General features: G+C 39.9%; 1 long non-coding RNA gene across 1 annotated transcript; it reads right to left on the reverse strand.

Moving 5' to 3' along the window:
- Window positions 1-7,790: 7,790 nt before the first annotated feature.
- On the reverse strand, window positions 7,791-38,013 carry LOC131578127 (uncharacterized). The gene is made up of 3 exons (XR_009277380.1): window positions 37,960-38,013; window positions 25,642-25,746; window positions 7,791-8,020 (listed from the first exon to the last, which is right to left on the reverse strand). It is a non-coding gene; the product is annotated as an uncharacterized LOC131578127 (long non-coding RNA).
- Window positions 38,014-72,089: the final 34,076 nt, after the last annotated feature.

Below are 72,089 nucleotides of genomic sequence, written 5' to 3' on the forward strand. Positions count from 1 at the left end.
TCTGTAATGGAAAGAGAATTGCTGTGCGAAGCTTTCCCCTCTCCTACACCAGTGACTAACAACAGACCCAAGACACCTCTCCCCTCCTGAGATGGGAGGGAAACATCTCAGGAAAAGTCTCATGTTCATTAATTGGAGGAGGGGAAGGTTTCAGCCAAACCAAAATGAAACTAAGTAAAGTTTTCCAACAGTCAAAATCAAGTTCATGTGTTCCATCAGTAAAGAAGAAACATGGTGTTGGAGAATAACAGACTGGGTTTTCCAAAGCTCTCTCCTCAGGGAAGGGACCTGGGTCACAGGGAAGGTTGAAGAAAGCTGGCTTTCTGGCAAAAGAGCAGCTGAGCAGGAGGAAAAAGTACTAAAACCCTGAGGTGGACTGATCTGCTGGGTTTCCCATGCTGTGTTCGTGCTAAATTTGTATGATTGTGTGATCCTAAACTGCACAGTGCTTAGCACAGCCCTGATTACACAGCCTGCCTGGGGAAAGGGAATCCTTTGCAAACCCAGTGCCTGGAGTCCAAGTGCAGTTGGCTTCACAGGAAAAGTCATTTGGTGGGCTTTTTAAGCTCTTAAGATGGAGACACACACAAGTAACTCTAAAAACAACATTACAGAATTAAGAAAAGTGAAGTTCAGAAATATTAACTTCATAAGCTGAATTCAGCCTCATCTCTAACAAAAAGAATATGAAATATGAGAATAATGAGCACATAAATATCTCTAGCAAAGAAACCTTAAAATAAATTGAATTCATGCTGTGATCATCATACTCATCCAGTAATAATGCCTGCATAATAAAGGAAAAGGGGAAAAGGAAAGAAAAGAGAAGACACTGAGGTACCAAAGATGCAAGACATGGACAAAACATGTATCATGTAGTCAGGTATGGCATTTTCAAGGTTGCTTGGTAGATGAAAACCTATTCTACATATGCAGCTCTGCCACTTGGGAGTGATGTGATCATTTTTACTGAACAGCAATAAAACTTGATGGCTTCCCCCACCCCTTTGTATCCTGTAGCCATCACTTCCTGCTAGTCCTTCAAATTCTCCAGTTCAGTGTAAAAAACAGCTCCTTCCACTTCAGAGTTAACAAATACAGGCTAAGCCTCTCTATCAGCATTGCATTTCATCTGTAACACTGACATTCTCAAATATCATTTTAAATAACCTTTAACCTGTACTTCATCTCTTTACCTGGTAGTAAGGTGGGCACATGAAATCATCTGCAACACCTTGTATTTTGCCAAGCAAAATCCAGCTCAGTTGTAGGATTATTAAGCAGCAGGATGTCTCTCACCATGCCTAGCACCAGGGACTGAGCCAGGAACCTTAAACCATGAATCACTGCAGCCTGAGTTAAATCCAAGTCCTGTACTTGGGATTTTTATTAGACATTGCCTGCTTCACTGGCCTTTCCAAGAATTAGATGTGTCCTCTCTACAGTGAATTCAGCTTTGGGTTTTCAAGCTGCCTAAGGTAACACTTTTCTCCTGGATAGCATTTGTAAGGTCTCAGAGCATTGTATGAAAAAAGTTTATGTTCAACACCTCCACACAAGCTAAATGAATCACACTGATGAATTACTTATCTGAGAAAAAGCCCAGGCCAAATGGTTGATAAAATTCAGGTATTCTGCAAAAGATACGGACAGTTCAGAGATGTCTGAAGGACAACTGCCTTCTAAAATGCTGTAATTGATCCAACTTTTCAGTTTTATCCCAAATTGACTAATTAAAAATATGGCACCATTCACTGACCTGAGTAAAATGAACCTGTGGTTTCAATAAGGAACATAAGGAAAAATATATATATTTCAGGAGCACGATTCACTCCAGTGCCCATTGCTCCTAAGAAAGAGTCAAAACACTAAATGCAGACTCCAGTGTGACTGTCATTATTGTCACAGGAGTTGCTGCTGCTCACATCAGTGCCACAGATCAGCTCTGAAGCACAAGTGTGAGGCAGCTGGGGACACACATCCCCTCTGTGTGCTACACCCACTCTTGGGTCACTGACAGAGTTTCAGCTTCGTGCATTTGGCTTGATGCTAACTCTGACAACTGCCAATTTTTATGTATTTTTTCCTTTTGCTATGCTATGCACACACTCTGATGAGCTGCACGTATTCTTGCTGCAAATGAATGTTGGATGAAGAGGAACTCTTTGGTAAGAAAGAAGAGCAAAGCATGCATAAATTTTATTTAAACAAGGTATCAATAGCTTGTACTGGAAGTCTATTTTAAAATTGCATTAAATAAGAATAATAAAATAAGAATTTTAATGGAAAAAAAGACAGAGAAAGGAAGGTGGGACAGATAACTCTTCCATCCCTATATTTTCTAATTTTGGCCATCATAGCAAGCTCTGTCCTATTTGAGGCTGTTTTGTATTGCCAGGCTGTCCCAGCAAACAATGGCACCAAAGTCCAATTTCTCCCTGTGGCACATCCTGGTTCTGTTTTATGAACCCCAGTCATTTTCATGAATGGCACATTATCCTGGCCAAAGATGGAAAGAAGAACACCAGATGTAAATGCACTCAGGTGATAAGAGGTGACAAAAGTGGGCAAGACATTTTGGGTTCTCTGGTTTTGGATCCTTCCGTTGCACAATCCATGTTTTACCACTCAGAATCCCCAATGTGAGCATGGCCCATGCTAACCCAACTGTGTAGCTAAAGCCAGAGTCCATGCAGAGTGACACGTGTGTAAGTGCTGTGAAAGTGTTTCAAGGTTTATTTAGTTACACATTTTTAATCTATATATTTTCTATTGGAACAAGAACCGCTTCAGTTCAAAAAAAGAAAGTGTACCTCTTGTTCTGCCAAATGTTTGGCAGAAACCTCAATTTCGTGCACTGCAGGAGCAGCAGGTAAGTTGATTCAGTTTCAGTGATTCCCTCTCTCACTTGTTCATGGTGTATTTAGTAAAAAGTGTAATGTTAGTGCCTGTTGGAAGGCAGAGGATCTGTGCACTATTTCAGCCCTGTAACAAACATCTGAGGGGCTGCAGTATAAAAGAGAGGCACATGCAGGCTTCACTGGCAAAGCATGCATTTCAAATAAAGCCCCAGCACTCAGAAACAGACAGTCTCCACTCTCATTCTGAGTAATGTCTGCCTTCTACTCAGCACAACGGCCCACAATGAGAGTAACAAAGACATGCCAGATGAAAAACATCACACTGTGAGATCCCTGTTCGCTGCATAAAATCCTGTAATTGCTTACTGAGATATTTCCCTCAAACTATGCAGGGAAAAAAGAAGGGATGCCTCATGTTAGAAAGGGGGAAGGGGAAAAAATGAAAAGTATTTGTGTCCAGATTGTTTCCTTTTAAAGTCTTAGGCTGATCAAAATCTGATTTCCATGGGTTTTGCCGCAGAGCTTGTATGGGGTTTCCCCAGCCTGGGTCCTGTAAAGATCTGTTACATTCACACCAAAAAAGTGCTTGGCACCAGTTCTGCTAGAGCAGGACTGAAAGCCTCGCTGGCAGGCTCCAGCCAGGAGAAAAGCTTGTCCACGTGAAGGGCCTGGAAGCTGGGCTGCAGTGACATGTGATTCCAGCCCATGTGTTAAAAGTGGCCATGGACATTGGTTAGAGAGGTAACTCACGACCATGCAAACATATTGATTAGCAAGGACACTGAATTGACCAGATTTTTTAATGGTATATTAGTAATCATCATATATCTTTGTTAGAGAGCTGATTCACTTACCCAGCTTGCCTTGATTTCCTTTAGGTTTACATTATCTTGTTTTAAAGGCATTCCTTTTTTGTGTGTTTTTGTGCATCACATGTAATGAATCATCCTAAACTACTTACTCATATCAATTATCATTTTTCTTTTCAGAGCAGCTATTATTCATTTTTCTATTTCATTTTATAGCAGAAAATTATTTAGAAAGTATTAATAAAATAGAAGATTTTACCCTATTAAAATCATACATCAGAATCAAAATGCGTAGGCTGCAAATAATTCATTCATTACAAATAAATCCTCTGAACTATTTGGCAAATACTCATGCATGAAATTCACATTCATATTAATTCTGTTGATGAATGATCTAAAGAGTAGAAGTAGTTTAACACTACACATTAATCACAAAGTTTCATCAACACCATTAGCTAACAGTATCTGCTACAAAAGCTTAACCTGGTCCTAAAAATTAGAAGAGGAAAGGCAAAGTTAACACACAAGCACATTACTGAGAGTAATTACCTGCCTAGAGATTCTCCAGTCACTTCTTGAGCAGAAAGTTTGATGTATTTCTGATGCTGACATTTTAGCTCAAGCTGAAGTTACAGCCCCATCCTAAACCATCAGGAATTCAATCTCTGCCTTGTGCTCAGAATTCAGATGAGAGTAGTCCCAAATCTCCCCTATGCCATTCAAACTCATGAACCTTTGAATAATGTCACCTTTGAATGAAAGATACAGCCCATTGCTCTGAGCTGGAGGCTTTCATTAATCCCACATTCTAAGCAGACACACTGCTGCCAAGAAAAACCAACAAAATACCTGTGGTACTCTGCTCTGCAAGGCCTTCACCGAGTTTCCAGCATCACACATTCTCACACTCAACCATCCCTATCAGCATTTGGGAAACTCAATTTACAGATGGTTTTGGTGAGGAGAGGGGGGGTTTCTTTGGCGCAGCATTTGGGCACGAGTTTACCCTTACAGAACAGCACCTGTATAAGACACTGCTAACCAAAAAACTGTCTGTAGAACATAATATTGAGTCTGTATTTCCTTTGTATTATGATCATTCATTGCTAATCCAGAACACCTTCAGAATTAGGCCCAAGTTGTGGTACAATTCATTCATCTTTGATCCAGGAGAGAATAACAGATTGAAGCAAGCATATTTGGAGAAAGGCCTTTTTGATGGGATTTTCAGCCTGGTTTCTTACAGAAAGAGGATTAGATAATTGATTATGAGTTGATTACTGACCTTCATCCAACTTTGAAGCAAACCAAAATGATGTTTCAGTTACATTTTCCCCAATTCAGTGTTTCTATGTAAAGATAACATGCCATGGTATCTGCTTTCTGTATTCTGATTATTTTGAAACATAGGAAGTCAGAAATGTTGAAACCTCATCAGAAATTCTGCTCAGCATGAATCCTTACCCAGCAGAACTGCTGTGCTAACAACGATGTGTTCAAGCACATTTATATGGCCCTCAGGAAGAAATGTACCTCACCCAAAGACTGACAGCAAGAAAATACCCTTTGACTTCAGGGAGCTTTGGATTAGGACTCAAATGATTAGTAACCTGGGGCAAAAATAGCAAACTATTTAATACCACTTCTCTGGGCACTCAAATTATCATATTAAAATCCATTTTATCATTGGCAAAGTCAATCAGGTTATAAACGCAAACAGATGTTTTAATGTGTCTCTGGCATTTGGCTTCAGGCAGAGTCAGTTGAACACTTTCAGTTTCATACAGTTTAGTTTCTGTGAGGTTAAAATAAACCAAATTATTTCTCCCACAGCATTTTTACTCGCTGTCACCCCACTGGTGTTTACTTTGTCGCACGCGATAAAAGCCTGGCTGGCCCGATGACACCGAACCTGGGTCGATTGGAAAAATCAGGAAAAGGGGGAGGAGGGAGGAGATTCACTTCCATCTCACTGCCTGTGCAAGCTGAGCTTTTTAAGATTTGCCCACCCATAAACCAAGACACATGATTTTGTTATCCTTGGAGCCTTGCTGTCAAAAACACAGTCAATATGTCCTGTGGCATTGGGCTGCTTCCACTGGCTACGATAACAGTGTTGTGCTAAGTCATTTCCAAATGCACTTTGATATACTATACACATGAGCTAATGCACACATGTATTTATGCACTACATGCTCTGGAATGAAAAGGACAGGAGACAGTGTGGGAAAAACAGGCTGAAGAGGAGGGGGGGAAAAAAGAGGGGAAAAAAAAAAAGCAAGGAAAAAAGAAAAAAAGCTAAAGGGACTCTATGATTCCCATAACTCAAGGGAGTATATTGTTCAGCTGAGGCACAGGCCAGTGCCTCGCAGGCCCTATCACTGGCTGACAGAATTAGACTCTGATTCATGCTCTGCAGCTCTTGTAATGCCAGCCAGGGACAAGAGCCTTCCATGGGAACGTTTCAGCTGGTCCCCTCCTTATCAGCTCCAGAACAGCTGCCAGACTCTAAGGTCGCTTGATAGAGAATTTAATTCTTAAGATTGTACATTAATTTCTAAATTCTTTCTTATCCATGTGCTGTGATTTGAGACTGCATTCAATGCAGCCCAGCACAGGGCAAGCCTTTCCCATCCACACCCCTCCTTCCTGTCTGCAAACTTCCTTCCTACAGATTTACCCAGACATCTTTGAGCTAAATTAACACCCTGTACACTTCTTTGACCAAGCACTAGCAGATAGGAAACCTGATTTTGACCTCTCACTGGCTACCAGGCAGAGAGATTTTAAAATACCCTGTATATGTAATAGATTTAGTTTATTCATCTGCCTTTACCAAGAAATAAAGGAATATTTCTTTTTACCCAGCAGCTAGCCACTGCAATAGATCTTTAAAATAATGATTTCCCACCCAATCAGTTCATTGTCAGGCAGAGTTCACTAATGGCTGTAAAATAGTTTCAAATCCCTCAACATATTATGCAATTTTTGAACAAATATTACCCTGGTTTATAATCCTCTGCTCCTTCATATTCATATATTTTTAAATTACTCTTTACTATGGTCAAGAGCACTGCAGAATAAAAGCATGAAAACAAGAAACCAGTGACTGAAACTTTTGGCAAGTCAGAGTGGAATTGAGTTACAGTGGAAAAATTCAGTATTAGAGTTCAATGTGACCAGGTCTCCTGGTTTGCTTAGGACAGTTCCAGGTTCCACAATTGTTTCCTGGAAGGGTGTAGGCTGTGCATGTAGTAAAATGAGTTCTGTGTGTGAGAGAGAACCAGAATCCTCTCCTTTCCTTGATAAATTGGCCTCCTTGGTATGAAGTTACCAGTGGAAAAGGGGCTCCCTCTCCAGAAGGGTAGGGAACAGTGTGGGTATTGCCATTCCTCTGCTTTCCAGACTGCCTTGTTACAGGCAGTCCAACAGATTAACTCAGGCAGACAGATCAAATTAATTTATTCAGAATCTTTAATTCTGAAACCAAAATAACAGCTCTGCTCCAAATCACTGCAACTGAAACCAAGCCCTAAATAAATAGACAATTACAGGAACCCAGATTGGAGCAGCGATGTGTCTGGCATGATCACACCACGACCAACACGAGCCCTTCAGAGGAAGGTGCAAGATATTCCAGAGACAAACAATGAAAAAATGCTGAGAGGGAGCCACATTCCACCCCGTTCTGCCCCAAAAACCATTTAGCTTCTACCCTGACTTCATAAACATGATTTTCTTTCATTCCTGATCTTTAAATTGCGAACAATCTCATTAGCCTTAGAAACAGAATCCTTCCAAATTTCAGGCCTCATAAGTATGAGGGAGGCAAGAGCCATAAATTGATTATGCACTATGTACCAAAATAATGTCTTTTTTGCTGCCTTCCAACACTATTGCCTCCCTCCCACCTCCTCATCCTCTGCAACCTGACCCTTACTTCACGTATCAACATTAATAGCTGTTCCCTCTTCTTCTGTCATTTCAACAAGAATAATGGAAGGCAACCAACAGGCAATCAAGGGTAACAGAAAGAAAAGATCAAGGTCAACGTTAAAAAAAAAAATTAATTTTGTGCAATTTTATCCTGCACTTACCGATAACAAATTCCAGACCATGGTTATAATGGAAGCTTGGGAGGAAAGACCTGTGTGCCCACATTTCAGTCAAAAGATCTCAAATAATCACTTGGATGGAAACACCCATTCTGAGGGAATAATGAGGTGGAAGCAGGCTGATGCTGATATGCACAGCCTTCCCCTCTGTGTATCAGATACGTGCCAGTCCCCAGAGCTTACGGTCGTAATTCCAAAGAACAGCGAGTGGTGATACTGTTGTCCAATCTTCTCCCTGGGAGAGGAAAGGGTTTTGATGACTCAAAAATTTGCTGTGGAAACATGATCTACCTGTTGATGTCCTGGCTGGCCTTCAGCTTTTCCCCATGATGTAGACTATTCTTGTTACCTCCCAGCCCCAGATGGACTCACTTTTAGCGAGGAGTTCTTGCCTGGTTTTCATTTGGTTTCTGTCAGTGAAGCCTAAGGAATAGCTTAGGCTCTCAATACCAAAGCCCACTCTCATTTTATTACAGAAGATTGATGAATTTCAAGTCCAAAATCTGTTTTAAACACGGACTATTGCACTTAGGAAGAATGACTTACATCTGTATCTTGCAATGCTTTCCATTCCCCTAAGAAAGTTGTGCATTTTAATTACTTGCTTACTGCTATTTCTGTAGCAACAACAGTTTATGCCCTTAAATCCATTTTAACAATTTTGATGCTATTAGCAGCAGCAGAGCTAAATGTGCTTAGGAAAGGTTGTGTCACATCAGAAACTAGTTTTGAAGCTGGATCCCTCAGGCCACAACTCCTTGGGTTTTTTTTTTCTTTTCAGCTAGCAAGACATGGAAAGACTTTTTTATTATTATTAATTTTCCTTCTTTTTTTTTTTTTTTTTTTTCATTTGATTCCACTTAGTTATTTGAACCTTAGAGGCAAGTAATTAAATAGAAGTTAACCAGCTCTCAAAGACTTTCTTTTGCAGCAAGACAGACAAATAAGATCACAATTTAGGAAAATAATTTTTTTTCGAACTTTCAGGTGGTTGCCACAGACCTGATTCCCATTTATTTTTTACATCACTGATAAATAAAGGGAAAGTAAAATAAACATATTTACAATTGCATTCACATTAAGGAGCCTGATTCCACCCTCCCATGGATGGAATCGTGCAGATGATCCCTCCAATGAGAACAGGGGCATTAGGGCTGTGCAGGAGTTGGTGTGAGGAGGTTTCACAATTCTATTACTACCAGCTGCTGTGACAATATTGCAAAAACTCTGAAAGCATCAAAGGACAATCATGGAAGAGGTAGATGTAAGAATGGATGATGATAAGTGTGTAAACCTGAAGAGCTGAAGCAAAACTGGGAGAAAATTTATCCCAAAATACATGCACATTTTCTGGAAGATTTATCATTTTACACGTTCTCTGTTATTCCAGTAATCTCCTGCTCTAGGCCATCTACAAAGCTGAAGATTACTCTGAGTCATGGATGGACACTTAGAGCCAGGATCTGATCTTGGAGGACACTGTAGGTTCACTTGGTTGCAGAATAACCAAGCTTCATTTTTACATTAGTCTAGAAAAAACAGTGACCTATCAAACCTGATTCACTGGGAAAATTTGCTTTGTTGGACACGCTCTGCTTCCTTTTCCTCTACATCTGCAGCACTAGTATAACCTTTTATAACTAGTATAACCTGCTATTCCTGCAGCTTGCCAATGGGGACTTTTCTTGCACAGAATGGGTTAGTTTGGAAGGAATCACACGGTGGGTCATCTGGTCCCACCTCCCTGCTTAAGCTGGGTCATGCCAGAGCACATGGCACAGGATTGTGTCCAGATGGCTCAGGAATATCTCCAGTGAGGGAGACTGAACACCCTCTCTGGGTGATCTGTTCCTGCTCAGTCTCTGCACAGTAAAGCAGTTCCCCCTCATGTTCAGCTGGAACTTCCTGTGCCTGAGTTTCTGCCCGTTGTCTCTTGTCCTATTGCTTGGCACCACGGAACAGAGCCTGGATCCATCCTCTGCCACCTCCCTCCAGACACTGACAGGCATTGATGCGATCCCCTCTCAGCTGTTTCTTTCAGATCATCCTCTAGATTCTTTCAATCATACATCCACAGTCACCCAGACAAGGATCTTTTGGTAACCGCAGTACACAAAAGTCACAGATTCAATGTTTCTGCCTAATACAAACTGCAGAAACATCCTGTGATGCACAGGGTCATGCTGGTATAGATCTCTGAAATCCATGCTCGTTCCCAGGACTTGGTGCTGTAAGAATGCCGAGAGTTTTTCTTTCCACAAATAGACGTTTCAGGCATATTTGCTTAAACCCTTGAGGTTGACAATCAGTGATACTTCTTCCCAGCCCAGCAACTGCTTGGGAACTGCCAAGTATTGCAAGCAGAGAGTCCGTGAACCATCTCCCAAAGATTATACGTGCTGCTACAAGAAGTGGGGATTGAATGTCCCACAGCGAGCTGTCTGCTGCTGATCTTTCCCAACTAACAGTTGCGTAATGTGGGGGGAATTAGGGTCTAAATATCTAGGCACAACTCTGTTTGGGAAAACCCTAGTGCTCGACTCTCAAAGAGCTGTAAAAGGTTTCCTGGCAATTAGAGGAAGAAGAGTATAAAAAAGTAACAGGGTTAGGCCAGCTATAAAGAAGACTTGTATCACACGTATTTGCAACGAAGATGGAGATATTAGGGAACTTTCCTTCCCAAGAAAAGACAGTGAGTTCCATTTAAATGGGTGGATCTCTGAAAGAATACCTCTATTTTAAATTATTCTGAGGGCTTTAGCTCCAAAAGAACTTCTTCCCAGGGGAAGCGTGACAGAAAGGGGATTTCTATGATCTTGTCATGTCCTTCAAGCAGCTCTTCAGGCCAACAAACAAATATGGCAACCAGCCATGGTGGGTGAAGCCAAGGAACACATGGCTGTTTTTTATATATATAAATATATATATATATATATATTTTATGCTGTCAAATGTCACAACACAAAAATTCATGAGAAAATGCCTTGCAATTCCCAGGAAGCCGAAGAGGGGGAAGCCTCTTTATTAATAAAAAGACATCTAGACTCCAAAACATGCCCTAGGACATAAGGAAGCTCTCTAAGCAAGGAGAGGGGAAAAAAGTACCCAACACCTTCCTAGGAAATCCAAAAAGGCATCACAACATTTCATGTTTAAACATTTAAAATGTGGAGGGGAGAAAACAAGTCTTATTCCTTTCTGTCTTTCTTAACACAATGTGTAATTACACAACATATATTTAGGCAACTTATATTTAGCCTGTGGGCTCCACCAGAAATGATTACAGCAATGAGCTTAATAAGATTCATAGCTGTCCCCAAAGAAAGGGCCATGTCCTCCAGGGCAGAAGAGGGACAATCTGTTCAGCAGAAGCAAAGATGGAAAGTTCCTGCAAGACTCACTCAGTGTCACCCTTCGCAGTGATCTGTCTGGTGCAGCTGAGCTAGAACAGTCCAGAAAGCCTCTCCCAATTATTGCACACCAATATAATCACTGGCATGTTGCAGTATTGTGGTATCTCCTTAAGTTCTGTTAGTCAGAAATATCCCAAGGAAAGGCCAGTCCCTGTCTTTGTCCAGGATGGGTAAGGATGGGAAATCCAAAGCCATAACCTGCAATTAGATCGTTCTGTCAAAGACCAGCAGGAAATGATCCCGTGTGGGCTCACAGAGGTTTTTCCAGGAATGCCAAATTGTCCTTCTATGTTGACTCTGCAGAAAGTTAGAAGCTGGGTACATTTGGCCATAAAACTTCCAGATAAAGTGATTGAAGAGTAACTTTAGAGTCATGTTAGTGGAGACAACAACATCTGCCACACAGAAATTAAAAAAGAAGTTTGGGTGCTCCTCCACCCAAAAGACTTATTACATCTTTTATGGATCAGGAGAGATTGTACAAAGTCTAGCATTGCCCATGTTTCTTTTAAAATGTGTACATCCTCCAAGGGAGAAAATTTGTGTGTTTTTAAGGGGTGTTATTAGGAAGCAATTTGTATTTTGTTATCTCTTCAGCTGAATTTTGTAGGAAACATTCTATCATTTTTAGCATTTTGGATTACAATATTCCTCTTGCTCTGAACTTCTACTAACACTAATTTCCAACTCACTCTTTATTCATTGAATAAATTGTAAATGATAGACCTATTATTCAAGAACGACTCAATTGTGTGAAAGAAGTCTGGACATCTATGACACACTGCAACTGCATTTATGTCTATCAATGTTCAATATCAACCATCAAGTCAGGGAATCACAGAAATGCTCAAGGCAGTATAAAATTTAAGACTTAGTCTTCAAATGCAGCTAACTGTGATAAGAGCCTCACTTCAGGACAAAGCTGCTGGTGAATTTTAAGAGGTTGGGAATTCATCTACACATCTATGAGCCATAGGATCTGAATATCTTGATAAATCATGCTTGATAATCACTGATCACACTTGAGAGTATTGCCACTGTACAGAGGATAACATTTCTGAAAATATACACACATCTGAATCCTGGTTATGTTACTTAAAAAGGGGTTGAATCTCTTGCAATTTTTAATCATATGTCAGCTCTCTCATTACCTCAGAGCCATTTCTACCTTGACAAAGGAGGTGCTGGTCACTCCCAGTCACCCTTCATTCTTATTTCAAGTTGGTTGTGATATGGATTTACATAAATATTTTGAAGTTTGGAGCTTTCTGATTTTAAAGGTTTTTTGGTTTTTTTTCTGTCCTGTTTTTGTCACCATCTTACTATGTAGCATAAAATACACCTAACAATAATTTATTAAATTTTATATTGTTATATTCACATGAAAAGCTCCCAGTTTGTACTTTTTTATAAAAACACACTCAAGATATCCCTTTTAGAGGAACTGCATTGGTGCATTTCAAGACTAGAGTGGATTTTCCTTTAAATAAGTATTTCCTAGTTCTTTGGCTCCATATGGAAATCACTAGGTGAAAAGCTATGGCCTGTAGGTCTGGCACCATAACCATAATGGTCCTTTCTGACCTCAGAATCTATCCAAATGTCTGACTTACAGTGCATCAGCATGAAAAGAAGCTTATTTTTTTCCACATCATTTTATAGCATTACTCAGGCATTTGTGAGCAGAATGTAAAGCAGGTCCTGCACATTATGGATTTTGAAACCACTGCATTCACATGTAAGAAACAGATGGAGACATACACTGCCAAGACCTCACCCCCTTTGTAGGGAACTAATGGGAACAGCAGTATAAAAAAGTCTCCAGCTTTAATTGAAGAATTAAAGATTTTTGTGATGTATTTTGTAATTAAGTGATGGAAAGCTGATTTTTTTTTTTTTTGGCCATAGCTGCAGTAATGAAATCTTGCCACAGAAGCCATCCTGAAGTGCTTTCTATCCACAAAGGATGTGAAAACATCGAGAAAATATCTACCAGATAAGGGAGATTATACTTTTTGTTGATATTGTATCAAGCAAACACTATTGCAGGTGTTTGGTTAACTCAGAACATATTTAATTTGCCTATTACAGAAACCCATCCTGTGTCACTATGTCCCAATGTCCCCCTGCACAGAGGCTGTTTCCACTGCCTCCATCTGCCTCTCCTTTATCAGACATCATCCTCTACCCATGGACCATCTCTGGTGCTGTGGTGTTGGGTGTCACCGAGCCAAATCACATCCCAAAGGTGATGAGGAAGAAAGTTATAAAAGCCAGGAATTTTTGCTAGAAGTTAATACTGTCTAATCGTGGTTATGGCTCTTCACCTAAGCTATGATTACACCCTGTTTTCATCACAAACACCAAAAATTCTTGCACAAAGGCTCTCAGCAAAGACCCAGCAGACTTAGGAGCATTTAAAGCTCTCTGTATATTTGTACAAGACACCATGTTGCTCTGAGAGCCATCCCACATACACTACTTTAAAACACCTAAAAAGGATCCTGTAGTTTGCATTAGACTTTCCTTTCACATTGGAAAGTCCCCACAATTTGAATTTCCTTTGAATCCTTCACCTTTTACTCTGCACAACCCATGCCAAGGCTTGTTCTCTGTCAATGGTGTTTTTATCCTCTAGGTTTGCAAAATGGAAAATGTGCCAGAGGTAAGTCCAACAGAACATCAGGATTCACTTAAGTGCTGTTGCAAAATTCAGCTGAATTCTACCAGCTGAAGCATTGAACAGTGTTTGCTAAAGAGACCTTTCTCCAACAGCAGCAAAATCTTAGGACCTAAACCTGTGCCCACCAAAGATTTTTGTTACCATCACACAGGGAAGCTGAACTGCACTAACAGTCCTGATTCAAGGCTCAGTCAAAAAAAATAGCTTCCAAATCAGTTCCAAGTTATCCATCATCCTGACACCCCTATACAAACACCATGCAAGGAAGTTGGTGGAAATAAAATCTGGATGTGGGTTGAACAGCTCTAGAATATGGAGTCCAGAGCAATACAGTATGGCAAACTAGTACAGGGCTGCAGGCAGAAAGCTAAAGGCCTTGCTAGTTTCTTTACATCAGATGTAATCACCATCAACTTCTTCCTAGTAGCCTTCTAATGTGCTCAAAATGTCTCCTTCAGTATCCAGAGGGAGCATGAACTTGCTTGAATAGAAGGCCAGATCTATGAAAACAGAAAAAGGCATTAAGCACTCAGACTTGAAGAAAAGGATGCATCCTTTAGAATGTTCTGAGTAGAAGAATCCAAATATTTCAGTATTAGTGCCAAAAGAATCTGAACCAAAATCACACCCATATAAGTATTCAAGCTCACACATTTAGATCTCTGTCCAAAAAACAGAATCAAATATTCTCTATTATTTTTCTGTCTGGCTTTAGAAAGACTTTCTGGAAATGTCAAAGCAATCTATTCTACACTTGAGATAAGAAAAAACAATCAGAAAACATGCAGAACAATGTTTCAGGCCCTATTTGGACTCCTTAACTATAATGGAAACACTATCAAAGGTTTGACCAAAATTTACCACAAGGTAAGGCATGGCTGAGGCAGTCACTCAAATAAAGAAACAAGTCAGGTTAATATATTATTCTTGCAATAAAAGAAGCTGATGTGCCATGCAAGAGCCACGTTGCAGGAGTGCAACAAACCAACCTTTCTTCCACAGAGCTATATACACTGTTTCTATACCACACAGCCACAATTCATGAATTTGCATTATTTTTTGTGGCAGTGCAAGTCTGGGCATCCCATTCCTAAAGCTGATGTAGGTATGGATATGAAATATGAGCAGATTTGGCTGAAGTAGTGATCCATTTGGAACTGCCCATGTCTCATAAGACACTGCTCAGGATACTCCCCTGAGATATATTAAACCCTGAAGGCAGCAGCACTGCAGCTCCAAGGGGAGGAACACCAAGGTAAATCTGGAGCTTTATGTTGGTGTCTTTGTTCCCTGCACAAGAATGTCAAACAGCAGGAAGACAATGGGTTTGGACTTCATGGACTGAACCCTTCACTGCTGCAGGATGGGATTTAAAATGCACAAGCCAACTCCTACACTGATTCTTCAATTCCGTATGTCCACCCTCTTGCTCAAACCTGAAGTTTGAACCTTCCTTTTAAGGCAGGAGTGGTGCCAGGCTTCCACAAGGATGACGATGGCCACAGATGGCAAATGATTACAGCAGTGATAATGAAAATATTTGTCATTAGCATGGAACAATTTGACACAGAGACTCAGTATTTAGAAAGCCACATCCTGTCATTTATATCCTTGGGCTCTTTGGCTGAGATGCAGGATTTGATGGGTGGGGCAGGATCAGTCAAATGCCATATTTACCAGGATGGGGAAATCTACAGTGAGAAATAGGGACCCAGAGCACTACAGAGTAACAGCAGACAGAATAATTTAGAGTCTGAGAAGGGCTCAAAAAACCTTCCTACAAATAATGGACACAGAAACCTTCTTCTCCAAAGAAGTCAAGCTGAAAATAAATATGAGGTGAAGTTCCAGAGTATTTAAGTATTTAAGCTGCCAGTTCCACCTAGAAGTCTCCTGTGAGAGTTAAAGGAAAAATCCCCTGAAGGAAGATACACAAAAGTGTTTGAAAATGTTTAGCTATACCCCAAACTCGCATTAAGTGAAGAGAGGCAGCCTTAAGAGTCCAGCTTTCCTGACACAAAAGAGAAAAGCTGCTAAGTGTTTCAAGTGTGTCTTGGACCTCATTTAACTTGCAAAGAAAAAAGGTTAATCCTCACAACTTCCTAGTAGGGAACATAATAAAGGAAATAAGTGGTGAATTTAGCAAGCTGGAGTTTCTGTATCCTTCGCTCTAGACATCAAACAACTCGACCACGTTGCGTCAAGTAAAAGAAACAGGAAGGGAGAGATCACACAGCTTGAGTTCCTTGGCTCCAGTAAGGCCAAGGCACTGCTGCTGAGGAGGATGGAAATCCTATATTCTTCCTCTGGGGCAGGAAGTACCTGTAAACATCTCAGAAATATTCTGCTTTAGCATACTGTAAACAAGAATACATCATATCCACTGCTCCAGACCATGTAGGGAAAAGAATTGGACAACCTTGGATTCAACCTAGAAGAGGAGAAGGCAGGGGAACTGAGTCATAGCTTAAAAAAACAAGACTAAAAAGAACTTTTGGGACTGGACAGGAACTGAGGTTTTAAGTGGGGCAATTCCTAAGGAAGGAAGGACACCTACTACCTATTCCAATAATATTTTGCATTTATGTAACTGCAGTGGCTGCTGTCCAAGGACCTTCAAATACTAAGGGCTTCCAGTTAACCAGATTTCAAGTTCCAGGGAGATTATAAAGCATTATTCTTCATTTTTGCCACATGTCAAAACAGCTACTCAAGAACCAGTTTTACACTTCCAGGCAATTGAAGACCCCCAGTCAGTATAAAAGGTCTTTTTCAAACAAAAATCAGCTGCTGTGCAGCCAACTACATCAAGGTGATATTCCCAGACATGCCTTTCCAAATGGTTATTATGTGTATGGACTGTCCATTTGGACTTTCTATGACAATATTTCTCATGTGTTTCACATAAAACACATATGGCTACCCTGAAGACCATGTTCAGAAATTTATGTCTCAACTCCATTTATTGCCATTTGTTGCCTCTTTTCTGAAGCAAGACCCTGGAAAGCAGACAGCAACTCAACTCTCTTTTTCAGTCCAGCTACTGTTCTAAGAGTGGATGTCATTTATTATAGAATTAAATCTGAATTTTATTTTAGATAGACTGTTCAATGGACCTGAGCTGTCTTGGTGTTGGCCACTATTTGTATAAGAGAGAGTCAATGAATCTAAAGCCTGGCACTGACTACAACAAAGTGGATAACATGAGGAGGGGAATAATTCAGGGCAAACTTCCAAAAGTCTAGTCCTCTGGCAGAACTTTGTACCCTTAAAGCAGAACATTCAGTGTAATACCTGTGCCCAGAATGGCTTTGGGAAACTCATTTAATCTTCTTCAATTTCCACTTGTGTGAGACAAGAATTATTCCTGGTCTGAGGAGTAGGATGTGATTTAATGATCCCTCTTGTGATTGTCCAGTGGCATCTCAGTCTCAGTACCCTTATTTGTTCTAAAGCAGACACACATATGTGCACATTACTGCTCTTTGTGCACTTGCTAGAAAAACCTGCCTACATCATAACATGTTTCTAACTTGTAAAGGCTGGAATAAAAACTGAGACTACTTCCAATTCTACAGAGCAGCATGCCAAGTATAAAGCACAAAGATCTTGACAACACAGAATAATGAGGGCTGGGTTGTATGGATTACAGGAAGGCAGGAAGAGGAGTTTGGTGGCAGCGATATTTTGGGGGTGATCCAGCTAACTGTGAGAAAAGATTGATTGATGCACTCCCGTGAGGATCTAGAGGCAGAGCAGTACAAAGTAGTGATCACAGCAGCCTGGAGCATAAAGGTTACAGCAAAACCTCAAGGTATCATTTGAACCAAGATAATTATTTTTTCCTAATCTATTAATGTATAATGGAACTGACAATTAATATAAATATCCAAATAACAATGTCCATCTCTCTGGAAACCCCTCTGTCCAAAGAGATATCAATGTTCAGCAACAATTTTTAGGTGAGGCTTCAGCAGAATAACAGTGTTTTGTAAAAACAGTGATGTTCTGGAGTAAAAGAGAGAGGAAAGAACAGTGTTGATGCCAGCAGACCAAGAGAGACATTTCCTTTATTGAATGGCATTCTGTGGAAGGAGGAAATACAGTGCTATTATTACTCTAATAATTAAATATCCCTGTGCTTCTGTTATAAAAGCATGAATCTCTGTAATGCATCTCAAAAAAAAAGTGACTGAAAATCATTAACGGAAATCCTCAGGAAACCTAAAGCCAGAGTAATACACTTGAAATGCTATACCAGAATGCCACATGAAGCCTCCAAAGATGTCACCTGTAGGTAGCACTGATTCTGGGTGTCCATGAGAAGATGGGGAAAAGTCAAGCAAAATGCTGATCTAACTGCACTGAATTCAAGAGCAGATTCTGGCAATCCAGCCTGTTTCAACTCCTGCTCCCATTCCATAAAACCCACATGACACCAAGTGTACTGATGGGACAATGAACTGCAGTCCTTAGGAAAAATACCAACAACCAAGCCTACATTTAATCAAAGACACATGACATGTTAATGGATAGCTGCAGATTAATTGAAACCATTGCTGCAACAAACTAGAAGCTTAGAAGGCAATATCATACAAATGTTTTAGAGCTACTTGTGCTGATTAGGCATCAAAGATCTTAAGCAATGTTGCACTTATTGAATATTCTGTTCTTTGGATAAATTGTTTGATGGGCACTTTAGAAAAGTTAGATGAGCTCAGCAGACAGAAAATTGGCATGGAGACCATGCTAATATAGATCTGCCACTGTTTGGAATACAAAGAAATAAAACCTCTGTTTGTAATCTGCTGCATAAGAACAAAGCAAAAAAAGAAAAAGATGTATAAATAAGAAAACAGTTTAAAAACACCAATTTTTTTCATGTTGTTATATGTCTGTGATGTAGCAAGTCTGCATCAAATGACCTATAAAATTAAATGTGGGGGAGAATCCTTCCCAAAGAATTAGCTGCACAAGCAGATGAAGCCTAATATGAGGAGGAAAGAAAAACAAGCAACTTTCAAAGTTGAGTATTTTATTACATATTTAGCTGGCTATATATTAAAATAATCATATGAAAGAAGAGTAGTGTTCCTGTTTACAGTCATATGTTCCTTACAACTCAGCTATGTCAGACAAATCCTCTACCACGTCCTTTATGTCAGACAAATCATCACAGATCTGTGCCTGCCCAATGGATGTGCATCAACGTGGTCCTTCAAAGTTCCCTGCCAAATCTCTGGGTGCCTATACCCAGACCTGCAGGGAAACATTTTAAGAGCTCTCTTTTCACATCCCTGTGGCTGATGTGGATGATCAGGGAAGCAGCAGTGTGGTCCATGTGTGCCCTTGCAAAGAGCATCCTGCACCCCTGTCTTGGTGTTGTGTTTGCTGAGCACTCACACACACGGATTGAGGAGAAAGCTGCCATCTAACCCTAAAATATTCAACATGAGATCTACCAAAAAACCAATTTCACCAAAAGGACTGAGAAAAACCTTTGAGAATCCCATTTGAAGTCCACAAACTCCATTATGCTCTGTAAAGGAGATGCAATCTTTCAGGAAACACTGGATTTGTCATAGAAATGCTAGATTTTCATCAGAAACTGTCATCACTCTTATTCTGAATGTATTTTAGGCAGAGTTGTCAGAAAGAAGCACAGGACCTCCTTGGATACCAATTTATGGGTAAATCATTCCTCTCCTGTCATGGTAAGTGTTAGTAAAATCCTGACTTAGTTGAAAAAGCCTGAAACAGAAGATTGAGGGAGATGTTCAGGCCTTACCTCTCCATCACTGAGGAAAAAGGGATGAAAGATCAAATAAAGGGTGGGAGAGGGATTTGTTTCCTGCCAATGCATTTTTGCAGCTCCATCAAGCTGGTATGCCCATATAGCTGCTCTTTAAATTAAAACTTGCCACCCAGCCCAGACTGTCTGGGGGTTAGCAGCATTTGCAATTGTTGCTAAGCTGCTTAGAAAACTAAACTTTGATGTGTCAGAAAATTGGCGTTTTTAAATGATATTTTTATTTGTTCTTTTGCTGTGCACTGCAGAGAGAGACTGATTGGCTCCCAAATAAACCATTAATCTTTTGTTTAAAAGTGTTTGCTACTATTACATTTCTCTTTTTTGCTTCAAGTGTTTTTCCTCCAAACTTTTACAGGCTTTGGCACTTCTCACCTGAAAATGCATTTGTTTGCTGCAAACTGAAGAAACAGTCATGGGTTTTGACTTTCCAATTAAAATTGTCCTTTAATTTGCTATTTTACCTTCTAATGCAGGTATTGAAATATTTCCTGACCAGCTCAGCAATAGTGCAGTGGTCTTTTAAAAGCTGTACACTACAACTGGAAACTATGCTTACAAAAGTCAAACAGTTCAAAGCCAAGCTACACTGAAGAAACTTGTGCTGCAGTCTGGAAGTAGCACCATACACTTATAAACTAGATCTATACATGAAATTGCACACTCTGGATAGAAATATTGGTGTTAAAGTCCAAAAAATGTCTTTTCAGGGACACATGCCTGTGCCAGCCACAAGTAGTTCAGTTGCATCACTCACCTGATGCCTCTGAAAGAGCAATTAAAGATCCATATCCATACAGAAACAGGACATTTCCACAGGGGGCAGAACATTTCTTACTGTAAGTAAATCCATTGAAACCACTGGGATTGGTCAAGTGAATAATGACTATAGGGACTGCAATCCACAGGACTGCCAGGAGGCAATTGCAAAAACTGAACAGAAGGTTCCAGCCTTCTCTAGCAAAAAACTGCACCTCCTGACTTGATGGTCAATCCTAAAGGCTTCATAAAATGAGTTAGTCACTACTAAGAAAACACATCAAGAGGAAAATTAATACTGACTGACTCACTTTAGACTCATGGAATGTTTTGGGTCAGAAGGGGCCTTAAAGCTCATCTTGTAGCTCACCTGCCATGGGCAGGGACACCTCCCACTAGACGATGTTGCTCAATGCCCCATCCAACCTGGCCTTGAACACTTCCAGGGATAAACTCCATATTAAAATCCCATATTGGTTCATACTAATTGAAATGGATTTGTTGTAGAAATGTTATGGACGGCGCCAGCTTCACACCATTACAGGCAAAGCATGTTTCCTGCATGTTTTTTATTCCAAAGCCCTTTACGGTGACCTAAGATGTTGGATCTATAGCTCATTTTTTTCCCCTGTGTTAAGTCCAAGAAGACATTGATATTCCTATGTATTCATTTGTTCCCATGGGATACTGATATCTGATCTCTTTGAGTATTCCAATTTGCAGTCCAAAACCACAAAAATAGTTTGGCAGCTAAAATTAATGACTGTTTCTGATTTGGCAAGGTACTTTAACACACGCTCACCTTCAAGTGCATGAGTCCCCCATTAATGCAATCATTATTCATTTCATGAAATGAAGCAACAGTTCACCTGGCACTTACATGCTTTTCTGTAATATTTTGAAACACACATTCAGTAAATAAGTCATTAGACTTTTTTTTTTTTAAGTTGTGCAAAGATGGCCTGAAGCTCTGCCTGTCCACTCTGTAAAAGGTTTGTGTAGTCATTTTCACAAATCCTTAAATTTATACTAGTGTGAAGTGACACACACAGCTCTGTTAAATCTAAAAACATACTGCCCATTTTCATACAACCTGCAAGACTATAACAGTCAAAGATTCCTGCAGAAAACTAATCAGACATAGTTTAATTTAAATCTCAGAGTCCACTAGAGCATCTTCAGTCTTGATACCATTTTGAAGTGAAGGAGGTCACACAAATCTTCCTGTAAGGTACTTAGGGCATTCTCTCATTACCTCCATAAAATGGATTCTCATTACCTCCATAAAATGGATGTCACAGTTTACAGTGTTGTAACCAAAGCTGGTAAACACGAGTTCTATGCCATGAAGATGTAATGGACCTGCATGCAAATCAAAGTGCTGTCCCTTCATGCCATTAATTTTCTCACCGAGGAAAAAAGCTACTGGGGAAGCAATGATTGTGAGGGTGTGCACAAAAATCCAGCAAAGTGTGATGAAGTGCTTGTTTTCATTTGGAAGACAAATTTTGAGCAAAAGAAAATGAGTTATGTCAGTGTATGCTCTGTATGTGTGGTATTCAAATCATGCAGGAATCTGCCTTGCACTGAAGGCTAACGTCTCTGAAATCCTTCACTGCAGTATCCATATGCATCTCTAGGAAATTCTGTAGTCAGTCCAAATCCCAAGTGTTAAGAAGGAAAAATTTCTAAGAAGTCAAAAGACCAGGGGGAAATCTCACATTTAATTTACACACTACACACTGTTTGGTAAATAGCAGCTATTGTTTAGAGTAGAATGCAGTCACCATTCATTATATTTTGACTCTACATTCTTCATTGGGAATTCAGGAAATGGTTCAGACTAAAATATTCCCTTATGTTATTTGACCTGTAAAAACTTGGAGAGAGGCCAGATTCTGCAGTCCTTAAACAGACAACACTCCCATTGACTGTGGGATTGGACCTTAAAGTTGACTGGGCTGTAGCCCTGTGCAGCTCAGCTCAGTGCAGTCACTTGGGGCACGGGGTGGTGGCCGTGGCACACTGAAAACGAGACCATTGGATTTGGTTGGAGCTGTTATCCATCTGACAAGAGAAACAGTGGGATTTCCCTTCCATGGCTTGTACAATGCCTTAGAAACAGAATTAAACTTCAAAAAGAACTAAACAGAACAAAACACCTCATGGAATAATTATTTCAATTATTGTTCATTCCTGCTGCTTCTTCTGATAGAAAGGCATTATTGAGCTGAAGGTAATCCATAGCTTTTCGATGGATTCCTTGACAGAGCACACTTGGAACAAAATTCTCAGAGTTAGGTTTACTCCTCTTTATTTAAAGCAGAAGTAGGTATCCAAACACCCTGGGAGTCTGGGTTTCAGCACCTTGTATTTTGGAGCACTAATGCATTTGAAAATCAAGGTAAAGTCCCAGAATTGAGACAATTCTGCTTATAGATTCACTTGGCCATAAAGATTCCATTTCAAATTCTTGCTAAATTTAGGATCATAGAACGGTTTGGCTGGAAGGAACCTTAAGGATCATCTGGTTCCAATCTCTCTGCTGTGGGCAGGAACACCTTCCCCTAGACTAAGCAATGGCTGCTCTCTGCCTGACCCAGCCTGCCCTCAAGCACTTCCAGGAATGGGGCAGCTACAGATTATCTGGACAACCTGTGCCAGTGCTTCATTGCCCCCAGGGTCAAACTTTTCTTCCTGACATCTACTCTAAACCTACTCTCAGGTTGTCCCATGTCCCAGGGATTCCCTCTTGTCCTGTCACTCCAGTGCCTGAATGAAGAGTCCTTCTCCAGCTTTCCTTGTAGGACCCCTTCAGATACTGGCAGGCTGCTGTGAGCTCTCCACACAACCTTCTCTTCTCCAAAGAAGGGAACTAAGTTTAAATCTTATCACAAGTCTTGAGGGAGGTGGGCAGAAGCATTTCCCTGGGATCGTACTCCAGCTGTGATCACCCTATAGCTTATCCCATTCTGAAAACACTTGGACACACAGAAAGGGTTAAAACCAAGTAGGATCATGCCATAACCTGCAAGGGAGCAATTCCTGTTGGCCACTCCTTCACACTCATCTCTGTTCCTCCTACTAATGTTCTTGGCTAAGAGTGATGTAGAACTTCTCAGAAGACTACAAGACAGCCAAAATGATTCTTTCACTAGGCATCCTGATCCTTCAGGCTTTTCCTCCTGAACATCCCAGCTCACATCAAAACACAGTTCATTAATGCTACCCTGGAAAATACATCCTCAGCAGCGACCTGCACAGCATGCAATGTGTATCCTATGGACAGAATTAAAGCCCATTTTATGTGTGCAAGAGGGAAGATAATTTATCATTATGGATTTCATTGTTAGGGAAGGGACGGTTGTTCCTACAACACTCTGGAAAACACCCCTTTGAAGGTATGAACAAACAAACTGTTTTGTTCAAATCAGTGCCTGATATTTTTAGGCTGCTGCACTTGATGTTTAGCATTTATCTTTAGAATTTAATCTATCAGATAGGAAATGCTTAGTTTGGCAGAGGCAGAAGGATTACTCAGTGTTAGCTCACTGGTTACATTTCCACAGGCTTTGAGACATTCTTCCTTTTTAGACTTCATATTTTTTTGATAGCAAGTTAATGCATAAAGATTGCTTCAACATTCTTCTACACAATGGAACCAGGTGAGTCTTTGTGTAGCTTTTTTTCCTTAGCAACTGCTCTCACTTGTGTCAGGAACACTCTTTGTTCCATGAGGATGTTTGCCCTATAGCACCCTGTGACTCAGAGCACATTCCCTACTGGAAATTAAAAGGAAAATGGAGTTCTCTTCCATGGTATCAGCAGCAAGTTTTGCAAGAGGCAGATTTTATTTCCCCTTCCACACCCTTTTTTGGCTTTTTTTTTTTTATACTGAGATTTGAATGATCTTGTGGAATTCTGTAAATATTTTATTACATATTTTATAGGTGGAGCATTTTATATCTTGCAGTCTTTTTGGAAGTGCGGCCATTGAGTTCAGTTTCTCCTGCCCCATGGTTGAGCTGTAACTGCTTCCATCTGTCTAAACCTATGTGCAGTTCACTAATTGTTGACCCCTTAGGTAGGACTTGCTGTTTCTATAGCTTTATTGTTAATCATTAGATTCAGGAAAAATAAACCTCTTTTGACATTACCAATAAGGGGTTCCAAGAATGAAGAGAAAAATTCCTCCTGCTTTAATTGCTCTTAGAATTTTTAAAACACATTCCTTCACCAATTTAGGAGAAAATGCTTATGGGTAGGACTGGTTCACAGAAATACAATTCACAGGAAAATTGGATTAAACTACTACTGCTGCAAACAATTCTAAGAAAGATTAATTTTTCTGAAAAACAGTGTTGAAAAATTTGTTTGCAAACACTCTTTGCCAGCAAGTTTCATTCACATTTGTCTGCATAGATTTCTCCCAGTCATATCTTGAGAGAATAAACCATATCCTTTCAGTAACAAACTGTACTTTGGATCATCCTCCAATGACACCTTTCCAGGTTTTTTTAAAATATGTAAAATCTGTCTCTATCTGGTTAAAATCTCATAGGGTAAAGACAAGAAATTTGGTGTAAGTGGCTTATAGACTATGTCACAACTATGAAAAGCTTCACAGAGTTTATAAAACAAAGAATATTTTCTTTAAAAAAATTGTAGAGTACATGTGACTTGCTCTTTTTCAAGATGTTTTTATAATCTACTACTATTGCTGCATTGCTAGATGTGGGATTTCTTTTTTCCTCCCAAGATAAATAGCACACAATTCTATCTCGTTTTTTACATTCAGCACACACTACATCAAAATACATCTGTGCTCCAGAAAAACTTATGGAAAACTAAGGATAAATATTTTCTTTTTAAAAATTAATTTTTCAAAATGTTTGTTTTGATAATTACCACTTTGCATCTCATTATTTAAGCCAAGAATTGTGGTGAAAAGAATGTTTTTCAGTGACTTAAATTAAAAATACTTGTTCTTTTATTTTTTAGCCTGAGCGATAATTCATATTTTGAAAACAAATTTGCAAAGCAAACAGTCCAAGAAAACAAACTTTACCATATGGAGTGATTTGGGGGTTTGAGAATGTGGGGTATGTCATTTGCTTGGTTTCTTTTTCAGATTTTAGTTTTTTAAAAACTGAAATGGAATTTTTAAGCCAGTAAAAAGAAATGATACTCACTCATTATCAGAATGTGCAAGAGTCCTAACCAAGGACTAAGATAATCATTGCTCGCTGCCTGATTTTCTTCCAGGAAAAGTCATTAATTCCAATTATGAAATAAGGCTGTAAACCAAAAAAAAACCAACTTATTTATATGTCTCTTTGCAGAAACATCCATCACCCCTCAGTTACAGTCTGGCTCGTCCCTGGAAGTGTTCCAGGCCAGGCTGGATGAGGCTCTGAGCAGCCTGCTCCAGTGGGAGGTGTCCCTGCCCATGGCAGGGGAGTTGGAACTGGATGATCCTTAAGGTCCCTTCCAATCCAAGCCATTTTGTGCTTTTTATTATTTTCACCATGAATAAAAAAGATAAAATATGGAAAGAGCAAACATGGTGCAGAGGTGTCCCACCAGCGTCTCTTTTCCTTGGGAATGGAACAGAGGTCAAATGGCAGAAACCAAACACCAGACAAAAGGTGTAGAACAGTCCTCAAAGGGGGGAAAAAATAAAAAAAAACCTTCAAAATAGCAGGAAAGGATGAATTTGAAAATGAAAGATGTGACAAGTTTCCCCATTCTTTCCTCAGGGTGACAGATACACAGTGTTACAGCAAGAGAGGAGCTGGACTCCAGGGCAGAACCCAAGTGAAGCAAGAGTTGGGTTCTGCCATGTGTAGTGGGGGTTATTTTGCCATATGTAATATGGGTTAAACTAATCCAGAGAAGGACCTGAAGAGTATTTCTGAGCTTAAGAACTTGTCTAGGAAGACTGAATTTGAAGAAAACCTCTGCAGACAAGATATAGTTGGTTTCACCTCAGCTGGCATTTTTCTCCCTCTCATCAGGTTTATGCTTTACATAGCAGCTGCATAGAAACCTGAGCTATGCAAGAATATATTAATTTTATCTTTATTAAAAAATATCTAGTGTGATCTGACACTCACAGAAGGAATTGATAGCAAGATTCACCCTGATCTATGTTTCAGTTCCAAACTATCTCTCTGCACATGATCAAATCAGAAGTATTCAACTGCTGTATATGAGATTATGGTGTGAATAAGAGAATCAGCCTGGCTGTGACATGTAGGCAGAATATTATATATTATGTGTGCACTCACAGACATACTCAGAGCTCAAAATAACAGAGAAAAACCTTGTTCCTTCTAAAAAAATCCCTGTCACTCCTCTGTTCTGTAATTTCACCTAAGATTCTCATTACAACTGTAAATTGCTTATTTCTAAGAACCAGAGAAAGATTCAGTGGAACTCCAAGTAGGTGTTTGATGTCCAGCTCTTGGAGCTAATTTTAAATTTTCCATCTCTTCTGAGAACCTTTCTTTCACTTAAAATTTATCACCAGACTCATTAGAGACCTGGGAACAGAATTAAAAGGCAGTGACAGGTACAGCTGAGTATGTAACTGAAAATTAATTTCTTCATGTGAATTACAATCATTATGTTTGCAAATGGATTCATTTTCAATGGAAAAAATCTGTTCTCATGAGAGAAAAATTCTGCTTCTGTGAGATAATTACAGTTTTGGCCTTTCTCTTTTATGGAATTCCCTTTAAGGGCTCCTGATTATACCATGAAGAGCAGCAGCTGGTGAGTATCTTATTTGATTAACAATTCAAGCAAAAATTTACATAAAAACTTAGCACACAGGATTACAATTTCCAGAAGATGGATGGAGCCCTGCCTGCTGTGTCTGCAGTATGACTGATTTCAGCCAACGTCCTTCCTCTGATATGTATTGTATAGGGCCAACATTCCCAAACTGATTTAATGGGTATTACTCCTCAATTCTGTCTGCAAAAAAGTAATTAGAGAATCATTTGCATATTTGAATTGCCTTAGTGTTTTTGTTTGGTGTTTTTTAGAGATATGTGGCGTTATGCTCCCTGTGCTTGCTATAGAAATTTATCAATGATGTTTGCAAGAGGATAGGGAAGCCAAATGCTATGCCAAGATGACAATAAATATGGGGGTTTAATATTTTATGTGTGGCCTTTCAGCACAAAGCAGCCAGCTTGTAAATAAAACATTTTTTGTTGCAAGGTGCATGAAAAGTTTTCAGTGTTTTCATTACAGCAGTCTGATTTACACTATAAAGAAGAGATGTTTGAAGCCACCTATATACAAATGTAAAGAAATGAAAAAAGAGAGGAAAAGTCAAAGCCTTTAGTGTTCACCTGCAAGTGAAATCAATGATTGGTTCCAGCTTCAAACCTGAGTAAGGCAAATAAACCCCCTCAGTTTTGCTCTGTTTTCCCACTCAGCTCATCCTGCTGAAAAATTGTGTGGTCCTCTTTCCCCTACAGCAGTGTCTTACCCAGAGGAAGGTGCAAAATGCCATCATGGCTGTTCCCACAGGCAGATCACAGGAATTCAATTCAAATCACTGCAGCTTTACAATCAAGCATTCCAGGTGCCTTGTCAGGGACAAATTGTGCCCCATTCCTATCTGAAACATCATCTTCAACATATTTATAGCCTTTTTTTTTTTTTTTCCTTTTTACTGTACTTCATAGATTTCTGTGATGCTTGCTATGTTTTGTCCTTGGGTTTATCACAGACCCTGGCAATTTCATCAGCTCTGTCTTCCCTCTATACTTGCCACTGGGACTCAGTTTGCCAGGGCCTGTTGAACACAAAGAGTCCCTTCAAAAGGTTTTGTGTGAGGGCTGTTGTCACTGCAGCACCAGCTCGAGGCTTGATCTTATCCCTCTGAATTGTACTGACAGCAGGATTGGGCCCCAGATGAGATAGTGTCTCTGACTCGAGTCAGACTGTACTGTTAAAATTCCCACTACTAAAATGCAGCCTTTCTATTTCTTTGTACACAGTCCTCAGGACTTCTCAATACCAGCAGGCAAGAAAATTCCAATGATGCCAGAGGGATCTTTACTTGTCTGAAGCAGAAGGGAATCCATGGGAATTCTCAGAAGCTTTTTATCTCTTGCTCCCTGCAATTATTTTCTATGTTAGAAGCATAATTGAGGAGGAAAAAAGCAGATGACATCAGCTACTGAGTAGAAAAATATCAAGAAGAAATGACACACACTGTGGAACAGAACGATACTTCACTGCAGCAGGCACTAGCCTGGGACCAGAGAACAGCACTTGCTTCCAAGGTTGGACACAGATTTCCCATACATCATATCTCTCTTGTAATTTTTCATGACCCCATAGGAAATCCCCAGGATAAAACTCAAGGCTCACTCAGAGGTGTCCACAGAGGACAGCAGCGAAGGCTCTATAAATACCTACAGAGTTACAAAGCAAAAACCACATGAGAGAGAGAGATGCAGGAAAACATAAGCAATTGGGAATAATTACTCTTTAGAAATAAAAGGAAGGACAGATTGCTTTGCCTGGAGATGTAGGGCCCACCTGTATTCGCCTTGAAAAGCCACTGCTGTAGGAGAGTGCACTTCAATTATCAGGCTGTCACAAAACCTCAATTTTCCTGTATTCTGAAGGGATGCATTAAAAACAAACATAACCCTCTTTTAAGTGCATTAGGAAAATGGGTCAAGTGGGACCATGTGCACCTACAGTGGGGATTTGCCCACTCTCAGTTAAAGCCACCTGACAGCCTTAATTTAAGCAGAAAACCAAAAAGTAAATTGTTTTCTTCTTTCCTCCCCCTCTGCCCTCCAAAATCCAGATAAAACCAACTACTTCCTATGAGCAGCAGCTAATTTGGAAACCTGGAATGGCAAACTGCAGCCAAGGTGTTCATGGCCAAGGTCCTACTGGCAGGGGTCCAAGGACACACCAGACCCTTCTCCCAGGCCCTTTTCCATCAGCACTGTGAATTCATCACCACCAGACTCCAGGTCTGATTTCATGGAAATTTCAGTTTTCCTCTGGCTGACTGGGGTTGGATTCTGCCTTTGGATTAGACAGAGCAATTCTTTAATGTGCAGGCACCACACTGGGATGATCTGCTGCAGCTCAGTATTGTAGGCAATGATGAAAAATTCAGAGTTTTGGTATACAAACAACCCAAGAAAGAAGAGGCAGTCCTGGTTTGTGACCTAGAGTTTTCTACTTTTAGTTTATAGATGTTCTTTCTTTGTTTCTTACATGAGACTAAGAAAGCTGGGCCCCCAAGAGTGCATTTTACACTATTTCCTTCAGCTCAAGCAACTTCCCATAAAATATTTTTGATTTAATAAACCATCTTGCTCTATACATTAAAATTCCTCCACCTACAGTAAACGAGACTGTGACAATTAACCAAAACCACAGAGACCCTAATAAACCGTAATAGGAAGGATTTAGAATTTCTTATTTCAACAATTTAGAAAAGCCAACGATACCTTTTCTAGTGGGCACCCTATGAGAAACTTTAAAAAGGCCACAAATGCCCTTTAATTGGATATTAAATTTGATTATTCAAAAATTCCCAACACAAAAAGAAAGAGGAACAGAGCATGGAATATGCACATAAAGTCTTTAGATAAGCAAATGCCAACACAATGGAATTTCTGTCTGGATCCAAAACAAGGATCAAAATGAGAGAGCAGCACCCAGCAGCTCTGATGGGGACCATTGGAAAGGCTACCAAAATGTTTTATTAATGTTAACTAATAGAAATTTATAAATTGTTAATTAATTTATAAAATGTTAACAATTAAAAAATTAATTTATAAAATATTAACTAATAGAAAAACCTGGGCAATTATTGCTACCAGTACCTTGGACACTGAGCCTTCAGCCCATGGAGACACAGAGCTCTGGCTGTCCCAGGTATGAGCTGAAAGAGAAGACTTTCAGAAATGTTCCTGCTCAGACACTGAGAAAAATGAACACAGGGCTGTGCATTCACAGACCATTTAGTTAACATAACCTTCATATTTATTTTCAAGACAACTGCTCTGCAAGGACAAGATTTAGTTCTTTGAATTCTATGCATTATTAGGAAGTCATAATTTTAAAATTCCAGAGATAAAAGGTAAGATTTTGCTGAGGAGGAGGGAAAGGTAGATATGAACACCATGGCTCCAAAATTCCCAGGCATAAATCGTGTAATTTAAATCTCCTAAATCTGTGAGTGAAGCCATGCTATGTTTACAGCTGTTGTTCAGAGTGGAGAAACCATTTGGCCTGGGTTTGAACAGCATCTTGTATCTTTAGTCTTGCTTAAAATTTATTATTCATGGGCCATGGTACTTTCCTTTAAGAGCACTTGGCTAGAGAGCTCTGCATTTCATGCATCAATCTCACCCAGATTAGCAAAGAAAACACTTAGCATTAAAACAATGCCAATCTGTTTGCATACAGAATGATGAAAAAGAAACTCTCCAAATGAATAAATGCATGTGTCAGTTAGGCTGCTTGGGTTAATGTGGTATTCCTTCATCCTCCTTGCTTAAAAAAATCAGAAAATGTTATATGATTCATGAAGAAAACCTGGAGGGAAACTGCAACACATCCTACAACTTTGTGTTTTCTTCCCCACCCTTTTTGGGCTGTAGAGAACAGCTGCTCATTGTCTAAAATAGCAACTCCCTTTTCAGTCTTTTTCACGTCAAAAGGAAGGCATCTTATCCGTCCAGTTTTCTGAGCCTAGGGAGGTGTAAACACTCATTTCCTAGTGGGAACCTTCACACATTTCAGCTCTTTGAACCCTGGCACCCAAAGGCCAGAACAAAACCTTCACACGATTTTCTCTCTCACCTCCTTTATCAAATTTCATCCTGCCTGCAACTCACCTTTCCCTTTCAGCTCACCAAGCTCCTCTTGCTGCCTTCTCTCAGCCACTGAGCCACAGCTGCTGTTGCAAAGGGTGGAGATGGCTTTCGTTTTGTGGTACCTTATCAGTGGGCTGATACCCATGTCTCACAAAAACGTTTCTTAATGCCAAGATAACTTGGCAGCTTTCTCATGGCACCAGCTTTTCACATCAGCTCTTGGTCCAGTGGTGCTCAAGTACCTCCCAATCCTTCCCATTTTAATGCCACTGCTGAGTTCTTCCAGGACATTTTGTGATTTCCACCCCTGAAGCTGCAGAAACTCCACAGCTCAGTACATTTCTCCAGCTCCTCTACCTCAGCTGGAAGAAAAGTCCTGTTCAAAATACAACTTAATCTTTTATTTATGGGTTTATGTATTTCAAAATGAGATTTATTTTTTTTTTAAACCTGTCAGAATTTAAACCCAAATGGCCCTCTTGGTTTGAAGCCAAGACCTTTTCCTGATAAAGTAGAGCAAGAAAACTGTAAAAGTGGAAGTGCCTAAAAAGAATTTAGCAGTCGTTCTTGGTGATATCAGAGGGATGATGGGCAGTGACTGCACAAACCTCCTGAAGGAAAAAAATTGAATCTTGCATTTTCACCACTACAAAAAGTCCCTTTTTTAATTTATTTTTTTTTTAGAAAAGGAACTTCCTTGAAAAATAAAAAGTGGAAGAGTGTAGGTCAGATTCTTTGTTCAGTTTTAATTTAAACCCCAAAACCCCTTTGTTGACTAGAGCAGGCATTTTGTATTTATATTTTATTTATATTTATAAAATATATTTATATTTTATTTATATTTTGTTTTTATAGCAGCACTACTCAAAAGACAAGAAAATACTCAAACATCCCTGGGATTTGAATACACGGACATGTGCTTTATGCTAAAACTGTCGCAAAGCACATGCTAAAATATTAATTAATCTAATTGTGGTCCAAATCCTGGAAAAACTTTCCTGTCCCACATGACTTCTGCCACGGAGTGTGTGGATACCATTCCCAGCAGCCCAAGTTATTACAAGCCAGATTCCAGCCCCATTTCCCACACTGCTCATGCTAACACATGGCTAAGGTGTTGATTTAAACAGGAATCCTTGGAGATTCCGGTGCTACTTGACCTACGCAGACCTGCTACCACAATGGTTCACTGGGAAAGGTAAGAACTTCCCAAATTCCCACCCTGTGCCTGCTGGGCCAGGCTCTGCCACCTTCAGTCCAGCTTTAAAATCCTCATGATAATGCCAACATACCTCCACTGAGGAGCAAGGTGGGGTGCTCATCACAGGAATCTGAATAACAACCTCGGGTCAGTCTAAACTTCTGCCATTCCAGAGCCTGGAAAAACCATTCAGGCACCACCAAAAATCCAACCTGTGCACTGGCAACTGATGACAACGTTTTATCTCTTGACCAAAGTGCCAGTATAGACTAAATATACCCAAACGCATACATTTCTGGGTTTACACTGAATTACAGGCCACTAAAGATATTTAATAATTAAAGTAGATTAAAACTGCAAGGCTTTAATTATTCAGTGTAGCCATCCCTGTGGCAACTTGCACAACAGATAATAGTGCACTTTTCACACAGTTCCCTTGAGTGAAATCCTACTTTTTGCAGATGTTGAGGTTTTTCATTTGGTTTTTTTTATTTGGATTCCTTGCTTTTGCCATGGAATTCTGCATTTCTTCTATGTGACAGACATTCTTCTCTAATGTTCTGACAGGTCTGTACTGGCTGCAGGTCACAGCAAAGAGTCACAGAGAAAATTTGCACCAAATCTTAGAAAACATGAGACCAAAAATCTTTACAGATCACCCTTCACTACAGTACACTCTGCAAGAGTTTGACTTTTTTTCTGCTGCTAAGCTGCATCCTCTATATTGCATGCAAAAGTGCATTTATGTAAATTTTCTAATCTAACAGGCTTCCCATCATGAGGTTTTCCATCAAAAGATTTTTCCTCTTTTATAAAAATTAAGATTTTCCTTTCACTGCCTGAAATGATTCCTTGACTTATCCTAATTCCAGATTTTGCTTCAGCCAAACTTCTTCAAGGCAAATTTACAAGAGATTTAATTAATATGAAATTAACTTAAAAACTACTGAGGGGACATTTCCCCCAACGTTGCTTTGATTCAGTACATATGTAACAATTCCTTCTTTCCTCTGGATTTTTTTTTTCCTATAGAAATTCAGTAGGATTTTGAAAGAGAGAACAAAGAGAAAATCTATTAATTATAAATTCATCCCTGTATTTTAAATTCTGAAAATCTTACATGGAGCAGGTCCCAGGACAGCATCCCACCCGAGGCATCTCTCATTTGCCCAGTGAACCCCTTCCTCAGCAAGCCACTGTGGATTTCAGTGACCTTGGTAATATGATAAGGGTCATATTTTCCCATGGATGGATTGCTCTGAAACAGTTTCTCCAGTGTGTCAAGCACACTGGCTGTTCTCTGGCATCAGGCATGCGTATCCTCTTGGCTTCTTCTTTTCTCTTAAACAAACTTATTTATTGTGTCTACCACTAGAGAAATCTCCCGTCCCTGAAATTCAGCATTTTACCATTTCTCCCTTTTTCCCTTTCCTCATTCTAACTAGAAGGGTGTTAATAAACTACACCACTCCTCTATTCTTGCAGAAATCCCCTTCTCATACTTCTAGTTGTGACTGTAACAGAATGAGTAGAATGTCTTTCACTTTCCAAACAGCAGTCCAGGAGTGTGATGGGCATAGGAGCAAGTCATTGTTAATCTCAATATTTATACTTTATTTAGAATGCAACAACCAAGCTCAAAACAGAGGAGACTTTTCCTTTCTCACCTCGAAAGTATGTGGAGAAACCCTTAACAGTGAATCCAGAAGGAATCCCAGATTCTGATGGAAAGTTCAAGCCCTAAACAAATCCATAGATCATCTAGGACACATAGAAACCCTGCTCCACGGAAAAGACTGAACCTGAAGAGGTTTCAAGTGGGGTATAATTTGAATTAAGTTTTGTGTAGCTTATTGTCAAGCAATAATAATGATAATGATGATCATCATCATCATAATTTCCACTGTGGAATGAGTCCAAGTGTGCAGGGAAAAAAGCCATTTACTAACAAAACTTTACACCAATTAACTTGGCTAAAAGCAATAACTATGAGAACCCAGGGCTAAAATAGATACAGAAAGAGGGGTAAATAATAGTTGACATAACAAAGCTGTTACATGGCTTAATCAAATGTGTATTCAAATATCTCCTTGGGCAAAATAAGAATTTACATCACTACATAGAAAAAAAATCTAAAAAGCAGAAAATTTCTAACCCAATGTATAGTCTTATTTGCCATTTTGCTTTACAGCCAGTGGGAAATTAAGAGCATCAGCCCACATTTACAAAGGAATTCTAGTGAGCATATCCACTGCCTACATGTCTCTACACAGCTTTTGTGAAAATGGAGTATTTTCGTTTTTAACATTGTTAAACGTGTCAGACACGATTTATCAAGTGTCAGAAAATTGAATTTGTGAAGGTAACAGAAACTATCACCACATTTCCTGCAGTCAGTGCTTCTTTCAGAGCATGCCAGAAGAGCCCCTGATGAAGGTGAAAGACTGTTCACTATTCACATTAATTGTTTCAAAGCAGCAACGACCTCAGCGAAGAGCATTACAGAGGATTATTCATTCCCTTCAAGAAAATAATGTACAGGGAGGTATCAAGAACTGGAGCCTAGAAAGTGAGAATGGAAATAACTGCCCATGGCAAAACTATTACATCAGGGAAAAACTAAATACATGCAAAGAAGTATTGACCCTTTTCCTTGGTTGAGCTCTAAGTTCAAGGGATAATGAAGTAAAGAAGAAGAGAGAAATGTGAGCACTTTCTTGGAGTTTGGAGGTTTTGGACATTTTGATATATTCCTTAGGACCAGGCAATTCAGCTAGGAAAAGGTGAACATAATGTGGGGGTTTTAGGACTGGTCAAGGTATTTAGAGAATCCTGCCCAGCTGTGGGGTTATTCACTAGGTGTGAGAAGGGAGAAAAGAGGAAATTCCCATTCACTAACAAAAAAGCTTGTATGAAAACCAAATGAGTAAGAAACTTGCTGACTCACTACCAAAGGGCATTGTAGAATTAATCATCCCTACTCCTCCCCAAGAGGTCAGAAAGAATTAGTTTGCTGTAATATTTTTGGAGTATTTGAAATACCTAGAAACTAAATCAGCTGAAATCCACAGACCTTGATCAGAAAAGTTTGGGAACAAATGAGGCAGGTACCCTCCCACTCTGACCATCCTTTGTGCCCAAAAATTTGCTAAAAAAATTCAATAGAGCAGTAAATGCAAGAGCACATTTTACCATTCCTTATTTTCAAGAAACAAGGGGAAAAAAGTAATAGATGTTTTGCAACACTAGTCAGAAAAAAAGCTGCTTCAAACTCCAGATCTGCCTTCTTGCCTCAAACTGTGTTTCTAATTTACCAGAACACGTGTGCTCTCAAGTACAAGTGTGTGTGCAGCTTAATTGACTTCACATACTTAGAGCTCAGTTCAGATATTTTGCTAGATCAATTCATACAATAAAAATTGCAGAACTAATACCACATGTTATTTAATGCCTATTAAAACATGCTCATGTATTTAAATGTATGTCATAATCTAAGCCTACAGAATTTCTCAAAGAACAAAGGTCACTAAGGTAGACAGTGAGTAGTGTGTGTTTGCAACATGCTGAAGGATGGAAAACCTCATTTATTTCTTTTCTTACCAGTACCTGCCACTGGGCAGCCCAGTTTTCTCTCATATGCCAACATCACAGGTAAGAACTGGTCCCATTTGACAGAGTATGGCAAAAGGGCAATTGGACTTTAACATCAAGGGCTAAACCCTCTCCTGTCACAAAGCAGAAACTTATTCTGCCAGTGAATGTGAATTTATTTACAACATTGAATTTGGAACTTATTTTCATCACCACTGGATTTAGTACTCCTAAAAGAAAACTGTGATAACAATAAAATCTTCTATACAGTGTGTGGGAATGCATTCTAGTATTTGTATGTCAAGTAATGTTCATGTTTAGTACATATGTTTCCCCTATTTTTACAGTCCTTTTTATGTATCAGGGTGACATTTATGAGGCCAAATTAACACAAGTTGTGGCCTTCTGATGGGATTCAGTTCCTAAAAGGAGCACACTTCAGTGGTGATGCTTCAGCCACACATAGGGTCTCCAAAGTACAATACCCAGAGAAACAAAGGAAAAACATTGAGAGGTTTGAACAATAGATAATTCAAGTTCACAGCACATTAAGGTTCCTGTGACACATGGATGTGAAATGATTTGTGTTTACATCTTGGTTCTCCCTTTGAAATAATTTTTATATATGGCTGAGGTCTGGTCCAAATCTCAGAGAACTCCATGGGAAGATTCCCAGTACCTCACTGAGTTTTGGAGCGGGCTCTGCAGCACATCCGTATTGTTTTACACACACACACACAGTTTGCACAAGAAAGGAATGACAGCACATTTGACAAATCCAACCAAAAATTAAATAAAAGTCTGGTCGCATTCTTTAAACCTGGGCCATCATTCCTCAATTTAAAAACTTGCTGAGCAGTTGAGTTTGAGAGGTGGGATGAATTGGATCTAAGAAGTATTAAGAGTAAGAAGGAAAACCCTAATTTTGGCTGAGCCAGTGATTCACCACAGAACCCTGTGCAGGTCTTTATCTTCCTGTGTCTCCATTTTTCCATCTGTGAAATGGTCACACAGACACACACATGGCACCACCAAAGCCAAATGCTGCCTCTGAGCAGCAGTTCCCAAGCAAATACTGTGCCAAACAAAATAAAATAAAATATACTATTATAAAAAGGAAAACAAATGCTGGAAAGTCAGCCCTTAATTTTCCAGCGGTTCTTTCTACCTCTTCTCCTTTCAGTTCCTTTTACTTGTACATAAGTGCATGCAGAGACAGACACACTACAAAGTTATTTAGGAAGTAAAGAGATCAAATCGCCTTTTCCCAGACACTCTTAAAATTATGTTGCTGCAGAATTTTCTGCAGGTACTTCCTTAAACATGGTGCTTTCCTGAGAGAATCCTAGTCAGGATCCAGATCCTTTGCCCAACTGCAGCAGCTGGCAGAGACAGACACGTGACCAGAATAAAAGTGGAGAGCTTCAAAATAAAGAAAGGTATGTTTTGAGAAAATGCAAAGTGATTTAGTGACAGTTCATAGTATTTCCTTCAGGCAAAAGCCTCCCTTTTTACTTCACAAAAGCTTCAAGTAGCCTTAAGTCTTACAAAAATAAATAAAACCAAATAATACATAAGATGCCTCTTTGCACCTCTCAGATTAAGTGACTTGAGCCTCCCTTCAGGCCAATTGCACATTACTGCTGGGGAATTGATTTATAAGGGACCCTCCACAGGTATCTGACAGCTGTATAAACTATGGAGATAAAGCAACAATGCATCAGCACAGACTGAAAATCATTTAAGCAGCAGAAGCTTTTAAAATAAATATCCGAAAGCTGAATTTACAATGGAATCATTCAGATAGTTACAAAGCAGAAGTGTTCTTATTTGCTTTAAAATACCTTTGCTGCAAGAAACTGAGCCTTGGTATTCCCTTTATCCCTATTTCTTCTCAGAGTCTCAGGTCCAAAAAACAGTGTTATCAGACAGTCTGGAATTTTGCATAAATAAGTCACTAAATGGCATAAAATCCAGCAACTGAATGTTGGAACAGAACGTAATTTTTAACATGGATCTTGCTCTCGCTGCATAAATTTGCATTATGTGAAGCTGCAGGGCTCCAAAGATCACTGGAGTCAGTAGAGGGACTCTCACTAAATCTCTCATTAGGCTCTGAGAGAGCACAAAAACATGAAAGGTTACACAAGCTTTGTCTGGCAGAACGAGGAGGGAATTATTTCTAAGCTGATGGTGTTCTTTCACCCACTGACATGAACAGGGGCCTTTACCTTCTGCAGTCACTGTGACACTTTTATCATCCTCAAAAGCCAAACCCATATTGGAGAACTGAAAACACAGACATGTTCTTTTTCTATGTCCAGCTCATACTTTTGCTTTCACACACAGTGATCTCTGGAAACTGCAACACTGTTATTTGATTTTAAAGTGTTCTAAATTAGTTTCAGAAAACACTGAGGTGCTCTTCAAAGCAGTACATGTATATTCAAAATGTGCAAGGTCTTATGACGTATCTCCACATATCATGAAAGCAGAGATTATGTATGACTGCATAATGGTTTTTGGCTAATCTACCCCATCCCTCCATGGAGTTCAGTGTCTCATCCCAGCTTGGCAGCAATACCTGCACCCTGCTGGTGTGTTTCACTCACAGTTACACAGGTGGCTGTGTGTCTGCAGGGATTGATGCCTTTGGGACAGACCCTCAGCAGGGACAACATCAATGTACAGCCACTGAGGATGTGCCCTAACCTTGCCCAAGTCCTTCCCACTGATCCTTGGCCTTTTACTCCCCTAGCAGTAAGATCCTTGTCAGTGATGCCTGGGAAAGCCAACATTTCCTTGTGCTAGTTACAGAGGGGTAACATTTTCCAGTTGCCACATTGGCAAACCCCTGGCATTTAGCTGTGAGCAAAAGAACATTTTAACTATATAAAACAAGGTTGATGAGGTAATATAAAACATTACAGTGGCGCCCATAGAGTCCCCCAGGTCAGTAACACACAATTTAAAGTGCTCCAAAATAACAAACAGATTCTATGTACAATAGATTTTAATGACTCTTAAAAATGCCCTCATCACTGAGTTAATTTTAAAGAATGAGGTATTAATAGCAACTTCTTAAAGTCCTAGAAATACTTTTCTTAAATTAGCAGATTCACAGCCAAATGCAGCAGTGGATGTAATTGCTTCTTTAGGATGTTGTTTTCTCATCATATCGTTGCAGAGGATATAAATCCAACAACTTCTCCATGGAAGAGCAGAGATTCCAGGTCCTGCCTGCAGCACAATTGTTGCCTAAAAATGTCCCACCTGCAGCAATTCCACTGCCACTGCTCTGGCGTGTTGGGACAGCAGGCAAGGAGCAGGGAACTCCCGTTCTGCATGTCCCTGCTATCCTGCATAGGGATCAACCTCACAGCACACAGCCAGACCTGCTGATCTGGTGCTTGCAGCATATGATCCATCTGCCAAAGATTCTCCTTTTGCTCCCCACATCCACAGCTTGACCACCCAGTCTAAGAGAGAGAATGGGGCTCTTCCATATTCAGGAGAGAAAAACATCTGGAAGGCTGGAAAGGCGGTCATCCCTCTACAGTGACTGCAAAGATAGCTGAAACATTTCATTTAGTCTAGATGCCAAATTCTTAAATTCCTATTTTTAGGTGGCATTTAACTCCTCAGAGTGTGGTGCTCCAAGCCTTTAATACTACAACACTATTTACATTTTCTAGCAAAAGGCAGAATCTAATTGGAGCTGTTGAAATGAAGCCCTGGAACAGCATTAATCAAGCCAATGCACATCTGACAACTGCAGAAGCCAAGTGTCCTGAATTATTCCTCCCCTTTCAGGGTTTGGATCTTTTAGATTCATCTACACATTATTTTGCAATTTTCCTTGAAAAACAGTGGTTTAATTTCAAGTCATAACTGCAAATAGAGAATCTCAATACTCTAGTAGCTGGAGTTGGAATAAATCCAGACTCCACAGTACCAGTAATAAACCCCAAAGCCTTGGACATGTTCAGGAGTCAGGGCACAGAAATCTGGACTATCAGAGTGACAGAGCTGCTGCTTCACCTGAGGAAAAGCTGTAGGGAGAACAATGGATAATTTGGGCTCCAGGGTAAGATAGCTCTTCCTTATCCTCTAAAGGAAAAGAATACACTGCATAGAGCTGGCTTCTGTTGCTTGCTATTCCCAAAATGCCTACAGAGATTAGGCCATAGTATTTATTACATTTTTCAAACCTGGCAGCAGAATAAGTGAAACATTCGGAATGAGGGATAATTTTCAATATGTTTTATCTTAAAATGGATATTATATTTACATCACCAGGTATTTTTTATATTATAATAATAAAATAATATGGTGTGTTCAGAAACATGCAAGCAATAACTATTCAAACTTTCCTGCTATTCCACATCACAAAAAGCTGACATAACTGCATTCCAATGAAGTCTCATAGCACTGCAGTGATTTTCTTTTGCTTTCTTCCCAAAGTATATTGAGTATCTTTTCCAGTTTCTTAAATCTTGCTTATCTGCACTTGTCATTATTTATGCAGTAAAAATCCTAATTTCATTATGTCCCACGTTTCATCACACTCCCGTTATCTTTCAATGCATACATACATATACATATATCCTCTGTGTTCCTCGAGTCAAGTATTCTCCAGGGCACCCTTGAAGTGTAAAACAAAGTTGTAACTCAAAACAAGTGGAATATCCCTGATTTAGTAGGGCAAGAATGGGGTGTTAGTCCTCAAACTGCTGTTGCCCTTTAACCACCAAAAACACACCACAAAATATTACTTGCCGTGGAATAAGAAAGAAGAATTCCTTCCGTAAAATTTAATGAGTGTAATGTTTCTGTGTTTAATAGGGCACAGGGTGTGAAAAACAGCTCAGTTTTAGCCCTGATGACATTTTCATATAGGTGAAAGTAAAAATAGAGAGAGACTTGACATCTTGACATAAAAGGGGTGCAGTATTATGGTGCAAGGGTACTATGTACAAGTTTGGAGTAAAAGTACAACATCTGATTCTAGTTCTAGACACATAATGGTACAAAGAGAAATTCAGGCATGTTTTCTCTTTACAGCTCATAGAAAATACAGTGATTGGAGAATGATGAAGTTATAAGGTTTTGGGGTTGGAAAAAAACGGAAGTTATCCCAAAAAATATTAAGACCAAAACATCTTTCTGCATAGTTCTAGAAAATACCAGTCTAGAGTCAATGATTCCAATGTGTTCTATCAGTTGTTTGACATCAGAATATTTCAGTTAGAGTCCCTAGTGTTAAATAACAGAAACAAGGGATTTGAACTGACCAGGAAAATGATAGGATAATGCAGAGGTATTATGGTAGCATTTCAATTTCTACAAGGAAATCCGGAAAGTAAATTAAATACATAAAGCAGTGAGAGAACTACTTTTTACAAACTGACAAAGATTTCTAGATATGTCAAAATTATCTTCTTAAATAATTTTTATAATTAACAATGTTACAGAATTAAGCAAGGATGATGTGTTTGCCTTGATAGATTCTTGTCAAAATATCTCTCAAATCCACCGTATTCTCAGTAAAAAAAAGTGATTTCAGTGAAATCTCACATTCTTCCAGAAACTCTGGTACGTATCTTTATGGTCAGCTTCACATTTATGTTTAAAAAATTACCATTCTGCTGCATGAATTATCTCAAACTCTTCAGCAAAGGTTTAAAGACAAACAGGTTTAGTTCTAATCAATCACCAGTTTTTTCACTTGACGTTTTATGGGACCCAAATCTGCAGAACTTAAAAAAAAAAAAAAATTTAAAAATCACACAAAACCCTGAACAGACCAAAAAGACTGTAAGGCAAAAGTCTCCAAATTTTAAATATTAGCACAAAACTGAAGATCTTGAGCACAGAGCAGCAGAGAACTTGCACACACTATCACAGGCCAGCTCAGTTAATGCAGTGTAACAGCCCCTCTATCCTTTCCCAGCTTAGTGGCCCCCACACCATCCCAGGAAAAGGCAGCATGACACTTGACTCCTATCAGCAGCTATTTTTATCTGCTTTCCTGATCCCAAGGAATGTTTTTACCATGGAGGATCACTGTATTTTCACAGCTATGGCATTATAATAGATTAGTCTGAATCTCTTCCCCAGCCTTTAGATGCCACAGCTCCATCCCAGCAGCTGACCTCCCACTGGGCAGGATTGTTTCTTTTGTTGTTTTGAGGTTGTTCTGATTTTTTTAAACATTCTGCCTTTGCCAGAGGGATTTACTTCTTCAATGACAGTGAAAGGTTTATTTGACCTCTATAGAAAAACCAGTTATTGAATAAAATAAAGCAGAGTCATCATGAAATGAGGAGACAATTTCCAATACAATCCAAACCCTTATTCCAAGCTTATTTTCTGGCACACACAGAACATTTACACCTGGATGACTTCAAGGCTTGAGCTGTCCCCCACCATCAAAAGAGAACCAGCTCACAGGAGGACATCAGGGACCCTATCAACACTCTCAAAAGTATTGATTTCCAACTTAGTTGATTTTCTGAATCTCTGAACATCACTGGCAATTATTTGATGAGTTCATTTAAGCATCTAATTACAGCTCTTCCATAGGGGTAGGCCCATAAAACACAAATGAAGCCTCAGCCTGCTGGGCTAAGACTCAAGAGAGCAGATAGGAATTTTCCCATGGATTTCCAAGTGTTTCAGACCTGTCCTGGGCAGTGCTGCTTGAGCAGATACTTATGACAGATGTATTGAGTCTGTTAATAGAGAATCAAGAGCAGGGGCATTTTGCAATCATACACTTAGTGTCTTGAATCATAAACCTTTATTAAACCAGCATTTTTTTCACCAGCTTGGAAGAATGTAGTGCATGAGATGATAACCTTCCCTGGATTTTGCAATGTCTGCACTTCATCAAACACGGCTAAAAATTTACATGGCATTAGCAAGAGCAGAGCAAATCCAAGAATTGTTTTTGCCTTTATACAGTACTTGCAATTAATGGATTTTTTAAATTTCATTGTGATTTTTTTTTCCATTTTAAAGAAGTTAATTCACTGATACATCAGAATTTTAAAATGACTCTTCCATTCTGTTTTGGTTCTCACCATGGCTATGGCCCTTCCCAAAAAGCACGAAGTGACATTGTCTGATAAGAATATCTCAAATTCCATCATTCGTGCTCCCCTTATTTTTATTTATGGGGATGGTTATAGGCCTGATGAGCTACTTCATCACACCACTCTGCCCCAGTTTTATTTGAACTTTGAGTGCATACACTATAATTTTTATAGACTAAAGAAAATTTATTATTTATGGGAACAGTTGTGTGCCTGATGAAATACTCCCATACACTACTGTCCCAGTTATTTAAAGTGCATGGAACTACAATTACATAGATTAAAGAAATAATAATTAAAAACCAAAAAGCTTTGCATTTGTACCAGAAAGAAGTTTACCATGGTCTTTACTTACTTAAGGATTTCATTCCATTCCTGAGGTACACTGCCAGTGTACAAAGATAGTGATGCTCAGATTAAGCAAGAGCTACTGCAGAATAAGTATATTTTTTGCTTTGATGCTTTTTCTCCTTTTCAAACACTGGTGCACATTATTCTTCTCTTGCTGGAAGTCTGTATGCAAATGCCATCTTTGGACTTGTGTCCGGGAAAGCTCATAATAAAATTTCATAGTATTTAAAATTTGGCTCTGTCAGCTCATTATTGTGACAGCACAGATGAACTTGAACTCTAATTCTTCTTCCATTTTACTGGAAACATTCAGATACAACATCCAAGATTAGAATTATCAGATGCATTAAAATAAAACCTAAAGGCAGGAAAAATACTAGAACAACAAAACAAAACCCAGAAATGCATCCAAAAGCTCAGGGTCTTGGTTCTTCTCTACATCCATCTTGCTCCTTAGCACTTTTCCTCCCAAGGTGGCCCAGTACAGGAATTTTCCCTAGCTAGACTGGGCAGGGGAAGAGGATCAACCTTATCAACAGGCAAAGTCAGGGCTGTGGAAAGAGCAAGCAGAGCTGCATAAAACAGAGCCTGGAGACATGGGTAACCCAGGACAAACTCTAACTACAATAATATGATCTCAGTGATGACATGAAGCCCTGAAATATTTACAGTGATCAAAATTAATCTCAGAATATTAAATGGAAAAGCTCTCCTGAGAAAGATGTGATATATAAGTATCAGAAGGTACGCTAGAAATGTCTTATGAAGATGTTATTGCAAACCTTACCACCTTTTTTCAGAGGAAGAAAACAAAAACAAACAAGTGTCAAATTTAAGTAATTTTACTTTCAATAGTAAGAGATGTGAGGTTTTAATAAACAAAAATGAACTTTTGATGAAACAAGAATACTGAAAGTACTCAACACTTTCATAGACAATTAAGACAAAAAAATCCACTCTCATTTTTGCATTTTATAAACCCTGTCACAACAGGAAACAGTCATAAGAAAAGAAAGGAGAAATAAATCCCATGCTTAGAAAATCGAGGCTTCAAACATAAAAAGAGCCAATATTACACACTAATCCAAAGGTATAAGATACACCTTCTGTGACCTTGAGCAATGGAAATTAGTTACCTAATTTCAGGGATAGTGTTGTTGCAAACCAAGCCTCCAACTGTGAAATGTGAAAAGGAACAGGAATGAATCTGAGAGGCTTTGATTCTGGTCCTTTCTGACAGGAAGACTCATCAGAAATAAAGAAGAGAGCTAGAGCAAATTCAGCTCCCATTGCCTCATCACTGTTTGAAGGTAATTCCTAAAACTACAGCTATTTTCCATGTGACTGTCCTAACAACTTCTGGATTTCTTGTTTGTCCTAATTACATTTTATTATGCCTTTGTGGCTTTGTGTCATTTTTACAGTTGTATTTCAAAGCACCTTGAGACATGTGCAATGTGATCCATACATCAATTAGTAGTAGCAGTTGTGGTAATAACATCATTATTTTGATGTGGCTTCTGATTAATCTGTAAATAAAGACCTTAATCTTTAAATGTTTGATGCTTGTCTCTGGCAACTACATAGTTTCTTACTAGTTCCTGCTTAATGATAAATTCTTTTAGGAGGGGTTAAAGTTTTCTACATGAGGGTCTGACTATTTGTGAGCACATTCATGACTCAGAATTTCCTGGAATTACAATACACTGAATTTGTTTGAAAAATATGTAACATGAGCACTACAGGAAAAAAACCAAAATGATACAAAACAGAGGGGGACCCATGAAGGTGTGCATAAAGAAGCTGCAAGAAGTTATTCAAAACACTATTTGTATTTTGTTTTCACTACCATCATTTTCTCCCATGTTTTGATTGCATTCCAGATTTCCCAAAGTGCTAAAATATTTCTCTTCTGCTATGCACTTGCTGTTCTCTGAATCCTGAGCAGATTACTGGGTGATTGATGAGGAATAAAAGTTGTTTTGCTTCTCTTGGAATACTCTACCTTAAAGGATTCTCATTTGTCTTACTTATGAACAATTAATGAGGTCTCTTAACATGTATCTTACATACTTATAAAAAATTAAGCATTAGGAGGCAGTAAATAACTCAGTACTTCAGTGCAGCACTATAATTGAATTCCTGTATGGATGAGGAGGACATTTGAACCACAGAACTTCACTGTAGAGTTCTGTAAAGACCTCTCAATATCCTACTTGAACTCAATAAAATGTTACCTGTATCTTCCACAGATTTAATGAAAAAACCCAAATCCAGCAAAGTGAGCACTGACTGAGCCAGGATTCAATCCTCATTCTCCACTTCAGGCTACCAGCAAAACATTCTCTCATACAAAGCATTGTACTCACAGCAAAGCTGCTGCCATGCAGACAAAGATGGCAATTCACTCCGGAAGATCTGCTGATGTCACAAGGGTTTGTGATGTCACCAAGCCCCTTTTTGTCAATGTGGCTTTGTATTCTCTCTGCTCTCAAGCTTTTGATAGATATATCATCTCTAGATGTGGAGCTGCAATTAACCCTCACTTTTCTGAAGCGTAGTTATCAGAAAACAGGCTGAGGAAGCTGGGGCTGTTCAGCCTGGAGAAGAGAAGGTTGTGTGCAAACCTCACAGCACCTTCCAGCACCTCACAAGGTCCTACCAGGAAGCTGGAAGGGAACCCTTCATCAGGATCTGTTGTGATGGGACAAGGGTAGTGGGTCCAAACTGATACAGAGTAGATCCAGATTAGGTATTAGGAGGAAATTCTTCCCTGTGAGGGTGCTGAGGCCCTGGCACAGGTTTCCCAGAGAAGCTGTGGATGCTCCATCCCTGGAAGAGTTCATGGCCAGGCTGGATGGGGCTCTGAGTGACCTGGTGTGGTGGGAGCTGTCCTGTCCACGGCAGTGGGGGTTCAAATGATATGGTCTTCAGGGAACCTTTCAAACCATTCTGTGATTCTGTAGTTTGAAAATTGTGCAGAAAGTGATTTTTAACAGTTCCTTAAGTTTCAATGTATTCAGGCCCTATCAGTTAGACTGATGTTCTGTGTCTCTCCCACACCTGCACAGGGAAGAGTCCTGGAATCCAGGGACACATCAAAATATACAGAATCAACTTTCCTTCCACTACACTATCATTCACCCCAAAAGCTACAAGCACTGCCCAAAATCACATCCAGCCTTTAACAAGAAGGAGCTCAGCTTGTGCTGAAGTTCCTCGACACCAAATGGACACACTGAAACCTCTCCAGGCCACGCAGGACCTGGCTGAGCCTCCGGGCATAGATGGGGGGAGCACACTGGGCCAAGCCTTTTGTTTTGGCTGTTTGGGGCTTTTTAACAAGTCATAATACTGCTGCTTTCTTCCTAAATGTTTTCCAGTGATCCTGGCTGCTTCCCAGAGTCCAGTGAGGATGTCTCTGAAGTCAGCTGCAGTCTCTGAAGTGTGCTACAAGTATCTTATTGCAGAATTTTAAATGCCTACTAAGTAAATGCAGTTGCCTTATTTTTGAAAGGTGGTGCCAGAAGCATTATTACATTTCAGATTCCTTTCCCTGGATAATGGTGAAAAATTCTGTTTTAAATCCATCCAACACAGCAGTTAGAGGGAGGAATGTCCGGGTTCTCGTTTTGTGTTCCTTTTTAATTCCGACTGTTACATTCCTCTTCCTTCACCTTCTCCTTTTTAAACCATGTATCAAAAATCACATGATTATGGGTCACATGCATACAAATGCAGAGGATTTAGACATACTGATAATAATATTTATCAGAAGAACTAAATACAGACACAATTAGCACATATGTTATGAATGCTTAAAATAAACTCTGTTTAGCAGGTTTTTTTGGCCTATTACTTCTACAATAGCACCAAAAAGTGATAGAAATGATTTTCTGGTTGCAAAGCTTCTGGTGATTAATTTCTATATCATAAAAATATGAAAATGGAATGGCTAGAACCACCCCCCAAAAAAAAACATCTTGGGGAGGTTGAAATAAAAACAACATAGAGAAGTCCCTTTCTCCAAGAAAAAGGAGTGAGAATCCTGTGGATAGTTGTGTACAGCATTATTCTAATGCCAAGGTATGTTGGATATCAGCTTGAAAGTGGCTTCAGCCTGAGTGCCACAGTTCAGGAACAGCACATGCTCTTTATTCCTCACAGAAATGCCTTGCTCTCCCAGATACTCACCTACTTTCTGGCTCTGTGTGAAGCTGGTTCATCAAGTCATGTCTTCTCCAATATTTTTTGGTTTCTAAGTGCCTGGTATATGAAAGGCAGGAGGGGCAATCGGAGCATTTTACATAGTAAGTTCACTCAACATGCTATTAATAATACTGAGAACTCTTAGTACAGGTCCAAAATAATTTAGGCTTTCTTCCATTTGAAGCCACAAGACAATAAGAGGAGGCTCCAAGAGAGGTGTGGATCACCCACAAGAGGTCTGAAGAGCAACATGCATTTTTACTGGAAGTCTGCTAACTAGCCAAAACCCTTGGAACACCATGACACCAATCTGGCAAAGTGATCTTTCTCTCTGCTTTATTGAAAACATCTTAGACAACATAATAAAAAATTGCACTTAATTTCCATATTTTTAAGCTTGTCTTTCTGCTGGCCTGAAGTCTGTCAGAACAGTAAAGATTAGGAAATGCAACGGAGCTTGACAGACTGCATTTGACCAAAACACAAGTGAGAAAGAAGAAAATTGAGGGGAAAAAAAATCTATCAAGAAGTCTGGGATGGGATTTTCCCCTCCAGTGATGTATTTATAGCCCCTAAATAAGGATCTAATCCAAAGTCAACTGAAATCAATAGGGAGACTTATTGACTTCAGTGAGTATTGGATCAGACCCTAAAAGCAGAGCTTCCAAGCTACAGAAAGTATTTTGGGACATGGTGTACTATAAATTATCACCAAGAATGTGAAATAACAACCCAGTCATATTTAGGGTGGTTTGTTGGTGACCAGAGCAGATAAAACAAAAAGCTCTTCAAGGAGATAAAGCTCAGGGATTAAGATCAAGATTTGCTCAGTGGAGCAAAGCTTGGTGCCTGTTGTAAGGTCCAGGCAATCAAAGTTCTCATTTTAGTGGGTTTTTTTCTCTTGGGCCTTCAGCAAGGCCAAAATCAGACAGATCTCCAGATGTTTCAGATGTTTAATGTCATGTGAAGTAAAAAGCATCTCAAGGTCACTGCCTGTATTAAGCATGGGTGCTCCTTTCCCGTTAATCACAATCTTTTATTCAACTCATCAGCAAGAGCTAATGAGACCTTCAGAAAATCTGCCAGAAACCTGTTAACCTGGCCAGCATTCAGTTTTGAAACATGTTATCTATTTGGCAGTTGAAATATCCACTACCCAAAAGTTTAAGATCCTTCAGAAGAACACGCTATTCCAATAAAAACAGGGAGAAATCCAAGTACAGAAAGTAGAGCTGGGCACCAGCTCCTCCATATCAGCTGAGGATCTTGCATCCTCAGTCAGTTGAAAGCTGACAAGGATCAACAAGCCCATAAGAGAGCTGATGCAAAGCCTGCCTGAGAGAGCTTGTCCCCAAGACATGAAAGGTGACTGCTGACTGGTGTGAGGAGATCCACAGCTAAAGCTCCTATCAGTTTGAGTAATGAGGATATGAGCAGAAGAAAGGGGAAAGGGTAGAGAAAAAAATGAATTTGATTTGCTGGCAGACTTGCAAGGCAGTTTGTGGTTATCTCATGCACCAAGAATCTCTGGTTTATTTGAGCATTAGGACATGGTTCTAACCTAGGTTACTATCAGCCTGATAACAGCTGAGGTGAGAGCCTCAAGCAGTTCTGACACACCAAAATTTACTAGAGTCACTTCAGAGATATGAAATACATAGACTTCTAAAATGTTTTCATAATTGTCTTATGCTTCCTAAACATAAAATGTGGTTGCAAAAATACCTGGTTCTACTTGGAGAACACTTTATTTTCATCTGAGACCCTCAGATGGCTGAAGACCTGTCCTACAAGGACAGGCTGAGAGAGTTGGAGATGTTCAGCCTGGAGAAGGAAAGGCTCTGGGGAGATGTTAGAGCACCTTCCAGTACCTAAAAAGGAATTAAGAGATATGGAAAGGGACTTTTTACGAGGGCATGGAGTGATAGGACGGGGGGGATGGCTTCAGACTGACACAGCAATGGGGTTTAGATGAGATATTAGGAAGAAATTCTTTACTGTGAGGGTGGTGAGATGCTGCAGATGTCCCATCCCTGGAAACAAGGGTTGGGTGGAGCAAGGTTGGGTGGAGTTCTGAGCAACCTGATCCAGCTGAAGATACCCTCGTGATCAAAAACCAAGACAAAATTGCATAATAAGCACATAGGGCCCTAAAACCAAATTTCTTTAGGGGTCTCTTCTTCCTTCAGGTGTATCTTAATTATATTCTCCTGGAATTCAAGAGACACTTCTTCTGACTACAGCAAACTCTGGCATCTTTCAGGCTCCTAAAGAGCCTTCTAAAACAGCACACTCTGCACTGCTCCTGCTCACCTGATATCAGTGGTAGGTCTGTTGTTTGGCAGTCAGGAGGTTCTGACAGCCCAACCAGTGCTACAAATCCTAACAAACATAATATTGTGTTAGTAATTACCAGAATATATTGCCAGAATATAGCTGGAAGTAAAGGAGACTGGAAAGTCTACAGTCTTTGTGGCCAGATCACAAGGCATGAAAGCTTTTTGTATGGATTCTCTCAGTGAGGCTCGTGCCAAAGGGAGACTTTGGATCTTCAAATATTTTTGGAGCATGGGGGAGAAGATAAATGGAATGTCATCCAAGGTTATGCAGAAATATCAGTGAGTTCTAAGACTTTTTTTCAGTTAAATATTGTAATATTATCAGGTTAGAAGTTGTCTTTCCTAAGAGTTGAAGGGAGGCTGAGAAACATAAACACTTTTTAAAAAGCAGGAGAGAATTACCAAATGTAATCTTGACAGAACAGTTAACAATAACTTCTCAATGGGTAGGTACAATATTTTACCTACTGTTTTACCAAATCCAGCTGGGATAGACAAGATGTTCTTTCTTAGAGCAGCAGGTAACAACCAAGCATTAAATGTTGACAGCCAATATCAACATCAGAAAGCAAATCACAGGCATCACTGATACCAGCACTAGGAATCACTGTATGGCAGGCAACTGCTGTGATCTAAAACTCTGTTTAACACACAAGTTAGTCCAAATGTCATAGGAAGAAACTGAAGATTAGCCAGACATTCTGCATTTCAGCTGCAAGCACTTCAAGGTTTGAAATTCAGATTAATGTACTTGTAATGTAGGTAAGTAGTCAAATCTGCAATTATTTTCCAGCCCCTGGGAAAACAAGCAGAGCTTTCAGTGGAAGGTAAACATCACCCTCAACATCACTGATGATAAAGAAGTACCTAATATGGTGATCAGAATTTAAATTACACTTTCATCTTATATTTCCTCCTATCCCCAAATGTCAGAGTGCTCCACAAGAAAAGGGATGAACATCCCTCTCTGGTCACATCTGCAGAGGCTGAACTGGCACCTGGCAGCTGGGTTCCTGTTTTCTGCTCTGCAGACCACAAATGTTCTCTTGCCCTCCTTCCAGACATCCCCTGCCACAAAGGAGAGGCTGAAAAAATAAACCCAATCTGGTTGGCTGATAAAGAACACAAATGCATTCACGTCTAAATACAAAATGGCAATCATGCCTGAAGAATTTAAGTAGCACGCGACGCAAGTATCGCCGAGTTCATGGGAAAGGAGAAAAGCAAAAGGTAGCCAGATTCCTTAGACATTGACAACCTGAAGGACAACTGTCCCAAGACACCAAGACAGATGGCACAAAAATCCTACAGCAACAAGAAGCAAAGAGGTTAGCTCTAGATTTCCAGAGGATCAGCCTTCACTCCTTCCAAAATTCTGAATTAATAACCTCAAAAGCCAATTGAGAATGATATGAAGTAAAATTTCTGCACTTCCATAACATCTTAGAAAAAATTCATATTCCACAGAGAATTTTCCCATAGAATAATCAGTTAAAAACCATCACTTTTTCAGAAAAATGAAGTGGCTTTGAAGAAATCACAGGCAATATTAGAAATGTAAACATATCAGACATTCCTCTAAGGACCATCAAATAAGTAAGTAGCAAAATTAATTGAAAAGAGCTGATACTGTTGAAGAGTGGAAACTTTCCCTAAGAAAGGAGCTTCAGGAGGTAAAAAATGACCACTGTAAAAATTCAGATGTTATGAGTTCAAGCTAACCAAAGTGTTTTTCTAGGAATGGAGCTGTACAACATCTAAATTCCCAGCTAGCACAAATCCTGCAAACATTTGCTTTCTAATATATTAAATCTCTCTTTTTTTAAAAAAAATCAGAGTATAAATATGAATGAACTTGGAGTTATCATTTGCTTAGATTTTCCATGTGTGCTTCTCATATGAACCTTCTGAGGAAAATAACCAAGAATACTGTCATCCTTTTCACACACACTCACAAAATAAAAAGCTATAATGAAGAACTTCTCCTCAAAATGAAAAAAAATAAAAAATAAAAAAGTAGCTGCAGCACAACTAAGGATCACTATAAAATAGTAAGGGAAAATCCCCTTTATTTCACTGATTTTGTACTACACCTCATGGTCTAAGCCACATATAAATTAATTAAAAATAGAATTGAGTGTGAAGAGAGGCAGGAAAGAATTACTGTAGGTGATGGACACAGAAGGACAGATAAATTCAGTGGAAAACAAAATGTGGATAGATTGGTGGCCACATGTATAGGCACACTGTCAGCCTACCTTTGTAGAGACCTTTTTAACCCTAAGCCGACATATAGGAAAAGTAGATTTTTTGATCTGGAGTTGAATCACTTTTAGGGTCAAGGAAAAGAAAATTAAGCCAACCATGGGTTGGAATTATAGGAAAAATAATGTTTCTGATCTCAAACCAGTCTTTACTGTTCTGATAAACAATTCAAGTCATGCAGCAGAAAACCTCAAGATCCACAGGATTTGCTCATCCTTTGCATGGGACCAGTGGCCCAGGATAAATTTAGTAGCAGGCTGCCCTCAGCTGCCACATCACGTCTGTGGGGTGAGATGGTCTCAGGACCTTTGAATTCCAATATTGCTGGAGCAGACCACACATCTGCTACATTCCAGGTGGATCAGATGCTCCTTTACAGCAACCTTGACACCTGCAACAATCTCTTATGGGTCAGTGCTGTCTCCCTTTGGCCATCACACCACAGAAGAGATAAATGAACAGAACCAGACACTGCAAGTGTCCTTTTTTCTATATTTTGACAAAGCCTTCAAAACCTGGCCTGGCAAGCACTGTTAAAATGAGCCAGCCATTATCTGGGCAGCTCTCACAGATCAGGTGCAGAATTAAACAGCTTTGATAATATCCTAGGGAGCAAATTATTAGTACATAATCACAGCTTGATAAATTAAATCAACAAGTCAGATGCTCAGGTGCAGGAGGCATCAACTGCAGGAGTTTTCCCACTTTTCCACCTGTTGAAGACTTGCTAGATTACAATGAACTCTTTCACCTGGCACAGAAGGACTTTGCTGCTGCCCTCCACAGGTTTAATGGAATTCATCTATGTTCAACAAAACTTTCTCAAATTCTTCTTTCCTCACAGTTCTTCCGTGGGATTCTGCTCCCTCCACCTGACAAGAAATACATATTTGTCTCATTTGTTCCAAGTAATGGTGGAAATTAGACAATTTCTGTACCCAGACATACAAGTTCAGAGAATGTTTTTTGGTTTGAGGAGAGTGGAAGTGAAGAATTTTTTTTATTTGAAGAGTTTCTATTTCCCAAAAAAGCTTTGCCTGCCATCAAGATAGATTCTTCACACTCATCTATTTTTTCCCCCCATGAATATTTGGCTTTATCTGAATTATTGACTGTATTTTCAGACTGCTTACTCAGGTTCAAAGAAAGATTCTCTGTTTATGACTGTTTGTGCATTTCCCTCTGGGACAAAGGGGTTGGCGTGTTTATTACACACTTCAGGGCAGAAGGATTTTGTGCAATTATTTTGCACATAGGTAACAGAGATTTTTCACAATTGCAGAAGAGGCAAATTTGTGTGTTTATGTTACAATACTTTCCTCAAAACATCAGCTGGGGCATAATCTTATAATGAGTGAGAAAAGTTTGTTTACACAGAATTTACTAGAAGATCACTGTCACAAAAAAGGGACACTGCTGTACACTGCAATTTCAGCTATTGAATATTGTCAGAGAAAAAGCTGCCTGAGATATTATTGGCATTAAAAAAGGACTATTCTCTTAATACTTTATTTTCTGTTTATGTGGAAAAATGTAGGGAATTTAAAATGAGTCCAAAGTTTTGATTGGCCTAAATTTGCATTTCTAAGCGCAAAAGAAAGGTGGTGGAAAACTATACATAACTCTAGTGAGGATATATTTTTCCTCCCTCCAGTGTTTTCCCCCATTAATATCTGTCCTGCAGCTTCATGATGAAGAGGATGGATGTCTTGATTAGCAACTCCAGGGAATGGCAAGGCGTTTTGCACAACTTCCCTCTGGCTATTTAATTTAAAGAATGCAAATAACAGAACTACAATAATGTGGGATGGAAAGGCCTTCTAGGTCAGGAAGAGCCCAAGCCAGGGCAGAGGTTTTCCCAACACTGCATTTCCTGGGATTCTGCAGAGAAGGTTTGTTATCCCAGCTTGTGCAAGGATACTGTGCAAGAACAGTGAAAACCACACTGGGGAAGCTTCTGTGCGGTCAGAGAGGTCGATGGAGCTGGGAAGCCTCATCACAAGGGGAAGTGATCAGTGATATCACATCTCAGACACAGGGAGGGACCACCTGCAGACAGGGACATTCAATGGAATTACATCACAGAGGTGAAGCACAGGAGCTGCAGGGAGCTGCTCTTCTGTGGTCTTTGAAGAAACAAAGCAGAATCAAAGCAGGTTTCAGCTCCAGAGGGGAAGGTGCCCTCATGAGATCCCTCTTCCACATGGGGTTGTAGAGTTACAGGAGCCTCAAACAGATGCTGAGCAAGATTTTCCAGACAGAAATTTGAATAAGCTCCCTACTAAATTCTGTCCCAAGGTATACAATCACTATTTCAGGAGCACACTGAATACTAAACTCTGTTGCATCACCCAATGTTGTTTTCTGTATTAGCAAAAGATTGCAAATACAACAAAAAAAGACGTTATAAAGCTTTCTGAGGAAAGAAAAATTCCTGCTTCTTCCAAGGTGGTATATTCTGACAGGTTAAATGGTGGACAGAACATATTCAATAAATGGAAAATAGAAATTGTGGGTTACTTTTTACTCCCCAAATTCTGCTGGCAAAGCAGTAGAAAGACAAAACAGGAAACATGTCACTATATCTTCTCTCTACTCCCTCCTGCACAGGCCCAGGCCAGCAGCACAGAGCACCAATTCTTCCAAACACCAGGCTCTAAGTTGCACAGAACTGCTTTAAAACCATTCAGTATCTTAAGTGGTGGAAAGGGGAAAAACTGTTGGCCTGGCTGCTACACTCAGATTTTTTTTTCCCAAGATTGCAATCTTTCCCTAACTCCTTTTGCCTCTAGTACATAAATTGTTCTGTTGAGGATCTTGGGAAGTGATGAAGAGAGTTATACATGAAATCCTCCTGACTGTATCATTAATGAAGATGCTTTCCAGAGGTTCATTGCCCTGGAGAAAACCAGTCCCAAAGGAAGTTTTGCCTCATTGCAAAATAAGTCGATGACTCTCTGCTCTGGAAACGTTGTAACCTTGTCCATATCAAAGAGTTCCCTGCTCAGATGTTGGGTGGTGCTGAGAGGAAAACGTTCAGCCCTAATTTTGACACCCTGTCTACCCAATAGAGATAGGAGGAACATATTTTTTAAGTCAGCAAGTGAGGGGGAAAAAAAAATAAAAGAGAAATCTTTTCCTTTGGGGAGAAAAGTCAACTCATCACCACACTGACCCACTCGCAGGCAAAAATGAGAGTAATAGTAGATTTCAGATTTGGATATAGACAGAGTTGTTACAAAAGCTCTATAAAAAATGGTCTTACAAAACATGATGACTAAGAATCACATTGCTGAGGTGCTATTTCTTCCAGTTCACAGTGAAATAAATAATTGCTGTTTCCCTGTAAAAGCTATTCGTGACAGCTTTTGAGCCCGGGCAGCCCAGCCAGGCACAGCTTTCAGAAGGGAACCTCCAAATGCTTTCCCTTCTTGCTCAATCCCCATGCACTAATAAAAAGACACATGAAAAAAAAAACAAAAAAAACAAACTACAATTTTGCAGTGACATGCATTCAAAAATGAATTGAGAAAAGCAAGGGAATAATGGTGGCCTCACTTCCAGATTCTTATTTTGCGTAAGGACAGATTTAACCTGGCTCTGGACCGAACACTTTTCCCGTTAACACAGGGTCCTTAAATGCATTTCCCATAAACACTGGGAAAGTGCTTTTAGTGAGCGTGTTTAGCGTAAAGCTTTGATCATGTCTGCACTCATTTTGGCTTTTCTCTGTACTTCAAATCCTCCTCATCATGCTGACCACATACTCCTCTGGCTTGTTTGTTCATGGTAAGCACAAAACAAACACTTTCAAGAGATCTGTCTATATGAATGTTCTACAGTTACAGCAGCAAAATCCTCAGATGACTCAGTTTATTACATAAAGCCTGGGATATCCTAGGCATTCCCAGAACACTGATTTGATATGAGAAGAAAACCAGCAGGACACATTTTCTCTACTCCAGTTTGTTTTGCCAGCAGACATGTCACACTGCTACACCTCACATCTGGGCCCCACGTCTAGAAAACCAAGTTTTTAAGACTAAAACCTCCCTATTGCCTTATTTCTTTCTGCAGACACACATATTCCAAAGTTACATTAAATCCCTAAATAACCAAAGAAACACATTTCCCACAGAAGTGAATCATTGCTGATTGCCTTGTCTCTTTCTTTTTTTAAAAAAACCAACTTTATCTCACGGATAGAGACAGTATCTATGCATTTGCCTTGGCCCATGCAACGAGCATAATGAAGCAGAAAACATTTTTCATTTTTCCTGACTCTGCAAATTCAGGGGAGGGAGTTGCAGAGGTTTTTTAGTTTGGGGGAGGGAGTTGCATTTTGAAGCAGGGTGGGTGTTTTTTCTTGGTTAAGATATATGTACTAAAAATCCCTCAAGAGCATTTACAGCCAAGTGATAGCAATACCCTTTTCTTCCTGGAAGAGTTTTCATTGAATCCCACTGCAATTAAAGGTTCAGTTCTAAACAAAGACTGAAGGCTTAGGTTATGTAAGGAAGTACTACAGAGGAATAGTTTGCTCCTCACCTCAGAAGTGCTTCTACACACCCCAGCCTCCCGTGAGTGTGGTTTGTTCCCACTATTGACTTGGATTCCTGGAGCTCTGGGGACACAAGGCACACATTTAGCCTGTGCAAAGCCCAAAGAGAAAGCAAGAACCTTTCAGTGCCGCAGGGTCACACACAATAGCAAGATGCTTGTGAATTGGTGAGGGAGGATGAAAGTGAACACTTACACTTAAAGAACAACCTCTGTTACGCTGGCTTGATGCCAGAAAAAATAACCCATTACAATCAAAACCCAGTTAAGTCAAACAGTCCATGCTTAATTAAGCCCACTCTAAGAGTTTTCTGTTCAACGCAGCTGATATTTTCAGCAGGTGAGACTGAAGCTTGCCAGCTCAGAGTATCAAATCTAAACCCTTAAACGTGGGTGTCCACGCTCTGTGTATTGCTGACATGGAAAAGGGGATGTAGAGCCCAGAATGGGAATATTCAGAATACAAAGATTCAATTGAAAACATCAATAGTTGTGCCTGTGCCACCAAATACAGTGGGCTGGGCCTGTTCTCCAGCCCTCAGGCCCAATGAATGCACAGTACAATGCACATCCACGTAAGCTGAATCCTTTTTTCCTTGCCAGGAGGGTGTTTCATTCATATTACCCACTGGGACCAGGCCTTGGCAACTCTCTATTCCCAAAAGATGGCCAGAAGTCACTTGGGTGACTGATATCTGCTGAATATTAAAAGTGTGCCAGGAGCTCTGCTCAGCTGTTGAACAATTAGACACCATGAGCAACCAACAGGAGCCTGGACTGAGACTCACATCCATCCCAGCCTTTTTCAATTTATTGGGATGGGATGTAGCCCATCCATCTTGAGATCATTAACCAAAGAAAATAGTTTCTTTTGAGCTTAAAAGAAGGGTTTTGTCTTAGAGGTCATTAAAATGAGCCCAAAGCCAGCAAGATTCCTTCCAATAATTCAAAGCCTCACACCCAAGTCCCAGCACCCAGGCCCTGCACAATGGGTGATGTGTTAACTCACAGCAGACTCTGTAGCCTAAATGTAATCCCTGACCACTAATATATCCTGATTTTCCTGGTGTAGAAGCTCAGAAAGACTAATTCTGAATTTCACTTGAAGTGCATGGAAGAGAAAAGGGAAGGAGGCTGACTGAAAACAATGAATATCAGCTCATTTTAGCCATCAAAACCACAAAAATGTCTACAGTGCTGATCAGTCATCCAGAACAGACAGGGGAGATAAGGAGAGCAGGAAACCACACACCTAAAAACACACAGAAGCATGAAGCTACACACATGCACCAGTTTGTCAGTGCTGCTTGTCTGTAAAAGCAAAATAAACAGCAAAGCTATCGAAAAGGTTTCTCCTCTCCTTTTCAGACAGAGGTGTGCAAGCCAAGCCTTGACTCGTTTGGGGAGAGGGTGTTTCATTGTGGTTTGGAGATGCATCCAGAAATTTTTATTACTCAGAAACTTTTGTTCTGAGTGTATTTTTATAAGGAGTCTGAGAATGAAATATGATTCATATTTACATCTGTTAACATGTTGGGAACAGAGGAAAAAAAAATAGGATGAGCAAACTGCTGCTGAAGTAACTAAACTAAAAAGTTGGTTCAATTTCCCACAAGACTTTCTAGGTTTGGGAAGAAAATGTTTGTGTTACAAGAAACCCTGAGGTGAAGGCAAAAGACAGTGGCAAAGTCAGCAATGATTTGAGCTGTGAATCTGTTTCTTTGGTAAGGTTGATAGGGAAAGTACATAAGAAAGGCTGTAAATGAGTTATGTCAGTTCTGGATTTTGGTACAAACTGTTTAGTCCCATGATGTAATTTGGGCTGGCTGGCCAGAGCTCTTCCCCTGTAGAAAGAATACATTGTAATAGTTTTGTCTGTGTGAATGATGAGTGTACATATTCTTATAAATAAGATGTTTTGTGCAAACCTTTCACATAAATGCAGGACAGCTGAAGTATAATGGAAGGAAAATGTCATGTATCGCAAAGAATTTTTTTCCCCAAATTAACCTCCATAAATGTCTTAAGAGCAGAGGGAGCATCTAATGAAAGGATCTTTATGCAGATGCAGATCATGACATTCCATTCATAAAACCAAAAAGAAGCAATGTGATGTAGCAGCAAGACTGGTGGGGGGAAGGAGAGAAAAAAAATAACAGTAACTTCAGAGTATGGCAAAAGCTCCAAGATATCTTGACTAAGACCACAAAAATTTGTATTACCCAGGCTTTCTAAGGTCTGATTCTGAAAGCCTGGCCTTTTCTCAGGGCTGCAGTTTCTCATATGGAGGAGCATTCTTCATAAAGATAACTTTTTCTATCAGAGCAATTACCTAGATTACATGCAATGACAGACAGGCGGTGATTGGCATTACACAAGTAAACAGGCAACAAGTCAAGGCAGACGTGAGCAACCACAGATGGGAGAGAAGAAAAACCATTATTCATCTCTTCAAGAGGAGCAGTGAGAGCAGAGATTCTCCAACAGGAGCAGACAGACAGTGGCAGAACTGAGAACTAAAAGCAGAAGTTCTGCAAAGCAGTGCCTCTCTCTTGGGGTCTGCCACCCTCAGTAGAGGGCCAATCCAGGATTAAATCTGATTTAAGAGCATTTATCTGACATCTTGCCACATAATGGGAGGATAAGAAGATACCTCCTAATGAATTAATATTTAGTGAATACTTTGTTCATATTGGGTTAAGCATGGGTTTATCATATCCACACACAGAAGGGAAGGTGGCAGAGACAAAAACAAAGCAATATTCTCACGTTGTCTATAGGGCAATACCCTTGCCCAGTGAACCACATCACCTCAGAAAAAATAAAAATAAAAAAATAAAAAAATATGAAGCTCAGCAACATAGATGTTAAAGGGATGTCAGAACAACCTGACAGTGCAAGAGTGCAGGAGACTGCAGACCAGATGCTACAGATTAAAACTGCTCACCAGTCACAGCTAAGAGCAGCATTCAAAAGGAGAATCAAAATGCTTTCCCCCCATTTTTTGAACATCACTTGCAGAGGTGCAGCCAGGCAATGGGAGGGCTACCAAAGCCCCAGCACCTGAAAGATGCTGCCCTCTTCCCAAGCTGTTCCAAGGGGCACGTGGGGCACTGTGAGAAGGTTTTGAGAGTTCCGAGATGGAAACCACATGTGAGCACACTCCCCTGGGAAGAGCCCCATGTGCAAGGCAGCGGGCAGACCACCAACTAACTACATGTGTCAAGTGCTCACAGGGTGTCTGACTTGTTTGGGAACCAAACAGGATGGGGGGCAGAAAGGTTCCCAGCCTCTGGAAAGAGCCTGGCACATGACGTGTGTGTTTGCTGCGAGGAAAGAATCCCACTCCAGTGAATGTGTTGGAGAAGCTGCCTGACAATACAAAGTGGCTTCTCCTTGCTTTCTGTCCCACAGTTTATCTCATCTGATAGTGAGGTAAACCTGGCATGGGCTTCTGCGAATTGGAAAATTGCTAGGGGATCCCATTTTGCACACCTCCTTGCCTAAACTGATCAGGGTAATTATTTCTGAGGTAGAGAAATATTGAAATATCCCACTAACACTGACATTCTCCTGCACCAGAAGGCATTCATTGCAAAGCAAAGGGTGAATTAGAGGAGAGTGGCAACTCTGCTGCCGCCAGAGGTTCTCCTACCACACTCACACCAAAGAGAGGCTGGAGGTCCTTTCCTTCTGTTGACCTTGTCCTCATTTTGCTTGGATGCTCTGTCCATGAAATACCTTTTTACAGATACCTTCATTCAGTTACTTTCTCCCCTTCCCACTCCTACAGTCACTCTCTGGCATCAATAAAATCCCACCACCTTGGGACAGAACATCGTCCTCCAGGCATTACCTCCCCAGGAGAGGTGGCAGGTGTCACCAAGACTGTCCAACTCTTGTCCCCATAAAACTCTTCTAAGGTTGCTTATGAACTTGTCAAGCTCTGTGACACACAGCAGAAGTGCTCAAGGAAGGCAGGGACAGCTCTCAGTGAAGGCCAAATGAAGATACTCAGAAATTTTTGCCTCTGGCTGTGGTTCCAAGACATGGTTTTGGGTTCAGCAAAACTTGTTCTAATCATCAGATTTCACATATTGAGCTGCTGTTGAAAATCCAGCTTCTAACCCTCCCAGATGCAGGGAAGAACTACTTCTCTACTGCACAAGGCTTTCCACCGATAAATTCCCCAACTCTAGAGAGAAATTCAGAAAGGGGAGGACAAATGCACCTTTTGGACAATCTTGCAGGCATTTTTTCCTTATTATTCCTGTCCTCCTTAAAATCCTGCTGCCACAACTCAGAAGAATACTGTAATATAATTTTTATCTATTGTGGTTTTAAACTTACTCTGGGGAGATTTCAGTAACAAAAATACTGGTTTTCTGCTTGTTCTGTTTGTTCTGCTTGTTCTCTTTTGCTTTGCTGGACTAAGATATATTTTTGTTGCTTGAAAAATGGTATATGAATCTCTCAATTTTTGACACATTTACATTATGCCACCAAGTTGCAAAATATTACAGGCAATAACAAAGTAGAAATCAGATTTTTTATTATTGCAGAATACAGATAAACAAGTATTCTAATAAACACAGCCTACACAAACATAAATCCTGTATTAGTTTGTTTCTCTTTCTTTTGGTTGTTCTATTGCAGAATAATTTCTGCAGTGCTATGAGGCTTGAACAATATAAAATATTTGTTTAGAATACAATTTAGCCAAACAAAAAAAATCCACTATACTTATATAACACAATTTGATCATTTTTATGCAGGGTCTCTCACTCATTAAAATTTAAATTCATGTGCAGACATCACTAGACTAAAATCCTATTTTGTCTCCAATATAAGGAAACAAGTTCTCAAACAGTATTCACTTTAAAAAGGGCCATCCTGAAATACCATATTAACTGTGGGGGATGGAAAAGAAAAGCATAAAAATAAATAAGCAAAAATTATTATTACTCTAAGGGTCAGAGAAGAAGAAAGATTAGAATGCAAGCAATCTCTAAAAAAAGAAAAAACCAAAAACCAACACAGCACAGCATCAGCTGTCACATCACTGACTTTCAACACAGCTACCTGGATTACTCCAGCTGCAGAGGTGCTTTAATGCTTTGTCATATCAAGACCCCAAATTATTGGGCAAGCAATCACAAACAAGGGGAGCAGGTGTAAGGCAGATGGCAAATGGTCCCAGCAAAATACTCACCCACAACCTCCAGCCCTCTCTTTGGCTGGAATCATCCTCTGGGTGAAGTGCAGGAAGGGAATGACGTTTGGGATACAGGTTCATGGCTTTTAAAGACTCAAATGAAACAGACTCAGTTTTGACCTATTACTTAAAGCGGTATCTGGTCTCCAGGACTGAAAACAATTGAACTAGCCCAGTGTACAGCACTAAAGCTTTATGGAACATGCTGTGGCACTGCTGTAGGACTCTTATTGTGACTTAGAGTTGCATAAACTCTGTCAACTGTGTGGAACTATATCACAGCCATGAGCTCCTTGAAAAGTGTAATTCTTAGAAACCAAACAAGTGTGAAATCTCACCTGAAAGAAAGGCAGCAAACTGCCTGGGCAGTGCAGATTCGTGGCCAAAGTACCAGCACTTCAGCCCTGTTGGTCTGGACCAGCTCAGACCTGAGGTTTACTATCAGGTCTAATTGATCTCATGGTTGCACTTCAGAGAACAGAGGTGTCTCAGAGCAGAAGCAGATGTGATGTGGTACCACAGTGCTGCCTGAATGGCTTTAATGAGAAATGTTCCTTCCTTTGTCTGAAATGGATAAAAGCAGAGCCAAGTTGTCAGCTATGACCCAGTCTTGTTGGTTGCAATTTGTAGAACATTTCTGGCTTGAAAGTGTTTCCCCTTTTCTCATCAATCCCCTGAAAAAATTTGTAAATATTGAAATTTTGTACAGTTTGGGTTTTTTGGGGGGGATTTTGTTTTCATAAGAACATATTTAACTAAAGGTTAAAGAATTCAATTTTTAGAGCAGATAGGACAGAAGGACAGCAGAGATTTGAAGGACAGATGTGGGGAAAAAGAAGTAGAGGCTTAGCTTCCTTTATTTTAAAGAAGTTTATTCCTTTTGGCTTATCACTCAGATGATACAAAGGTGCAGAGCTTGAGGAACCACAAAGTCTCGTGGATTCTACTCTCCATTTCCCCCCAAACTAACAATTTGCTTGCACCTCCATACGTAATTCTTGATTCTCACATTTAGAAGTGACATTCCATTCAACTCCAAGCTGAACCATAAATTTAAACATAAATTAGCAAATCAGTTTACAGAAAATTTCACAGAAACATGAAAAGAACTCATTTGACCTTTCAAAAAAACTAATTTCACTTTTCAAACAGCAAATTTTGCTTTTAATCTCTATGTTTTATGTTACCACAAAGAAGTTTCCATGACATACTTACAACTAGAAATGAAAAGCACTTGATGAAGGCTCATATGACCTAGTTTAATATTAAAGCACTTACATCCTTCCAACTCTGCCACTGTGTAATGAAGATCTAGACTAAAAAAACTAATGTACAAAGTGTTTCTTCTTCAAACTGCTAAGTCTGTGTTTTCCTCTCAAGACTCCAGCTGAGCTCTATTAACACCAAAGTAATGTACAGCCATGGAATTTCACTCCAAATTTCACCAGCTTTCATCTGGCTCCAGAAGACCCACCAAAGCTGTGCCTATGTATTATTCTTTCATCAAGCAAAGGATTAATATTGTCTGATTATTGGCTGCCCAGAAATGCAAGAAACCTCTGAAGAGTGGTCTTTGGAATGTCTTGTGTTCTAGGAAGACATTAAATATCAAGACCTAATTTATGAATTTATGTATACATTTTTACAGGAGCCCATGAGAAGAAGCCTGACTGCCAGCCACAGTTTAATTCACTCTGATAACACAGAGACCATAAATCTTAACTAACAGCTCAACATGTGAGGCATTTGATGTGTCTGGGAACCTGCTGTATGAAAGAAATTAGCTGGTAGAAAAAGAAGCAAAATGCCCATTCCCATGGGAAGAGTCTGCAGGACTGGTAATAGATCATTTGTTCATTTGGAAGACACTTGTTCCTCTAGTAAAACAGCAACTAATATTTTTGCTTTCCACTGCTCAGACAGGAAATACGGTGCTAAGGGCCAATAGACAGAGCAAGTCATCGTGCTAATTACACGGTCAGTAAACATTTGCTCTCCCATGTTTCCTAAAGGCCTGAATAATTCCTGGTTGGAATTCAGCAGTGGGACCAGCCGCCTTCTTCCTCTCTGACGCAAATGCTGAGGAGATGTATCACATTTTAAAGGATATCCAGGTTAAACACCCCTGTTTTCACAGGATGATCCTGTCACCTGGAAAAGGTTGAGTGCTACCACATTTAGAGGGGAAATGAGATTTTTAAAGTATCCAAGGAGCAAGGTTCTGAAACTGCCCCTCAATGGATGGCAAACATCCAAATTTAAACAGCCTGATAAATGTACAAGTGGGATTGTAGAGCAGAGGTTTTTTTTTGGTGGACAAATCCCTTCTAGTTCTACCTTCAATCATATGTAAGTCATATTTCTCACTCACAAAATCATTCAAGATGAACTACCTGATTATACAAGAGGGTGTGATATGGAAAAGCCTCTACTAACCTACAAAAACACAGCAAAAGAAGCAGATTGTATTTTAAGGCACAAAGGTCTAGTTTCTTGCTGTAATTTTGGGTATTTATTATACCTGGTCAGACTCTGAAGTTCTGACTAATGCAATATTTTTTATTGGGCCACATCATCTTTGCTCTCTGCCCAGCAAATATCCAGTCCAGGAGCTGGCCACAAACTGGACAACATTCTAGGTATCTGACCTTCTCCCAGAGTGGGTTTGTATGGTAAATAGAGAGATCCACTTACAGATTCCCAGTAAACTATCTTCCTGACATCCTCTCCATGGAAGAAAGCTGCTTCCCATGCACACAGCACTCAAGATTCCTGACTGGTACTTACTGGATTAGGATGAGCAAGTCATAAGATGCAGTTGTGTCAACATCAAAGGAAAAACAAACATTCAAGTGTTTTGAAAACGCTTCAGAGTGAAGTCTCATTTCTCATGTGCCCTGAGTGTAGCTTCACCCCCACAAATTTTAAGTAGAACAGCTCCCTAATAGCATTCTGAATGGTGTAATTGCAGGCAAAATGCTTGACTTCCACCCACTGCTTCCCATGCTCTCAACACGTGCCACCAATCATTTCCATTTTGATGCACAGTCGCTTTTCATTCTAAATGAGGGATTTATTTTGTTGTTGTTGTTGTTGTTTTGTAATTTAAAGAAAAAACAACAGAAGACTCAAAGCATGGACAACATATATTTGATATTGCCCTGATACAGACTGTCAAACCACTCTGGATGATGTGAAGAATTAACCAGCTCCATGTAATTTCCTCTGTCACATCTTTAATCTGCTGTACCTCAGAACTAACATTTTGACCCAAAGAGGGTCAAAATACCCCCCCAAATCCAGCCATATGCTGGTGGTACCCTCTTGAACTAGGGGCTGCTTCTGAAACCAGCCCTGAACAAGTCCAAGGCACTGAATTCAATGCCATTTTCCACATCAGGCTTGAACAGAGGGTGCTGTGCCCATTGCACTCTTTGACAGCCCCTTGCCTCCTGCTATTTGAAACACTGTTTAGCCAAGATGAAGCCTGGATGTTATGAGAGAAAACAGAACATATTTTCCTGGGGTTTTCCTTTGTAAGAATTCAGCTGGATATGACAGTAATTATTTAAGTGATATTTTTAGCCATATTTGTGACCCTTGGGATTTGATAAACTTTTCCCATTGCAGCAGGTTGGTTTACTGGTCTTGCAAGCAACACACTGGAATGATTTTACTTTCACCTCCATTACCATTTAAATGCCTCTGTGAGGCATTGCAGTCAGCTCCTCTCCACAGAAATTGAAGAACACCACAAATGACTGTGCATTAATAAAGAGGCAGAAAGCACCGCAGTTTCTCCATTACTCTGTCATCAGAGATATCTGCTCTAGGTTGTGCTCGGAGCATTAGCCCATGTAGCCTGATATGAGTTCACGAGGCTGGAATTCAAAACACTAACCAGCTGTGGGAACCCGGGAAGAAGGCTGTCACACTAAATGGTATCCAGATTAGAGCTGTGAGAATTTGGGAAAGCCCGTCTAGCAAGCATGATCTCTCGGGGGGAAGGGAGGGAGAGAAACCGTTCCCAAGTTGTTAGACTCCTAAGCCTAAAGGAAACTAGGTCTGTCTCTTTAGATACTGACACTGCAAGGTTTGACTGGAGCTAAATCTGTATCAGTGGATATTTTCCCAAGGGAAGAAATACAGCAAGTTATTTTATTGAATTAAAATACAGATAACTACCTCAAAGATGGCTTTTTCTCCACTGTGCAGCCTGGGGCTGGATGCTCATGACTCCCTAAGGGATCTCACTGTGGTAGAACTGATGGGAATCATGGCCCAAGAGATGGACCCTCTGTATCACCTTGTGACATGTCTGACATGCAGGTGCATCATTTAAAATCCCCACCAACTAAGCAGCCAAATCCAAGAGATGAATACACAGTCAGATATGAAAGGAAGACAGAGAATGCTAAGAATTAATTACTTGTCTACCCCACAACTGATACTGCACATGGTTGGTGGAAAAGGGAGGCAGGAAATATTTGCCTGTTCCCAGCTCTGATGCCACAGGTGATGTAACATGGAGAAATTTCTTTGCAAGCAAGCACTGCAAAACCTTTTTAAAGGTACTTCTCCAAGCCTTGCTAAGGCATGACAGACCTGAGGACCAAGTCCCAAACTGATATATCCTTGCCCCTTTATCTGTCAAAATTCTCTAAGAAAGTAGGACAAGTGAGAAGTCTCTAGATATGACCATTGGCATCCTGCTTGGTTTCCTCAGATGCTGCCACACTAACTCAGCACTCCAAACACAGTGCCCACATGACAGGACAGTTTCAGGAGAGGAGGGGGTGCTCACTGAGCTGTGGGCACATCCATCAGCGTCAGTGCCGGAAAAGCGATGCCCTTCAGGTGCTGGCTGTTGGAGGAATCCATCACAGGGTGGAAGGGGCCTGTTCAAAGCAGGGATGCCTCAGGAAGTGATCTTGTTCTGCATACCCAGTTAGTGACCCTGAACACAGGAGCCATGCAGATGGTGTCAGGCCCCTGTGAGACTCTGGGAACATGGCACACAACCTGATTAATGTCACACCTGTAAGGCTTGTGGGAGTGACTAATGACACGTGTCTGGTGAAATCCCCCTCCACAGCATCCTGTCTTGCACTACAGACAAGACTATTTATCTGTTCAACTTTGCTCCAGACTCAGGGAAAAAAAAATTCCACAAGTGGTTCTCTTCTGTCAACAAGTTAATTGGTCTGATTATGAAAGAAAACAATCACAGGGACAACAGAAAAAAATAAATAAAACAAACAAAAGGGGTGAGACACAGATTCTCTACTATGTATAGCACTGAGGGGGCAAACCAAGTGAAGACAAGAGCCCAACTCTCTTCCTCTTTGTTAATTAGAGTGATTGGCAGCAGTCAGGAAAATGTTGATGCTCTGTTGTCTTCCAATATATTTTGTTTCTTCATCAGCAATATTAATGAAAACAGCCATGATATGACAAATTTTTGTTGTTGAAAGTTTGGTTTGTAGTGAAAATGGGCACTGCAGTCACATTTTCCTTCACATCAAACACAACTCAAAACTCTCATTACTAGATGCTTTTTTCTCACTGCTTTTTTCTCCCTCTTCCATAACAAAATACTAGACCAGAAGAAATCAAAGAAGAGAATGGCTGTTAGATATTTTGAGAAATTCTAAGAATATCTTTCCCAGCTCAGAAAAGCCTCCCTGCAGAAGTGACAAAAACAAAAGTACCATAATTTACACATTCCCAACTCCATCTCCCTAAACAGGGCAGTCCGCACTCAATTGCAGGGATCATCAAGTCCTGGCTGCCATGCCTGTTTTTAACTCTAGCCCTGCTGAAATCTCTGCTTGGGATACCTGCCTCACATGTGTTTTTAGCTGCTTCCTAGGTGCTATAACACCAGATCCCAAATGCTTCCATATCTTGCATGTTCATGCAACGGAACCCCTCACTCCATGGGAATCCCCAGACCAACCCAGGGCACCTCTCCAGTCACCCAAGAGGCAAAGAATTATAGATGATCTTTTTTTCCTGAAGTTTCTTTCCCCTCTAGGTAAAAACAACACAAGTTCCTGCAGAAACCCATCTGGCAGTCCTCACTCATGCAAAATCTTCCCCATCTCCCAGCACAGACATCAACTACGGAAGGATGTGCAGGATTAGGCTGCAAGAGATTTAACCTGGGGCAAGCTAATGTGACTCATGAAACGAGACATCAATTACTGAGCATGGGAGACAGATTAAGGGAGAAGTGGAAACTGTTTCTTTTCAGTAACTCGTTTAAGCTGTGTTTGATTTAAGAGGTCCTTGACAAGAAATGCACTTAAGGGTTTTAATACTTCAGCCATTCCAAGCTGCAAGTGAATAAACCCAAAGGGCAAAGCACCTTGACCCCTAAACAGCAATCAGCCAAAAAACAGTCAAGATATAACATGTCCAGCCCAACATCCTTTCCCAGATTTCAGCTGGAGTACTACAAAGATTCAGGCTGTCATGATAAAAAATGGCCAGGCAACTCTTCTGGCTTGCTCTGAGTCGGCTGCAATGATTAGCAGCAAAATAGGTCTTCCAGTGACATAGTCAAGGCAAGTTCACCTTTCAGTCTGAAATCCTGATTTTAGATGGTTTTCAGCTGCCCAGTATTTATTATAGCAGCCTGCAGAAAGCTTCAGAGATGCATGAGGACCCCCTGAGCTTAATATTGAATACAAGAAGTTTGTAGGAGTCTATACAGAGCACACAGAGACTTTCTGCCAGATTTGAGAGACAGGAAGTCTTCCAAGTTGAACAGATAAGTGGATGGGAATCACTGACATTTGAAGGGCTCCCTCCTACCTCTGTCCCTCAGCTCCAATTTATCTAGAAAGATTCACTGGTTCTACGCTGCCCCAGAATGCTTCAAGTGAGGTCTAAAAGAAAATGAAAATAACAGTTACAGTCTAACAATATGAGAATATGAGAATATGAGAATATGAACCTCTGCCTGAAAATATTCACATACATCAAAGAAGGGCCTGACTAGTGTTTAAATAAGTCACTTGAATTTTTAGACACTATTACACAAGGGGGTTTTATTTGTACTGCTGCTTTTGATATTTATTTACTTATTAGCAAATAATTTTCATCTGTTAAACATTTGCATCTTATATGAGAAACATCAAAAGCTTCAGACCTTTGATGACGTTTATCCCCATCAGTGCACAGCAAATTACAGCGAGGAGAAAGAAAAATCCAAACACAAGGCATTCAAAGCAAACCAGCATGGAAGGCAGAAATGCATCTAGCTCCAAGCAATTATATCTTAATGAATAAACATTGTTCTCCACTGCTACCTCATGCTAAGAGATACCCACAACGCAGCCAGCATAAGCTTAATTTTTTCCATTCCTCTTCCTTATGGCAGCATTGTCACTTTTGTTACAACCTGAGCTCTGCAACTCTGGTACTGGCTGAGTGTACCCAACACTGATGGGAACATGGGAGAATTTTACCTCCAGATGCAAAATTCTACAAGGTGTGGAAGAGGAGAAAATCTCATCTATGAGATGTGCAATAATGAGACACTCACTGTTCAGTTTGTAACATCCGTCAAGCTGTGCCTTTCTGAAAGGTCCCACATGTAAAGAGGGACAAATTCAAACTATTGAGATGTTATGAGAGGGGCAGAGGGGAGAGTAGGGGAGAGGGAGGCAGTTAAAGTTTCCATTAAATATAAAAGTGCAAGATTTTGCACTTTAACTAGCTCCAAAAGTTATGTGAATGGAAATTCAAATATTGACATTTACCTCCAGTGTGATACCTGAAAATGAGAAATGCTCAATCGACAATGAGCACAACTTCTCTTTTCTAAACAAACTGACCTAAAAATAAATCAATAAATTCACTAATCTTGTCTTGCACATACCTTTGCTGTTTATCAATTCAATAGATGTCTTACTAGAAGCTGTTTGAGAGCAGCTTGAAGCTTGTCTCTGGAGTTCCCCTGGTGACTCTGGCAGGTGGAATGCATTAGCTAAGTCCTCACCTATGTTAGGCAGGGAAACAGGAATTATTTCAAGTAAACAAATGTGACTTTCTCTGTAAGAGCATCATAAACTCCACAGTTCCCTCCACTTCCCAATGCAAACACATCTTTTTATCACGCTAAACCAAGCCTTTATTTTATCAGTTACATCGTGGAAGCTGCTCCATAAGATGAGTAGGAAATATTCTTTTCTTTTCCAGTTAAGGAAGACTTGGTTGCAATCCCCCAGCAATATGTAGGTAGATGTAATTAGGGATATATACACAGCATTCAGTCTCAGGACTGAACACTACAGGACCAGAGTGTTGAAAGGGACAGCCACTTTTCTCTGAAGCAAAGGGACCACAGTAAAAAAACCATGTGTCTCTAACCCAGGATTTCCTTCATGCTCTGGTCCAAGCAGCAGAAACTCCACACACCACTCTTCAGTGAAGTCAAGAGCACAGCTACAAGCTTACCGTCCAGTAAAATACGTAAAACTATAGTTTCAAAGTCTCCCAGGATGTTTAAATCCTTGGCATAGCTCATGTAACCATGCACAGTAGCACAGCAAAGAGTTTGCACTGGTATGAAAGTGAGTTCTGTGCCTACATATGCGACAGCAGTGTTTGTGTACTCCAGACTGTCTTCTCTCAGGTCCTGTCACTTCTTTACCCAAATGTTCCATCACCTACATGCTCAACAACCAACAGATTAAATAGGTGGAAGGTTAAAAAAAACAAAACAAAACAAACACACCAAACTGCAGGATAAGGATTTTTTCAGTTTGCTAATGTTCATTAATAATCAGAGTCAATAAAAATTATTACATTTTTAACAAGCATAAGAGGTTGTCTTCAGCACTGATCAATAATTTGAGTGAAATATTTATAACTGCAGTTTCAATAGAACCTCCTAAAACTGTGTTTTGCACAGATTTATGCTAAATTAAAAGTATGATGAATGTTTAAGAGCAGTATCCCTAAAACTACTCATGTTGAAGAAATTAACCTATGGATTGAATGTCTCTTTCAGTTGACAATTAATGCAATCATGGAAAGAAAAGAAGGAAGCATGAGTGCCAAGGGATGGGAAATGGGAGGCCTGATTTCTTTTGCAAAATTAACTCTTGGGGCTGAAATAAAATTCAACCTGTTGGCTAAAATTTGGCCTTTTTCCTATTCAAATACCTTTCTAATCAGTTCAACATGTGAGATGTGTCTCAAAGTGGACCTTGCACCTCATGGGGGAAAGACTGCTGTTGATGTCTTGTTCTGCAGGGTGCTACCAAGAATATTCCACATACCCCAGCCTTTCTGTGTTTTTAATCCAAACATATGATTAGTATACAGAAGCAACGCTAACAGATAGTGCCAAGTCCTAATAAACAATGTCTAAAATATTTTTCTAATTAGCAAGTAGTGAGGTGTCCAAACCTGAAGTCAGCAAAAAGCCCTTTCACCACAGGACAGGGCAGGAATGCAGAGGAGGTGGAAGCAATGTGCGGAACATTTGCAAAGGAATATAATCTCATAGCAACATTTTTCTCTGGTGAAGCATTAGAGCACTTATTTTTAAGCACATATTTAAATCTAATCAACATTTAAAAGCTTTAAAGAGTGTGTTGAAATGCTTTACTAAGCCAGGCTTGAGAAATAACTCACTTCCATAAGTTACTCTGATACTGGGGTATGATACAAACTGGAGTTGTCCTCATATCCCTGCTTCCAGAAGATGAGGAAAGGCTGAGAGAATTGGAATTCTTCAGCCTGGAAAAGAGAAGGCTTTGGGGTGAAGTAACTGCAACTTTCCAGTACTTGAAGGGAACCTACAAGAAAGATAGAGGGACTATTTACAAGGACAAGAGGTGATGGCTTTGAATTGAGAGTTTGGGTTTACATGGGATATCAGGAAGAAATGTTTTACTCTGGGAGTGGTGAGACACTGGAAA

The sequence above is a fragment of the Poecile atricapillus genome, chromosome 3 (assembly GCF_030490865.1).
Source record: "Poecile atricapillus isolate bPoeAtr1 chromosome 3, bPoeAtr1.hap1, whole genome shotgun sequence".
Taxonomy (NCBI): Eukaryota; Metazoa; Chordata; class Aves; order Passeriformes; family Paridae; genus Poecile; species Poecile atricapillus.